Here is a 72,089-nt window from a genome sequence, read left to right on the forward strand (position 1 = left end):
TAAAGTCGTCTACATATTCCTTATCAATTTTCCCATGGGCCATTGCACCAACCTGTGCGTGCATGAAATCATGTAAGATCCAAGTCTCAATCAGATATATGCAAGTATAAGACACAAATTAGTTTGGGCATACCACAAAAACGAGGTTCACATCATCATTAACAGCAGCTACATAGTCCCTCATATCAACCAACTTTTCTGAACTATGTGAGAAACCTGGCGTACAAGGCAACAATCTGATTATCTCTGATATTGATTGATTAATAGAGAACACAAAACATGAATGTTAACCTATTCCTACAGTCGAGTTATTGGGAGAATATAGAAAAATGATTGCTAACCTATTTTCTGAGAGTTGATGGGTAAATATTGGGTTACAGGTCCCTTGATCACACGCAAAAGCTTTTCACGCTTGCCAACAGCAGTTATACTAAGTTTTTGTAGCAGCTGCACTGCATGATTGTTAAAAGAGTAAAAAAAAATAGGCATAAAATGGTTCCTGAAAGGCAAAGAGAAGCACTTGACACTTGGTGCAATAAATAATTGCTTTGGGAAACCAGTAGAACTTACACATGATACCAGAAAACCTCTTATATGTCCTTGGAATACGAACATGCGGCTTAACTTCGAAAAGAACACCTTTATCCGTTCTAACATACAAAGCTCGTAGCCTCCCAGATTTATTTACTGGGCTATCTAAAATTGTTAGGATAGCCTGAAAACATCAATATTTAAATCATCATGGTCCAAAAAGTAGCCAATATAATGCAACTAAATAGAACCTTAACCCCAACCACAAACATGTAAATACAAAATTAGTAAACTAATCACTTTTTTTCCCCCAAACAGATTGCAACCAACTCAACTTGACAGAGCCATAAACCCGACTACAAATAAGCAAATTATGCAATTAATATTACATTTTTTTTCTTTAAAAAAGACTACTCAACAAAGCCTAAATCCCACTTGCAAAAAGTAGAACGGCTATAATAAATTCTGTAATCAATGATGAACATTTTCGAAATGATACTCAGATGAAAAAAAAAAAAAAAAAAAAACAGAAAGAATTTAAGATTTAAGCAAGGAAGGAAGTGCTGACAACAGACACGTATCGCAGTCTTGAATTGGCAAATTAGTTTTAGAGACATAAAAGTCAATGTGAAGCATATAAAGGCAGCCAAAGAATCAAAAGAAAATCAACTTTTCAATAACACTCTCAGGCCTGTAATTCCAAAGTTTACCCACCTGATGAGCAATGTCAGGCCTGTAATTAGCAGGATTCTCCTTGTTTCGTCTCAGGAAATTAGCGTGATCATCCGAGTTCAAAAGCTGGTAACTCTGTATAAATAGGTGTACACATTTACATTAGGGCCACTCGCCCAAGAGAGGCACATACTCACAGGGATTGCAATTCTTGACACTACCTATGAACATGACTCACATGCAATATGGAATTAGAAGTTTGAGTTAATCTTAATGGATTCAAGGTAAAAGATCGAACTGATCAACACCTATATTATACATAACATTGTAGCGGTTTAGTTATCAATACCATTATCAAGATCTGATCGATCTTTTTTGTAAAAATAAGAACATGAGATAAAATCCAAAAAAATTACTCTATCATGTAGTAAACAGGCCAATTTCTGATTCAGAAGAATGACAGGATTGGGTATTACCCAATCCCTAACTAGTGGAATAACCAATCCTTGACACATAAAAATGACATGGCTCCATACTATTGCAATCCCTAAAAAGAAATGCACACACACATATCTATATATCTATATATATATATATATATATATATAGAGAGAGAGAGAGAGAGAGTGCAAGAGAGTGGGTAGGAGTGAGAAGTTCATAATTTCAACATACCTTTCCAACTTTTCCAACTTCCAAAGAAGCCTTCTCAAGAATGAAAATAACCCCCGTCTTGGTGCTCTGATCGCATGGGACAATTGGAATACCAGCAAGTTCATGTACGACTTCCCCTGCTTTCTCCTCATCCGGCGTGGCAGCTGCTGTCTTTGATTTTTCTGTTGTTCCTGCTGTCTCCTCAACTACTTGTTCTATTTCTTCTTTCTCATAGTTCTCCTCTCTCCTCTTTCGCTTATGACCTTTTATTCCATAAGGCCGTACCATTCTCAGTTCACTTCTATCTTGAAGTTAGAAAGTTTTGCAAGAAGAAAATTAAATGATTAGCAAGAATGCAAGAAGAAATTATGAAACCAAGAAATTATGGCAATTTCTGTCAAATTCTATAGAACAAGTTCCCATTAAACAAGTTCCCGTCGTATAGGAGGTAAAACTATCAGCAGGTTCCCACTAAACAAGTTCTTCTATAAAAGTAAAATAATGTAGTTACATAGAACTCAATGGTTGCCCAAGTTTATGGAGTATGCTGATATCCAAAGCTTGTGAATCTTATTGGAAACACAACATTGGTGCTTCATAATAGAAAAATGAAGCAAAAGGAAAGGAATAAATTGTTACCAAAAAGCAAAAGTGTAATAAAAAGGGAAAAAAAGGGGGTATGGTACATATAAAGGTACTAACAAACATCTGCTACAGGAATGTTGTAAAATAAGCTTGGCTCTGTGTTATGAACTGCCATACCCCTTAGCTATGGCCTATAGTTCACATAACAACAGTGTCATTGTCATGACCAACCAAAAAGAATATGAAACCACCCATTTCGAAGGGGGAGGGGGGGATTTGAAACCAGATTAAGAAAGTCAAGTTATTAGACGATCAGTTTTGTTGTATACAACTTAATAGCAAATAAATGGAGGAATTGATATAAAGGTGCATCTGACTTTACAAAAATGCAACAAAACCATACTCATAATTTTTGTTAAGCAGAAGAAAAATCAGACGCAATGCAATAACATATATACACCTGACTGGTTGGATAACAACTGGACAATATGAATAAAATTACATTTTTTTCTTAAGTACAACCAATAGCTGGTTTGTCTATAACTGAAATAGTTTTAATTTAATGAATAAATTCTCTATTTGGTTTATCAGAAAGGTGAGGAAAATAGAAGAGAACATAATTTCAGAACCATATGTTTGCTGTGTTGGGCCCAATTCAGTGGATATTTATGCTTTTATAGAGATCAATAAATCTTAAATGTTTACTTTTCCTCCCATTTCTCTGAAGCAGTGCAAACCCACTGAAAAAGATTTATTGATCTGAATTAATTACCTAAGTACGACTGGGAATGAGTTTATTCAATCACTAGAATACTAACTTGCGGTTGTCAGAATCTGACATCCTCACCTTCTATTTGGTTGCTAAGCCAACTGACAAAAAACCAAAATGAAAAGGAAAAGAAAATTTTAATACTGAGTTCTATGTTACTTTAGTTTCAATTATGATTTATCAAAGGGAAAAGAATGGTGCAATATTCGAGTGCTTATTTATTTTCTTTTTAATCATGTATCAACTTTGCTTTAGACGAGGATAAATATAAGGAACTGGCCTGACCATAAAGTGGTAACCCACAGTACTAGGGGTGCACATGGTTCAGTTCGGTCCGCTTCTGGACAATCATTATGTTGGCAACAGTAGCCAATAGGGTGCAAACAGTTTGGTTCAGTCCCGTTCTGGGTATAGGGTCCCAACAATATTAGAACCAGAACCGGACCGTTGGAACTGTGGATCTGAATTGAACTGAACCGAATCATAGTTCAATTCAATTCCATGGTCCTAGGCGTTTTAAAATCCAGCCCAATTATGGAAGAATTAAAAGCCTTTAGCCCAAAATGAAATATATAAATTTCATGCTACAAGCTCTCCTTATTAATTTTGATTCAAGGGTTTACTAGCAAACATTCAGACACCTGACTTTTTGGTCCACTGAATTTACTAGCAAAGATACAAACTGAAGCAAACAGTGTTATACCACAACTAGCAAAATTCAAGGGGGAATTTCATGCATATGCTATAGTGGACAATGTTTACACAACTATAATAAGGATACAGCATGTATTGAAAAGTTATCAGGCATCAAGCATTTAGCCAAAAAAAGAAAAACATATATGTCTAAAAGCTGCAACTTTTGTGTACAAAATTATATAATTTGGAACTCAGACAGGGATCAATCGCAAGAGTAAAGACTTGCTTGCATTAAATGGGACTCGAGCAGCAAAAATTTAAGCAGGATATAGAGCGAAAAATAGGGGTGTGGTCGTCGCCTCTCCTGAAGAGCGGCGAAGGAAAGTTAAGGCTTGGTGGCTGAAGGTCAACGGCGGCGGTGGCATAGGGTAACTAACCTTGATGTCGCCTGTGGAGTCGAAACACGTTGCAGATGCAGTGCCAGAGGGGTGTTGTTTCAGATTCTTCCGGCTACGTTTAGGGTTTAGGGTTTTTGATCTAAAACCGTATCAGATATTAGACAGTCGATCTAAAGACTCACATGATACCTTGTTTTGGGCAAGTGGGCTACTTAATTAAATGGACAATGGACTTTATTTATAACATGGGCTTCTAAATGCTACAGAACTTATTGGGCTTCTGAATGCTACAGAACTAATTGGGCTTCTAACTTGTATATGTAGGTTAGGCTTTAAAGTAATAATTTAAATAAAATGTATATTTATTTACACGAGTTTGGTAATCATGAGCCCAGCATACCTAAAAAATGATCCCCAACTTGGATCATTTATCAAACGAAACGAATCCCGAGTTGAATTCAGCTATTCACAAGCACCTCATTTCATTAATAAATAAATAATCAATTCCATATGTGTGATAAACTTTTCACTCTACAAAATGTGTCACACACACACACACACACACACACACACACACACACATATGTTTTTAGTGATATTTAATCACATGAGTTGTATGAATGTTTACTTCATAATGTTATATTCTCCCTATATAATGTTGCATCATTGATTTCATGTATTGGTGGTCTTACTCGTCTTGATTTGTACATTGAGGGCATTTTTTAGTGGTCTAGTTGGTAAAAATAACCAACTTTCTAAGTGAATGTGTCTATCTTCAGTATGAATCTATAATATTTCTTTCTTCACTACAATCTTAACCTAGAAAGCACATGCACTTCAACAAAGGAGTCGTATTCGTGTCGGATACCGACAATCTTCCGACATGTGTCCGACACTTCATACACATATCCATAAATAATAATTAAAGTTTTTTAGTTTGGACACTTAGTAGACACTTAGCCTATAGTTTTTGGGCACATAGGCAGACACTTTTTTGACATTTCTAGCATAAGTCTACCCGATAATTTTAAAAATAATATGAATAGTTTAACTTTTTCTTTAAGGAAAATTGGCATTATACATATGATATTTGTCATAAAATGATATTTGTTTATTTAAAACAAAAATATTATTAATACAAAGTAGTAAAATAAAAGTGTATATTATATAAAACCCATTACAATAATGACATAATTTCATATTCTAATTCTTTTTAGAACAACTCTTGGTATAGAAATTATAAATGAATTAAAAGTTTTATAATATTATTACTCAATAGATGTATAAAAATAAAAATAAAACATTTATATGTAGCTGTGTCCAATTTATACCCTTGTCTTATTTTTTAAAAATATTTGACATGTTGACGTATCCATGTCATATAGTGTCCGTGTCCTATGTTCGGTCCGTGCTATACATATATCCTAACCAAGAGTTAAAATTATGATTGATAGGGAAAAATAAACCTAATCTACCTTGACCAAACGATAAAGGTAACTAAGTGTTGACTAGCCGCTACACTTCCTCCAAGGTTCGAACGATGATCTTTCTATTGGATAAGAATGACAATATTTCATTATCAAGGATAATGAAAGATAACGTGGTTCAATAGGGTAAGGATAATCTTGGCATAATTTGAGGAAGTTAAAGGGGTAAATCATATTCCCAACAAATCTGGCAACAAACGGATCTCATCTGATTTTGCACAAACGGATCTCATTTGATCCCACAAATGAACTGAGGGAGAGCGACTATAAGAAGCGGAAATCCTACCAGTCAACAAAGGTACGTCAAAAAATGATTATTAAATCCCTGCCTTTCTTTTAAATCTCCGATAACTGACTTGATCGTCGAAGAGCTATTGGCAGGCACCACACCGGTGCCGTCAAGATTCATCGATCTTCTATTCTCTTATTTGCAGGAAAACGGTGTCGTATCGGACCGCGTGGATTTCTCCCTCAACAGTTGGTGCCGTCTGTGGGAAACGACGATTCCCTTAAATCAATTAGTTACTCAGTTGAGTTTATACACTTGCGGTCCGGTATGGTAACTGGAACAGAAACATTGTTGCAGGGATCCAGTCAAAGAGAAGGGTCGGGTGAACACCCAAACATCTCGAATAACCAGGAACGGCTTGCAGCGTTAGAATTACAGGTCCAAACTCTGAATTAAGGTATGAACCAGTTGATCCAACAAAATGCAGAGATCTTACAATATCTTATCCCAGCGGGACCACCACTTCAACAAGAATTGTCCGACCCATATCCTCCAAATTTGAATGATAGGGGACAACACGAGGAGGGCCGATAAAACAATCCTCCTCACAAGTTTAAGGCAGAACAAAGCCAAGTCGGAAACCGACACAGAGAACCTCCTTCCCTGCCTCCGCGAAATCCCCAGCCTCAAACAAGCACAACCTTCTTTGTTAAGGAAAAGACAGAAAGTTACCTATTTCGACCTACAGATCGTACAGATCGAGGATCTCAAGGCGAAAATGGAAGATGTAATGCAAGTTATGAAAGGGAAAGGTCTTATCGCCATAGATGACCTGGTGCAGAGGACCCACTTGCTGTTCAGCCCCACCGTTATGAAATGCCCCTTGCTTAGCAAGTTCAGGATGCCCTCGTTCGAAAGCTTCGAAAGGACCAAAAATCCCCTCGATCACCTAGAGACCTTTCAAGCTCTTATGCATTTACACGCCGTGCTAGATGAAATCATGTGCCGAGCTTTTCCCACTACACTTAAGGGATCGGCAAAAGTCTGGTTCAACAAGCTGAAGCCAGGAACCATCAACACCTTTGAAGAACTGAGTAAGCAATTTGTGAGCCACTTTATTGCAGGTTAGAGGCATAGGAAGCCGGCCACCTACCTGCGTACCGTTAAGCAATAGGAGTGACGAGTTGAGTGAAACTCATAAAATTTATTCCCTTGCCAAAGGGATGGGTTGACTGAAACTCACAAAGTTTACAACTAGTATATTGGATGTTCAAAAGAAAAATCCAGTTTTACATCACTAAGAGTCATTAACCATGGGTTTAAATCCATGCCCTTTCAAAACAGAACCTTAATTTGGTATCTGTATTAATTCCACCATTGGGAATTGTACCCAAGGGAACATTACCCAAGGGAAGAGTACCCAAGGGTAATGTAAAAAATAAAAAAAAATAAAAAAAATACCTTACCCGCTGGAAGAGTGCCCAAGGGAAGATTACTCAAGGGAAGAATACCGAAGGGAACATTACCCAAGGGAAGAGTATCCAAGGGTACAAAAAAAAAAAAAACTTACCCGTGGGAAGAGTGCCCAAAGGAAGATTACCCAAGGGAACATTACCCAAGGGTACAAAAAAAAAAAAAAAAAAAATTGTTTAAGTGAACAGTACCTGCGGGCACTATTCCCGAGGGAAAAGTGCCCAGGGCAAAAAAATAATAATAATAAATAAATAAAATTACTATTTAAGTGAACAGTACCCGCGGGCACTATTCCCGATAGTGCCCAGGGCAAAAAAAAAAAAATCACATTTCCAAAGCTAGACGAGCAAGCTTGGGAATGGGGTGCAACTGATAGGGAAAAATAAACCTAATCTACCTTGACCTAACGATAGAGGTAACTAAGTATTGACCAGCACTTCCTCCGAGGTTCGAACGATGATATTTCCATTAGATAAGAATGATAATATTTCATTATCTTATCAAGGATAATGAAAGATGACGTGATCAACAGGGTATGGATAATCTTGGCACAATTTGAGGAAGTCAAAGGGGTAAATCATATCCCCGATAAATCTAGTAACAAACGGATCTCTTCTGATCTTGCATAAGTGGATCTCCCCTGATCCCGCAAATGAATTGAGGGATAACGACTATAAGAAGGAGATCCTACCAGTCAATAAAGGTACGTCAAAAACGATTATTAAATCTCTATCTTTCTTTTAGACATCCGGTGACTGACTTGATCGTCGGAGAGCTCTTGGTAGGCACCACACCGGTGCCATCAAGATTCATCGATCTTTTACGCTTTTAGTTGTATGAAAACGGTGTCGTATCGGACTGCGTGAATTTCTCCCTCAACAATAATAATAATAAATAAAATAAAATTAACTAGTAGCACCCATTATCTCTTGCACACAGAGAGAGAAGAATTCCATTGGTACGGTGTCAAATTAAGCCACCATTAATTCAAGCTATTAATAAATTTAACCACCTAGTCACGAAAATTATTATATGGTCTCGAGACGATTGGATTTGGACTAATCATTATTGAATACATAAGCCATTTGTAAACTTTATTTAACTTTTTATTCAAATTCCAATGGTGATTGGCCGGGTCGAATGGTGCCCGACCATTTAAAATTAGGGTGAAGTGCAGAAAACACCCCTATACTATGTTTACAGTGCATATCACACCCTTCACAAAATATTGATTTTGTGTAAATAAGTCCCCCTCACAAATTTAAGTTAAAGTTTGCTTAAATTACCCTTTATGAGACATTTTATAAATTATTTTGTAAAATTATAGAAAAAGACACAAAATGAAAACCTCACAGCATTGCTCCATTCGCCCACGTGACAGCAGCCATTGGCCTGAGTATTTTTTAATTTTTTTTTAAATAATTGGGTCTCCTTCTCGAGAAATTATTAGATGGTCCTGGTCCATTAACACTTGGTGGACTAGTTTAATACAGACTCTCGGATTGAGAAAATGGGTTCACAAGAGTGTATTAATAAATTACAAAGTTTCATGATCGGAGGGTTCTCATTGAATTAGTCCACCAAGTGTCAAATAGACCAGAACCATCTAATAATTTCTTTTCCCCTCTTTCTCTTTCTAACCGACAGTCACTCCAATGACAACAAATACGACGGCCAGAGATAACTTTGGCAACATTGATGAGACAACGAAGAAGGGGACAACAATGCTAAAGATGGCAGCGATTTAAATATGGACACGCTGAATGGGGCGACGAATGCTTGATTTTCTTATCATGGACTGGTGTTTGAAGAGTTTGGTATACGTTGAAAATGACAGGACTAAAAATGAAGTGAAGAATGGATCTTTAAGGAAGATTTTGTTCCCTACGGGCAATGTATTAGACTTGATCGGCGACGATATGGGAAAAATGTTAGATTGAAGCCATTGCAGTGAGGTGCTCACAGTGCCAATCGAATCGGGATTGGTCAGAGACAATCTGGGTCAGTTCACTCATGAGCTTAGAATTGGATTCGATATCGAGTTCGTTTCGATTCAAAACTTTGAATTCTTATCGTTCAAAGCAATCAGACTCATGGGTGGTGAGAAAACAATCCTTATTTTATCTCTGACAATCCTCTGGCCTATGGATGCTGGAATTTTGACTGATCTCTAGCGAATTTCACTACATGTGATGGTGTACGAGGACAACGAAGGATTAATAGATGGTAAAATGTTATTGTTGCGTGAGTAAGTCATCAACATGATTAAGTTCTACTCAACGGTGTTGGAGTCTCTTAATGGTGGCGGCGACAACATAGACGATTGGGTTAGAAGGATTGAGACATTTCTACTGCGTCCGGAGATTTTCTCAACGTGGAGGTGGCTGCAGGAAGGAATGCGACCAGGGGCGGAGCTATTACTAACCTCTAGGTTTTAATTAATTTATAAATACAACCCCTAAAAATCATTAAAAATTTTAATTCACCCCCACACACCCCATTTTTTTTCAAAACAATTACATATTGACCCAAAATAGAGAGTTTGAAAATTAGCCCCAAAATAGAAAGTTTGAAAATAATTTTGTATGTGTCTTCTTGAAATTTAAAAAAAGTTATACTTGAACCTTTTAAACTATGCTTTTAAAAGCTCGAATATTGTGAATAAACTCATTATTATTATAATTGTTATTGTAACACATTGTTAATTTATTTACATATACACATGTACAATATCTATAATATTAATTCAAGGGAGAAAAAAAAGGGTAACAAATCATTAATGTTCCATCATGTTTAATAAAAAAGTTTCCAACATTTTTTGTCAAACATTTTTGTATAATGATATCTACAATATATATATATATATATATCTAGAATTATATAACAATCTTTATTGACATCTTGTTTAATTTAAAATTATTTTATTTAGTTAAAATTCATTTTTTTTTCTTTCTAAAATTTCATCTAGGTATATCTTTCCCAAGTGAAATCAAAGTACGTAGAATTTTTTATTCCAAAAATTAGATTTTGAAAAACTGAAACAATTGATGAAATTTTTTTAATTCTCTTACAATACTTATTTTTGTACATCTTCTCTTTTAAATTGTAATTCATCGTTTTTTCTCTATATTTTCCTTTCTAATTTCAAATTTTTGTCTATTATTAAGTTAAAATTTTCTCATTTTTGATTTTTTTCAAAGTTATACTACAACTAGTATTTATAAAAAATCATATACAGGTAGATTTATAAAATTTTCAAACTTTAGTTACATAATACAAATCCGCCCCCCAACCTAAAATTTCTGGCTCCGCCCCTGAATGCGAAGTCGTGGAGGGAGGTGTTTGTCGGCCTGAGAATGAGGCCAATGGTGTTGAGTCGGTTTCTGGCGACTGTGGTGGTCAGACCTTGATGTGCGAGAGCGAAGGCTCTCTGGTTCGCAAAACAAATCCCAGCAAATGATAGGATCTGATGTGGTTGCACCACGTGGTCCCAGTATGCTAAGATCAAGTATGGGTGTATGTGGGCGAGTCCACTTTGATTTGGGTCTGACCCAAATTGAAACATGCCAACCCATCAAGAAAAAAACATATACACAAAACTTCTTTGGGCAATTTCGGAATAATAAAAAGGCAAAATGGACATTACAACATTATTTTAGGTCAGATTTCTATTTGAGGAGTATTTTCGCACAATTTTAAAAGATTAAGGGGGTTATTTGCACACTTTTTTAAATAGTGGGTAAAAGTGCTACTAGAAGTATACATTAAGAGTGTTTTGTATCTCTCTCTTTAAAATTATCTCCCTGTTCACATCATCGCCAAAATTATCCTATCCACTGTCATTGTTTCAAATCCCAACAAATTCTTGTAAAAACTAGTAACTAATTCAAAACTTACATGCTATGCTGCCAGTAGAACAGTAGAAGCCAAAAGATATCCCTTAATTCCAACTGAATTTTCATTCCAAATTCAGTTATGAGATGCACATATAAAAAAATTTAAAAAATCACAATAATGCATATATATATATATATATATATATATATATATATCATTGGCAACAAACACACCAACCACTCACCTATCCATTTTACCCTTTAGTTATATAGCTTTTTGTTTCATTGAATGTTCACATATAGCATACTCAACTATATTTGACAAACCTATATTTATTCCACAGAATGACAATCACAGTTTAAATCCTCTTATTTGATGAAAGTATTGTTTTGTACTATATTCTCTATGTAATGCTATACAAAATATGCAACCTTTAGTTGCATCCTATTCTACCACTCCCAACTTAACAATTTTTATAAAGGGAAGTAGCAGACCATCCTAGAGATGTTACAAATTTACATTCTGCTTACCATTTCAAAGAATCAACAAATGTAACAAATCTATTAGGTCCAAAGAACGAGCTCCAATGCCCCTTCAATTTCAACATGCCAGTGCCTCAAATTTGAGGCAGGCAACATGAACGTAATGTATTTTTGTAGTCAGCTACTGAAATGCTGTTGCTTCTCTCAGAGTAACTATTGACTTCCTTTGGCTCCGGTTTTTGAAGAGTCTCCGGTGCCAGTCTTGCTGGAATTACTTTCCATCTTCCGTGGTCTACGGTTTGATCTGGCTCGCTTTTTAACCTTGGGGAATGATGGCCCTCTCACTTTGTCACAAATTGTCCCTCTCTTCATAGCTGTTCCAACATCAGCCTGGACATTGTTTTTCCTAAGACTTCTTCTCAGTTGCATTGACTTGGTCTCAGTATCATCTTCGTATGCAGTAGTTTGTGCAGTACGTCTTCCTTCACGGTCAAGCTTGTTCCATCTGTCAAGCTGCTGCTGCTGATGATAAACAGAGGTCTGTATAAATTAGTTAACACTTCAGTTTGTCTGTATTTAAGAGTAAGTAGTTGAACAATATTTAGTCATCCCAAAAGGACAGTCATCTCTAAATCATAAAAGCATACAAACATCAAAATGTATGCATTAGTCATATGCTGTTGCCCAATAATCATTTGCTACATATTTTGATTCCTCACAATGATGTTAGGTGGTCTTTATAGAATATAAACCTTTTAGAGTATAACCACACCAATCTACTGTTCTGAGAGCTTTGGAGTAGTGATTTTCTTCAAAGTATTTCTTATTTTCTATGACAGAAACTCTACAAGCAATCCATCTAATTGTCATAATAGTCACAATTCTAAAATATACCGTACTGATATATATGTATTTAGATTAGCTGAGAAATTCAGATAGAGTACTTCGCCTCTGTTGATAATATATCGGAATGCTAAATGATACAGGATTTCAAACAATGTAATAAATACACAGGTTCTAGCTTTCAAAAGAACAAGGGTTTGACACAGCACAAGGGAAGGGAATGAGAGAGATAGACAGAGAGCGCAAGACACGAATTTAGAGATAGAAAATTAACTGCTTGAAATACCAGAAAGAGATCCATACTGTATTGAGGGTCAATGCAAATTTACCTCACAATATGGGGTGTATTCATCTTTCGTCCAAGGGATCATGTTCTGCATCCACAAGTCAGTGTCACATTTTACTTGTTGCTCAACCTTCTGTAATATTCCTTCTTCCTGCTCAAATTGTTTTGCTAAAGCTTCCATTTCTGGTACATCCGCTCTTATGAAAAGAAAAAGCTTGTTCCCACATGGGCAGTTACAGGACTCTACCACTGCATTGCAGATTTGAAATCTTAAGAAATAGCAACTAAATTATTGTTATGAAGAGTTAGAAATAACTGCATTGAAGTTGCATAGAATTTAACACCTAAGTTTATTGATTTAAATGGATTCCCAAAATATTATTCATTGAAATCCTTGCATGATAACAATTTAAAGTTATCATGCAATGAAAAACAAAAGCACCAATTGGAACTAAACAAACTGAAAGAACATAAATTCAGCAAAAGTGCTACCGTGGAAAAGGCAAATGGGATTGATATAGCAGTTGCACGTGATGTGTGCCACGTAGCAGTCCCGTTTGCAGAGGCTACAAAAAATGGTTCCTTGTGAATCTGGAGAAACACTCAGTGATGGTCTTAATTTCTGTAGACACCAACGGGCACAATGATGCAACCGCATCAGGCATGCAAAAGAAACCTTTACACAATTGAGAGAGGTTGGATGTGCAAAGCAATAATCTTCATGATTTAAGGACTTTGAAAGAAGCATTGCTTCTTTACAAACAAGCTCTTCATAAGAAACAATTGGCATCCTTCTGAGAAGCGCATAACGCTTGGTAGCAGCTGCCCCAAATGAAAACCAGTCATCAATAGCAAAGTTAACTGCCTCACCACAGTTAAAGCCTGAAAATGCACAAGAAGAAATGGGTAATATAAGTACATATGCCTTTGTGTGCATGCATGCTGCTAGAGGGGGGAAGGGAGACTTAAACATCAAATGTTTACCATGACTAAATCCCGCATGATATGATTTGGGAAATGTGATTATAAATTCCCCTGGCAATTGCACAGCTCTATAAACAGGGACATCATGTTGTAGCAAAATATTTGGAGGAAACATTGTTGTTTTCTCCACAAGCACAGCGAAAGCTTCATTTTCTCCATCAATTGATAGGATATCATGACTATAAACATAATGTTGTACAACTTTCTCAAATTCGGGAGCTGCATTGCCAGGAACTCCATACCATGTTTTGGGTGCCCCACAGTGATGATAATTGATGCTGAAGGAGGAATAATTATAATATATGAAAAACAGGTTAGAGCAATAAAATAAGATAAAGACATTAATAAAACAAAATATACCTGTACAAGTAATGATCCTCCACATGCCATGCGAACATACTAAATAGCATTCCAATGTAAAGCATGGGATCTGTTATTCCCTGGAACAGACAGAAGTTATGGCTAAGCTCAAACCATAAGGTTAAAATATAAATTCAGCAAACGCAATGTAAATTAGTACATTACCGGAATAGCAGTTTCCAGCAAACGCAATGTAAATTTGGGCAGCCGTGGAAGTGACTGATATTAAAGCAAAAAAAGAGAAAACAAATAAGATAATAATTAAAAAAAAAAAGAAGTATGCAAATGCAGTCACAGAGATTTACTCTCCGATCCTGATAATCAATTGAAGCCACAAGGTAGCAGTTAAAATCATTTTGAAAATATGGAAAACAGTTAACAGCGTGTTTCAACACATGCAGATACATATAAGGCTAATTGGTTTGAGAGAGTGAAACAGATAGAGAGGCACAAAAAGAGGGAAGGGGTATGGAGCAGAATGTAGAAGAAAGGCTTTAATCGAAGCACAAAAACAAGAAAAATAAAAAATGGTGTAGTTAAAACCTTCAAGTTCCATTTGCTTCTTCCAAGCTGATCATCAGGAGCACATGAAAATGCACTACCATCCACATTAACTCCATACTCAACTGTTCCTTTCTTACCACAGGCCATTTCGCTCCAAAATTCCCTTTCCAAGTATGCAGAAGGAAGACATCCAGAAATACAATATCTACGAGCATATACCTTGTTTGCCATGTTCTCAAAATCACGGAGGGTATACTTTCTGAAAGATAGCCATAATATCAAAATCATGGAGAGTACAATTTCTGAAAGGCAGCCATAATGCTAAACAACTATAAACAATCACTCATGCAAAATACTGAGCATCGCGTGGTTAACATTTTAGAAGGGGCAAATGACTAACATTCTGATAGACTTTCGTCTTCTAAAAGCCAAAATCAAAGTGATTTTTCTCTCAAAACAAGACGAGAAACCTTACTTAGTTATGTTTTCTGGAACTTACTTTCCTTTCGTGAAGAAGATGGTCTTGTCATCCATATTCCATTCAGCAAGCCGGAGAGGTTGCACTGTACTTGCAAACCTAAGACCTTTTTTCTCATTTTTTAGCACTACACCGGTTGGAACGGAAGAAATCAGAGGAGAAACAATCTTGCAAATGCCTGAAATTCAGCAATATAACATTTTAATACAATGAAAATAATAACAAACACCACACTCTAAAACATAATAATCATGTGTTTGACAGTACTGAATGTGACTTTAAAAAGAGTATAAAATATCTGGCTGAGCAAAAAGAATAAAAACAGATGGTTAATTTTCACGTCATATAAAAATGTAATTGTTACTATATTTTAACAAAGACTTACAGATTACAGCTGATAAAATACGATAAGCTCATCTACTGAAACCCCACACATTCTTCAGTTAAAAAGAGTTCCAACAAGAACACAATTAACTCACTTCAAGCGACAACAGGCTGATTCAATTTCCACTGAATATCACGAAGGCACATCCAAGTCAAGGCAAATATTCAGGGCTAACTTTTCACTGTATTACGTAACACAATGGCACCTTAATATATTATAGACAAGAAAGACTTGAGCTATTGTCATACCATAGTTTGAAGCTTCTGGAGCAATATTTTGCAGATAAACTAGAGGGTCCTCAAAATCCCCCTTTGATGGACGATATACAGGACACTCGAACATTTTCTCTATCCATTCTAAATCAGTTGTATCGACTTTGCATTTTGAAGCGGAGCCTTTTTCAGATAAAGCACCGCGTGACTGAGAAAGTGAATATGCCTCACTACTAGCTCTCATCCCACATGAAGCAGGAGCTTTCAAAGCCTTTACACTCCTAGTAGATTTCACATTCACAACATCAGGAGCTGTCACAAATTCCATCCTTGGAAGCCTTTTATGCTTTTGTTTCAAATGCCTAGCAAAAAACCAATCATCTTTGTTAAACAGCATTAATCTGCTACCAAACACTGCATAATAATATAGAATTTGTAGTAGAATTATGGGGCATGCATTTATATGTTACCAGAATATTCAATCAGAGTCCTTTGAAAGTATTATCGCATTCTAAACGAGTTTGTTTTTCTTCCTTATAAGTAATACTATCATGCATGATCATGATATAATTCGTTTCCCTTTACCATAATTGGTTGAGGTGCTAGGGTTTTCAATATTCTTTTAACTGGTCCCATTTTGAATGGTAAATAGTATGCTTATAAATGCTGAGGGAAAAAAAAAAAAAAATGGACTTCTTTTATGCCTCCCTCAATGTTCTGTGATTGAGGTCAAACCGTCAAACAACAAATCTTTGTTCATTAACCTAAAATAATCAGTAGTACTTCAAGGGATCAAACTCAGCATCCTCGTAATTCGAGTATAATATCCATTGCATGGTTTTAAATGCGGAAGGTCAGATATTTGAGACAAACACCAAGAAAGAAATAATTACATGGTTTGGAGGAGGTAAAATAATCCAAAATGGGATCTCCCAAAGTTATAACTCAAACAAACACAAGATTAATATGGATGAAATTCAAAGTAAAGTTGCTTAGAATCAACCGAAATCAAATACTACTAGAGAATTAAAATTCAACCAGTTTAATTTCTTTAAGGTTTCCAGTGTTCACTAATTCAGAAAATTTCAGATCAACATACATTTATACATATAATTGTTATATATTATTCAGTACATTTTTTATAGTATTAATATGTGGCACTGATTCAGCATTAGGTCAAAATAGAATTGGGGCAAAATGTTTTTTTTTTTTTTTTTCAAAATTCATATATTTCTGATAAGCAAATTCAATAAAGGAAAGAAGAACGCCAGAACAAGGAATCAACAAAAGCTTCCATAAATCGGTCAAGAAAACCCGAACAATGTCCATGGGATTAGAACATAACATTTCGAAATTAATTACAGAAACAATAATTAGAAAGTGCCAATAAGACGATCAAGAATGCTCATCAAAAAAAGAAAAAAGAAAATTACAATCAAGAATAAAGAAATTTAGAGAGAGAGAGAGGAATACTCTCTCGTACGAAGCTTTCCGGGTGTGTTCAGTTCTTGTAATCGAGAATGCAGAGATCATCAACCACCGAGAACAAATCGTAGTAAACGGAAGAGTGGGATCATATACCAGTGAGACGAGAACTTAGGTGAGTATTTGACAAAAACAAAGAGAATTCTAGAGAGAGAGAGAGCAAGAATGATGAAGAAAATAAACAACACAGACACAGAGAGAGAGAGAGAGAGAGAGAGCTCTTCTATCCAAATTCAAATGTGTGATTGTGTGTGAATATATAGGGTTGTTTCGCCGACCGTTAGTACTTTGACAATGTAGTGACCCGTCTGAACCCGGTTCGCTCTCCATGTGTTATCGTGAGTATGTAACTCGGCCCATTCATATTCGAATTAAAATTGGCTTCGGAACGAGCCCGAACTGCTTATGTTAGGCCTGGCCTGAAATAGGTTCGATGTGAGACCGGAAAAGTAGAGAATAAAACTTCCATGTGGCATAATAATAACAGAACTATTTTGAATTAAAAATAGGGTAAAGTGCAAAAAAACCCCCTAGACTATACTCTATCTCCTTAAAAACCCCCCTGAACAATTTTTTGAACAATTAACCCCCTGAACTATTTTGTTTTTTGCAAAAATGACCCACTTGTAGCCTTCCGGCCATTTGTTACCGTTAAATATGCATATGTTGCTAACGTGACATGCCAAAAATATGAAAATGACGAAATTGCCCTTATCAGTATTATAATATATTATGCTTGGATTTATCCCCAATTCAGACTTCTGTTTGGCATTTGGAACCCTAAAGCCTTTGTATTGCAAATCGGTTTCTCTCGCTCTATGTATAAAGTGGTTCGATTTTGATTATCTGCAAGGTGGTGAAGATTCACAAAGCAAAGTAGTGTAAGTTACCCACAAACTCTAGTTTTGAATCTGAATATAGGTGAAATTTCTTCGATTTAAAGTGATAGAAACGAAGGTGGTGTTGAGCAGTGTTTAAGCTTTCTTGATCTATCCTCCTCTGTGTAGTTTTCACTCTATAGGTGGAATTTGTTCAATATACAGTGAGAAACGAAAGAGTTGTTTACCTTTGTTCAAGCTTTCTTAATCTCACCTTTCTGTATTGGTTTGGTATAAGCTCTGTTACGTTGTTGAGGTATGTTGCAAATTTATTTTCTCTTTATAGGTTTTGTTCTCTTTCTGTTTGAATATTTTTGTGTACAGGTTTTCTTCCTCTTGTGTAAGATGATTTCAATGTCCGACCTATCCACGTCTGCAAATCGAAGGGTTTTGTACAATATGAAATGCAAATGTGGAAGAAAGGCTGCTGTATTCATTTTGGATTCTGAGACTAATCCGGGGAGGATATATTACAAATGTGCGAATGGAGTTTGCGGACTATGGGAATGGTCTAATCCACAAGCATCACAAGCAGGGCCCCTATCAGAAGAAGGACCACCACCACCACCACAAACAACACCACCACCACCACCACCACAAGCAATAGTTGTAGGAACAGGACTACCGATAATCAATGTAGTTGCTTCCTTACTATTTATTGGGAGCATTTTGTTTTTCTTGTTATCTATTGTGGTGTTGATTATTGCGATGATGCTAAAGAGGTGTCTACAATCAATATGCCAGAGATTGTTTTGGTTTTCTTGGAGGAGTTGATGTTTGGTATGGTGCTTGGTGCTTTTGGAGTTGATGTATAGGGTGTAGTAGTATGTGTTCAGGCTAACTCATGTATGAGGGAAAGTAGCAAATTTGATGTTGTATTATTGACCATGTAGTAATAAAAGTTGTTTTTGTTCCTACAATTGTGTTTTAGTGTGTGCATTGTGTTGTTTCAGTTCAGAAGCTCTAAATACATCATGATTTGCAAAATCATCCTGCAAATTGGTCATATATTCCATCATCAATAATAGTACACAGAAGATACTAATAAAGTCATTAAAAGATTGCATATAAAGGTTGCATACATAGAGGTTGCATACATAGTCATTAAAAGGTGCCTCCTGAGCACACTAAGTCATTGAAAGGTGCATCCTGAGCACAGTTACATTACAATACCAAAATATGAAGACTAAATTAGTTTGTAGAACCAAAATGCCCTAAGATTGCATCACAACAATTGTAAAAGAACCTTTTAACCAAAAAAATGCTTGATAGCCTTAAGATAACAAGCCACAATAACCTAAATACTGCATGTTCCTGACACTAACCAAAATATTACAACATAGCAACCTAAATATTTCATCATATCAACCTAAATACTGGATGACAGCAACCAAAATACTGCATCATAGCAACCAAAATACTGCAGCAAAGCAACCAAAATGCTTCATCATAGCAACTTAAATACTGGATGACAGTAACCAAAATACTGCATTATAGCAACCAAAATACTGCATCACAACATCAAAAACCCTTGACACCCAACAACTTCCTATTCACCAACAAGCATACTCACTTCCCTCATCATTCATCAATGACCTGTAATTATAAAACAAGTGTCATACTTGGAAAATAGACACTAACATAGTCAGTCATTATACATAATAAGATAGTTAGTCAGTATACTTGGATAATGATGCTTGTGTGTCAACCAACTAAGAAAATGGAATGTTGTGAACCTGTAATGTTTAATAAGAGTTTAAATTAGTATTAATGCCAAGTATCAACACCTTTGACAATAATAATTTAATTCATTTACCTCTTGAGATTGTCTAGCTTCCACTGAAGGCCCACCCCATAGCTGCACTGTATGCCCACCACCACCACCTCTTGGCCACACAACATGTCCACCTCTTGCCTGAAATGAACCACTTCTTGGCTGCCTTGAAGTACCATTTCTTGTCTGCCTTGAAGCACCACCTCTTGCATACATTGAAGCACCACCCCTTGCTTGCACTGATTCTTGTGACTCACCATATTGAGAAAATGTAATGTTTGTAACCTGCAAATACAAAATGAGTTAGCACACATAATAATTTATTTTTTTATATATATTTTTTATAAGTAGCACACATAATAAATTACATCTAAAAATTAACTTAGCTACATCTTAACAATATTTACCTCTTCATATTGAGTTGGCTGCACCCAATGTGTATCTGAATTACCCCTTGCACCCCTTTTACCAACCCTTCCACTTCTTCTACCATAAACAGTTCCTCTATTAGCTAATGGTGGTCTTCCTCCCCTTTTTGGTGGAAGTTGCTCAACCACTATTGGCTCATTCACTTTGCATGTTCTTGTATTGTGGCCATACTCATTGCATTTTGAACGTTTCAAAGCTTCCCTTGACCTAGTCAGTTTGGTTGAAGTACTTGCCTCATCATTCTTTTTGTTCCTTGCCTTTTTAGGTCTACTAGTTGGTTTCCTATAGGTTGGAGGTTCCAAAGGGTCAGTGGGTTCTGAATTTAAGAGTCTTCTCATAGGAATGGGATGTATCAAATCTGCATACGCCTTCAAATAAGTCTCCCTGTGATAGTATGGATCAACATATATCTCAACAGCTTCTCTTCTTACAAACATGCATGCAATAACATGATTGCAAGGGATGCCACTAACTTCCCATACCTTACAAGTGCATGTGTTATTCCCAATGTCCACTGCATCACTAACTCCTCTGCATTCCACCTCATATTTATGGTAACCAGCATAACGTACCTTACAAAACCTTGCACATCTTTTCCTTTTATCTATTTCTTTTTGAATTTCTGGACATAATAACCCAGCCTTTGAATTCATGAAATCTCTCTTATTTTGGAATCTCGTCATGAGATGCTTTCGAATCCATTCCAACATGTAGAGTATAGGTTTGTCTCTTGCAGGAAGAATCACTGCATTCCAAGACTCACACATGTTGTTTATCACCAAAGGGCATTTACAATGAAAACCAAAACTAGACCTTGTCCATACCCTTGGTGGCACTCTATTCAGCCATTGATAAGCTTCTTCATTCATCTCTCTGATCTTATTCATATGAAACTGAAAATCCACATATGTATATGATTGTGATGCTTCCCATATCTCATTTTTCAATGCTTGTCCCCTATATTTGAGCTTGAAATTTTCATAGAGGTGTCTCACACAAATCCTATGTTTAGCCCCATATAAGATGGTGTCAAAACTATCTACCAGCCCCTGAAAAAAAAAAAAAAAAAAAAAAAGAGAAAAAAAAAACATAAAATTAACTTCAGTAAGTAATGTAAAGTGATATTGGAAAAAAAAAAATTAAAGTAACCTACCTCCTAAGTGTACAAAAATTTAAGTCACTTCAAAGTGTAAGTAATGTAAACTGGTATTGAAAAAAATTAAAGTAACTTCAAACTGTAAGTAATGTAAATTGATATTGAAAAAAAAAAAATTCAAGTAACCTCAAAGAATAACTTAAAAAAATTTTGAACTGTAATTTAAAAAAATTGAAGTACCACACAACTTACTTTTTGTCTGTCTGACATGAAAATGATGTCAAAATGAGGTCCCACAGCTTCCATTAGCTCTGTCATAAACCATGCCCAAGAGTCTTTCGTTTTAGCTTCTACAACTGCAAATGCAACAGGGAACATTTGATCATTTCCATCACAAGCTACAGCAGACAATAGGTGACCACCAAAAGATCCTTTTAAAAAGCACCCATCAACTCCAAGGAATGGTCTACAACCATCTCTAAATCCCTTCTTCATTGCAGCATAACAAATGAAGATCCTTTGGAAAGTTTTTATCTCATTATCATATGACATGGGATCAACACCTATTGTTGCACGACTTCCAGGATTGGTTCCTTGAATCAATGCACAGTAATCCCTCAACTTGGAATATTGTTCAGCTTCATTACCCTCAATAATGCTTAATGCCCTTTTCTTTGCCCTGCGTGCCTTATGTTTGGAGACATCAATGTCATAATCAGCTGCAATGGTTCTCTTTAGAGACTCATACCCCATGTTTGGATTCAATCTCACTTGCTCCAAATACTTATTTGCTAGATATGTAGATGTAGCTTGTTGACTATTATGACTCCACAAGCAATTGTTATGTTCCAGGCTCAATGTTTTGATTATGAAACAATTCTCATTACTTGGTCTACTAGCATGTACCTTCCAGCCACAACCATTCTTGCACACTGCTGAGACTCTATTACCATCATTTCTACTGAACCTGATATCCAACTTTTCCTTAAGTACATGGTCCTTAAGTGTAAGCCTAAAATCTGCAGCTGATGCAAACCTCATGCCAAGGTATTTTTCCCAGATCCCTTGAAGGCAAAAATTCCCAACTATTAGGGATGGAATGAATAACATTGTCAATCTCATCATCTGAACCAGGTAAGCTTCTTAACTCATCAGTTGGAGCATATACAGATTCCATTTCAGCAAAATCCATATATGCTTCATCAATGTCATCATCATCACTTGCAGCTTCAAAAGGCATGTCAATATTTGAATCAATAATTGTAGCATCTACATGGCTGTTATTGTTTTCTTCAAGATGTTCTACATAGATCTCTTTTCCCATTAACTGTGGTGCAACAATGTACATATTGATTTCATTGACTTCCTTATATACCTCATGAGATTCAAACATCTTCAACACTTCAACATCAGACCTTAGTTCTTTCAATTCTTCAGCATTAGGCATTTTGTAATAAGCCTCAGTAATCTTCCCATACCCAAGTTGGTCTGCCATATCTTGCACCTCAATGCACGACATTTTGTTTGGATCTACATTGTCAAAATAAGATATCTTCCCTCTTACATAAGCCATATGGGGTGTTTTTTCAAACACACCCCCATGGTTTAACCTAATGCAATATAATATACCCATCTACAAAAAATTATTTACTTAGTAATATTTAAGTCAATTATGTTGCAATTATAATGGTAATGTCAATAGGAAGTATGCACAGTCATAATCAATAAAAAAAGTTTCACACTTTTCATGCTTCATTATAAAGTAAGAGAGAGAATTTTAGCAGAAAAACCTGTATCAAACAAAGGACACTTTTCTACAAAATACAAAAGGGGCTAGTCAACATATTCAATACAAAAGGGACCACTCAACAACCAGTCTAAAAGGAATATAAATACACTAACAATTACTTCACATAACTAAACCTTGGTTGGATATTTGAAAAAGAATAAAGGACCACAACAATCGCATCAAGGGAATCTAACATAAGAATTTCTACAAAATAATCAATACAAAAGGGGTTAGTCAACATATCCAATACAAAAGGGACCACTCAACAACCACTCTAAAAGGAATATACATACACTAACAATTTCTACACATAACTGAACCTTGGTTGGATATTTGAAAAAGAATAAAGGACCACAAACAATCGCATCAAGGGAATCTAACATAAGAAGACACACATTGTTATCACACCCCTGACATAAAGTTCATTATAGTTACAAACAAACAAATGGTACTCTTCAATATCACATAAAATCTGAAAAGCATATATGAGATCCACGTATAAAAGTTCTTTGACCAACATATAAAAGCTATAAAATCTGTCACTACCGAACATTATCACAGACAAAGCAAAAAACAAACTCAGAACAATATATATATATATATATATATATATATATATATATATATATATATCAGCTACAGAAGTACACATAGACACACATTAAAGGTAAGAAACTGCCATTACAGACCAACAAAGGTTTATACAGTGTAATATTATTGATTTAAGACCAAAATCAAACCTAATATTAAGGCATCAACACCAAAATAAAACCCAATCTAACCCAATATTAAGGCGTAAAGATCAAATCAGAACCAATATTAAAGAATAAAGACCAAAATTAAACTCAAAATTAACGAATAAAGACCAAAATTAAACCCAATTTTTAAAGATTAAAAACCAAAATCAATTATTAAGTTCATAAGTATTTACCCCTTGCACCAGATAGCTAAACGACTGGGTATTATAGCTACAAAAGGACTGTTTCAGAGTAGTCTTCAGTGCACTAGAATACAAGATGTATGGATCTTAAAGTGTTAAAGTGTTAAAGTGTAAGGTCTGTTTCAGAGTCGTACAAGAGCTGTTTGTTTCCCGCTGTATACAGACATTGTTTGGCGCTAAAATGAGTGGTGGTTGGGTGATGATAAGTGATAAGATGATAAGGTTGCATTGTGTTGTCAGCTTCTGATTGGTTCTTTAGATTTTTTTGACACATAAACAACATAATACAAAATCTAAACCAAACGACACCGTAACACTAAAGGGTAGTTTGGTAATCTCATTTTTCCAGCACCGGAAATGGTACTGTTGTCCTCATCTGCAACTTTTAAATAGTTCAGGGGGGCATTTGTTAAATCAGGGGTTTTTTTTGCAATTGCCTGATAGTTCCGGCGGGGGGGGGGGGGGGGGGGGGGGGGGGGGGGGAGGGGGTTTGCACTTTACCCTTAAAAATATGTATTAAAAAATTCTTAATTTCCCCTCCCCTATTTTTTTGAATTTAAAATGTACAAGTGTCATTATATCATTACACCATATGATGGTAAGGGGATAATTTTGCTTATGGATGAGTAGGTGAGTATTGTAATATTGTTTAGAAATAAATTATATTATACTATTATTTAAATGTCAATAGTATTTTCATTTTTTAGATACACTTTTTATTAAATATAATATAGTACTAATTAGTTTATGTAATTTTTTAATAATTAATTATTTCGTGCATCATTGTAAGTCGGTTTAGAGACTTTTCACTTTACCAAGCTTGTACATTCATTTTTACACACTTTTTAAACTAATCACATATTATTTTATGTCCTTAATCACATATATTTATATTTATATATGTTGAAGCAGGATTCGGTACGACCAGAAACCGCACCATTTTCCTGCAGCACAAAGGGAAACCTTGACCGACACAGGTGTGGTGCCTACCAAGAGGTTTCCGACAATCAAGTTAGTTAATGGAGCTCAATAGTAAAAGTAGGAATTTAATATATATTTTTCTCATACTTCATTGGTTAGATGGGGCTTCTTCTTATAATTGGCTCTCTCTTTAGTTTGTTGTAGATACGAGGAGATTTTGTAGGGAGCTTCTCAGCTCTTTGAATTTGAACCTCTCTTATTCGTTTCAAGTGATTTAGTTAATCTTTATTTGTTTTGAAATCAACCCGTTAACTCATATAATTGAAGGGCAATTAGACTTTTTGTTTACCTCACCATGAATTACCTTATCAATTGTTCTCCATTCCCAAGCTTGGTCATTAACCTTTGGGAATGTGAATTTTTTTTAAAATGATCTTGGCATTGAAGTAGGTTTATGAGAGCTTCGTGAACTTGTTTTCATCAAGGGAGTAGGGTTTTTTTTCTCAAGCTTCATGAGCACGTCCCTAGTAAGGAAGTAAGTTTAAGTAAGCTTCATAAGCTCGCCCTTTAATAAGGGAATAGATTTTTTGAGCTTCGTGAGCTCATCCCTTTAACAAAGGAAGTTGATTTTATTTAACTTCGCGAATTCTTCCCTTTTTTAATAAGGGAGGTTGATTTTATTTAACTTCGCGAATTCTTCCCTTTAATAAGGGATGTTGATTTTATTTAGCTTCATGAACTCTTTTCTTTAATAAGGGAGGTTGATTTTAATGAGCTTTGTGAACTTTTCCCTTTAATGAGGAAGGTTGATTTTATTTAGTTTCGTGAACTCTTCCCTTTAATAAGGGAGGTTGATTTTATTTAGCTTCGTGAACTCGAGTTTGATTTTAATAAGCTTTGTGAACTTTTCCCAATAAGAGAGGTTGATTTTATTTTGCTTCATGAACTCTTCCCTTTAATAAGGGAAGTTGATTTTAATGAGTTTTGTGAGTCATGGGCAATGCTAGAAAGTTGTGCCCCGTGCAACGTTTAGGAAATTTTACAACTAGCAAAACATTTTTAAATTTTATATATTATTTTTCAATAACATATATTGATTTTAAACAAAAGAATGATGATATATAAAGAATGATGGTATTAAGTCATGTAGAACACAATTTTCCCGAATGAAAAATAATATCAAGGAACAAAGCTACATGTGTAGGGCATAGTAATTTTTAGGGTTAATTACACTCACACCCCCTGAGGTTTGCCCTATTGGCAACCATATGAAAGTTAGCCTATTTTGAAACAATTACACCCCTCTAGGTTTGGTAAAGTTAACAATATACCCCTACCATCCCTGACACAAGGTAAATTGACTTTAATACCCTTTAACTTGTTGATTGACCAATTTCTATAATGAAAGTACCATTTTAACCTTGTTTTAAAAATGATTTTAATGGCCAAAACTAACCCACAATATGCACACACTGTCTTCTTAAATACACATACGGCGGCCACCACCATCAACCCCACCATCACCCACAAGCAGACGGATAAACTCCCCATATACTAGGAAAGGTTAATGGGAAAGTAGGGTTGAATTACGTAGTAGGTTTTTTTTTTTGGTGAGACTACAGATGATGATATCTCTTACCAAATGAGTAAGTTTTCAATAACAAGCCATACCAATTTCTAATCCAACCCACCCCCTCTTTCTCTCTCTATCCACCTACTTTTACTCACTAAGATACAACCCATTTGGGTTGGAATCACTTAACCCAAATCCATACACTCTAGAAAAATCAGTAACAAAAGCATGAACACATATTACATATGGACACACACACAGCTCAGTCTATGTAATTTTCCGGATTAATAAATTTCAACTGATTCAGGAAATTGGTGAAATTTTTTGAATTCTGATTTTTTTTTTTGTTTCTTTATCTCTCTTTCCATTGTGGGTTTAGCCTAATGTTGAATTTTTATACTTTAGTTGCAGAAGTCCAATTGATATGTGTTAACAAACCCATTTGGAGAATAATAGGAACCGTATTATGTCTAGAGGAAATTGCTTCGGTGGATCTCTCGATTTAATTGGTCCAGTATGGGCATAGACATGGACATGGGCATGCACATGTCTTGTAATCCTCCCGGTCGAATTGAATTGGTCGCATATGCCTTCTTGTTTAGTGAATCTCTAGGGGCGTAATTAATCCAATCTCTCAATTGGTTGGTCGAATGTGCCAACCTCTCTAGCTTTCTGTATTTGCTTATTCATCATATTTTAATCGGAGCTCCATCAAGAAGAGGTCGATGGAGAAGCTAGTTATCGCTGCGTCCGTTGATGGCCGGAGCAAGTTGTTGGACCACTCGCTCTAAGCTTCGAAATCATTCGTAGTGGTGGCGATTTACTGGAGTTTGGGGAGGTTTAAGGAGGCAATCCTGGTATCGGAGAGGGCAATTAAGCTTCTGGATGGGCCAAGTTTGGGTATCCGCCTATTTTAGCATGGTCGTGGTCGTGGTCGTGGTAGGGATTGGTATCCGTCGTCGTTGGGGCCGATGGTGTTCGTAGGTTGAGATGAAAGGGAGAACACATACCAAAGGAGAGGAGAGAGAATATTTAATTATATTAATGGGCATTTTGGTCATTTCATCATTCTGATATTTTTTTATTAAAATTAAATAAAATAATGAAGGGCAATCTCGACTTTTTACATCATTTTAGGGGCTGTTTGGATATCATTTTTTATAAGGAGTGTCATTGTTCAAAAATAGATTAACTTTCATGTGACTGTCAAATAGGTAAACCTCAGAAGGTGTGAGTGTGATTAACCTTAACTTTTAAACAGGGACGTTGACAATTGGGGTTGAGTTCTCTTAGTGAGGGCATTCACGAGCACGTTAAAGAGTCTTGAGCCGCCCTTAAATTTTGCTGATGTTCCCGAGCACTACTACTGCAACATTTTTATTTTTTATTTTTTTCGAGTTTGAACTTCAAACTTGCTACTTGCATCTAAGGAATAGAGAAATCCAACCGTATAATCAATTTTAGTTAAGAGTTGGATACGTGGGTACAACAGATTGTAGCTTGATTAAAGGCTTGCATGTCGGTGTTCTATTTTGACTAAAATAAAAATAGATAGGATAATTGAAGTAAGGCATCATGATATCATGCAAAAATTATTATTATTATTATCTATTTATTTTGAAAAAGGCATGTGAGGCCTATTTTTTTTTTACCGAAAAGAAATGGTGTCAAAAGGTAGTCTTTCAGTTCACCTATGTACCATGCGTACCTACATTGCATCATCAATTCTTACATGTAACAATATATTTATGTATACAGGCTATCAAAGGAATCCAACTCTTTTATATATATAACCCACCTGACAACTAACGAAATATGTATTTGTGAAATATGTATTAAGTACATAACATAACAACAAGGAAAAACAGATTTTTAGATCCTTAAGAGACTAATTTTGGTGTTATCGCTCCAATAGGGCTTGTTGATTGAGTCCTGCTCGAGCAGTACTTGCAAATCGAGCAACAATTTTAATATAGAGCTATTACAGTGGCAGGCAAGCCTTACTTTTTAGCGATTTGAGCAAGGCAGGCGATCTCTCCTTTCTCCTATTTATAAATTTATTTATTGCATATTTATTTTAAAGTACTTTTTTGTAATAATACAGAATCACTAAGCTTATTGTGCAGAATTAATCAATGATTGGATTTGGAGATCAATTTAAAGCAATTTGCTCAAAACGAATTGATGTATACTTACATTTCCGAAGGTCATTCCCCCAATCATCATGCCAGCGTGCATCATATATGATTCGGTGTTGTGATGGTCCAATGGCTAAAATGTGTCCCAAAGGCGTCTGATCAGCTGTGTACTTTGCAATCCATTGCAGATGAGTCTATTAGGTACAGCCAATAGTCATGTGCTGATGGAATGAGGAGTTGCAGTGTAATGGACCAAAACTATTAGGAGGAGGAAGATCACTTTTATTCCATAATTCACGTCCACATGAACAACAGCAGCAGCAGCATTAATCATAGTTGGATCTGAAAAGAGAATCTATGTCTGTAAAATTGATTGAACTGTCAATGCAAGTTTCTTGTATCTCTTCTTATAGCCTGGCCGTCAATTTGTTTCTCTTCTATCTCGAATAAGCGATCTCCATTCGTCATCATCTGACAACGTAAGCACTCGGAATATCTCCACAACACACTCGAATCTCTTGATCACCGCAGCAGATGTAGTGTGCGTTGAAGCGTCTTCCTATTTTCCAACCTAGATTTCTTCCCAACATACTCTACCAATTTCTCCATTGTGTTTCTAGGAGATGAAGGTGTGATATAAATATAGGGAGGTGGTGAATGTATGGGAGATAATGGAAGAAAGTTCCACTATTAAAATTTTATAGGATCGCAGCAGAATAACGTTTTCTTCTAGAAATTAATCTCTCTCACATACTGCGCCAACTGTTGAAGCCAGATTCTGCATAACCCGAAACCTCACTATTTTCCTACAACACAAAAGGGAACCTTGATCGGCACTGGTGTGGTGCCTTTACCAACAGCTCTCCGACAATCAAGTTAGTAGTTGAAGCTCAATAAAAAGCAGCAATTTAATATATATTTTTCTCCTATCTCATTGGTTAGTTGGGGCTTCTTCTTATAGTTGGCTCTCTAGTTTGTTATAGATACGAGGAGATTTTGTAAGTAGCTTATCAGCTCTTTGAATTTGAACCTCTCTTGTTGGTTTGTTTCAAGTGATTGAGTCAACCTTTATTTGATTTGAAATCAGCTAACCCAGATAATTGAAGGGCTTCTTTATCTGCAAGTCAAACTAACTCTTGGTCTACCTCATCAATTTGACTTTTTGTTTACCTCACTTTGAATTTTATCAATATTTATAGAAGATGGAGAGGGAGAGAGAGAGAGAGAGTTATCAAGAAGGTTTTGTTTGAGCGGGTTAAAATGGGTACCCACTCTTAATCCACTATTGACCATTGAATTGTATGGATACCCATTTTTTATCCATTACTGACCCACTCACTTAAATTTGAGTACCCAAATGATTTAATTTTAGTGAACCCATTTGAGCGGTTTAATGAGTTTGGGTATAAATTGCTATCCCACCAATAGTATAAGGTTTAAAAAGTTATGAAATATGTGTCTATGTGAGAATTTTGTAATAATTTTGGTAGTGAAAGATTGTTTCCTAAAGCTTCTTTGTTTTGCATGGTCTTATCAAATTTTCTCATAAATTAGGTCATTAGGTCATCAGGTGGCTGCGAATTTTGATTCCAATATGCCTTTAGAAAAATTACTACATGGTCCCAATATGCCTTTTGAGAAATTATTACCCGATATGATTCGAGATTCCATGGTTGGATCAATCACAAATTGCTACGTAACTAAAAAGTTTAATAAAATTAACAAATTTAATTATGTAACAATTTTCATTAATCGAAACTATGAAGTCTCGGGTCATGTAATAAATTATGTCTTTAGTAGCTTTCTATTATTTTTTTAACCTTGTCTATATTTCTAGATGTGATAGTTCAAAGTTCAAACACACACACACACAAGGGATATGATAGTGCACTGGAAATTAATGGTTGACATCAACCTCTCACTCCTTTCCCGGCGACGTGTATATATATATACATGTGTGTGTGTATATATATGTCTGTGTATATGTATATATCTGTATATATATAATTTGTAAATTTATAATAAATTGATATATCTATAATTATAAATTTGTAGTGTATTTAGGGATATTGCAGTCTTTTTATTTAATTTTTTTAAAGGTTAGAGGGCACTTTTGACCAAGTCAAAGGGTATTTAGGGGCAAAATTTGTCTTTTTACATATTTTTAACGAAATTGTGACAGAAAATTAAAAATTGACTTAAGTGATAGTTATTTGGCCAAACTTGAGGGGGTGTTAGTAAAATTAACCCTTTAATTTATTCTTGGGGAAGGAACTTAAAATCTAAACATTGTTTATTAAGTCATTTTAGCAAAAACGGTTGAAACAATGGTTTTTTTTTTTTTTTTTGGAAAAGTAAATAGTGGTTTTCCCACGCGTATAATAATAATTATCCATTTTGGCAATAATAATTCTATGCAAGCTCCAATTGTTTAATATGAGTCAATGCAGGACTATCACCTGGTGCAATAGTAAAAGTACGAAGAAAACACACTTCTTTGGTTAAAAAAAAAATGTATGAGTGAAAAAAAAAAAAAATAAATACTAAAAGTTTGTGGCTCCCGGGGACATAACAACGTTAACAGGGATCCGAAAGGTAAGTCTTTGAGGTCTCGCTTTCGAACCGCACTCCTGACTTGAATGATGTGTGTATTATGGGACTAATACACGTGCTCTAAAGAAAAATAAAAAAATAAAAAAAATAAACAAAACGTATGGGATAAACACGTCAAAAATAACTTACGTCAAAAATAACTTAACGAAGTCTAAGTCCTGTCAACGATTTGGAGTCCGAAAGTCAAACAAATCCGACTGATTTATGTGAGTGATGGATAACATCAGATGTCATTAATGTTCCTATGTCTTGATAATATCAACCCTTACTCACCTAAAATTAGTCGGATGTCTCCCGACTGTTAGACTCTTATCATATCAGGTCTTCCTATGGTTAACCATATCCGTTCCTCTTATGGTTAAATTACAATAATACTTGAACACCCCAATCCATCTTCATTGCAATGCTAACACCTCGTTGGCATTGCCCGAGCAAACACATTTGAAATTGCTTTAGAGTTGGGCTTATTTTTTAAATGAGTGAAAATTTGAGAGAGAGTGAGTATGTGCAGTGGAAGGCATAACTTTTTTTTTGAAAGAATCAACCCAGTGTTCAAAAAATTGTAAGAGAGTGACGATATTGAATAACAGTAATATACAGTGGAATATCATTAAAATTTGAGTGTGAGCATTTTTAACATTTTTATAAAGAAGTAGAAATATTTTAAAGATTTTTACAAAATTTATAGACAATTTTGCAAATTAAAAAAATTTCAGTGGGGGTCGCTGTCCGCACTGAGACCCTAATGGGTCCTTGCCTGAACCCGATCATACCTCTTTCATATTTTTGCTGACTTAGGACTTCACTTTTCGTGACATCATGTCTAGGTGGACCAAATGCCCATTTGAGTAAAGCTCTCAAGAGAGTTCCATAATAAAAAGAGTCACAAGTTCTCTACTTTTAACCGTTTGATTGAGATAGATTTTTGAAATATGTAAAAATTTAAAATAATTATTTAATATGACGTTCATTTTATTGGTTAAAAAAAAAAAAACTCGTCCTGAGGAAATTCATTTGAGACCGTTACTTATTATTTATTTCGAATTTGTGCAGTCATGCTTTTTCAAAGAGATAAAAAAATATATATATATGACACCTCTAACGGAAGCTCGTTACAAAATCAAACAACATTGTTTTCGATTCAGCGGAGAGTAATTGATCTATGGACTAAAAGAGTCCACGATATAATCAGTGCAACTCTAAAGCAGCAGGAAATAAAGAAAGAAAAAGAAGGAAAAAAAAAAAAAAAAAAAAGCTGTAGGAAATATTAAATGTAGCAGTCACATTTAAGTTTTGGGCACACTCTGGCACCCATTTATCTATATGGGGACTTGAAATCTCAACTGTATTAATTGTAAGAATCGTCGTTTTTTGTTCATTTTAACTTCTAGGGATTGTTGAGTATGTATTTAATGGAGGTCAAAACTCAGATACTTTCAAGTTTCGGCCTCAAGTCTAAACTATCGTGTTCTTACTCCATTAACCACGGTTTGGATCAAGCCCATTCTCGGGGAGCTTCAAAATGCTAGAAATGCTGACATTTGAAGCTCTAGCAAGTAACAACTTCAAATCTTGCTACCAACACTGAACCAAAACGAAGTTTTAAATGAGCAAATCCAACCTATTCATAAACAGCTCAATTTTTAAACTCATAGTTTTGAGTACACTTGACATAAATTTCTTCAATCCCTAATCTCATAATCCTGCATGCACTTGCACTTCAAAAATCTACAAGTGGCACAGATAAAGAACCAATAATGTCATAACAATGTTGGTTTTTAAAGTACAAAAGAAAAAAGAAATATATGTGATTATGGATAATATGCAAATGTATAAGTTTGTTTACTTGGATATTAATTAGTGATTGACCGAAACAATAATTCTGAGAACGTGTAATAATTTTTCATCACTTTTGTCTGTGGTGGTTTATCAAATTTTAAGCCTTTATAATCTTTTTATATATGGGCCAGTTATCCCCTAAATAATGTAAATGGTATGGACCATATGCCTCAACTTAATAGGAGTATACTCAGCCGTTCTTAAATAAGGATGGCAAGAGCGCTTGGCGAATTTAGCTAAACCATACCCATTAAAAAATTCGTCCTACCAATTATGTCTCTACTTTGACTGACAAAGTATCAACTCCGCCACTACTTTGATAAATAAAGTACTGACTACACCCCGCATACTCTTGTTTAATTGCAAAAGCGGATCGAATTATGCTACTTTTATTATTTAGTAAAAAATAACATTGAGAATAGCCATCTCAATGTGCTCAAATTGGACTAATAAATAAAGTCTTTTAAATTAATAAGTAGTGAATATTAATACAAAATAACAAGAGTCCTAAAAATATTAAATATATGTTTTATGTGTATAAAAAATTTTAAAGTACATATATAATTGGAACAGGGGTTTGACGAGTTTATCACTAATTCTGTCTTTTTAATTATTTTACTATATCCGCCCTAAACATATGTAGGAAACTACCAAATCCATCCCATTAGGGGCTAAAACCCACGGAAGAAATTGCCATCCCTAGACTCGTTCATATTAAAAAAAATCATATCCAAAATTGAACTAACCACAGATTCAACCATTTGCTTCAAAATGATGTGAAATCCAAGTTCTAGTGATCAGTAAAACATCCCAGTACACCATTACTACTGGAAAATTAAAAATAAACCAGATTCGGTATTTTAAACATTAATTAAGTTCATTACAAGTCAAGTTGATGTGCAGCTATCTAGATCAAATTCTCTGATTTATATATCAAGTTCAAACTCAAGGGTATCTCTCTGCACATCTGATGGAAAATTTGGTAAACGCAAACAAAAAACTTTAAAAAAAAAAAAAAAGAAGAAGGAAACATTCAAAAGAACACAGAAGCTAATCACTTTCGGAGCACAATATTTTTCTGTCCTCTGTATGAGAGTCAAACAGATCTAAATAAAAGTCGAGTCCAATAAAGGAAATATGATTACTTCTCCCAGAATCTATAACAGCAGTAGCCTCCAAAATTAGAAGGTTCATACTTCAGACCCCCCTCCTCTTAATGGCTCTGCCGCGAAGATAAGAAAATCGTGCAATCAATAAACCCCTGCAAACAATAAATAGTCAAATCAAAAGTGTGATTTATTTATTTTTTTTGTTGGTGGCGGAGGGGTTGGGGCGATGGGTAAGATATTCACCAACTATTCAGAACTTGAACCCTCAACCTCCCTTGCTTATAGGAGAAAGGTGATACCACGAAGGTAAAAAAAACCCTTCCAAGCTTTACTTCTATTTATTTATTATTATTATTATTATTTCCCTTTAGGAAGTGTTTCGGGTGAAAAGAAACCTTGTACACCAAAATTTTTCATTGAAGAATATAAGGCGAATCGCAAAAAACCCCCCTTGACTATTAGTCAATTGCAAAAAACCTCCCTTAAGAATGTTTTTGGCAATAAAACCCCCTCAACTATCCCGAGGGAGATATTCTAACTTATCGCCGTTTAATAAATTTTTGAGGCAATTTTTTGGACCAAATTACCCCTTATTGTAAAGACCCTAATGTCCCTTATTGTAACTATTAAACCCAAACACCTTTTAAATATCCCAAACACACCCTTATAAATATAATGTCTATATATATATATATATATATAAATTACTGTTGATCTTCTTCACAACGCCCATGTTTGAAAAAAATTCGTGTTCACATGTGGAACTAAAAAATTTTGTGTTCGCAAGTGGAACTAAACAAATTCGGAATTGTGACTGGAATTTGAAGAATTCGTAGACTGAAGCACACCATCATTGCAACCCAAAAAAGTTTGAGAAAAGTGAGAGATAGCAAATAGATATATAGAGAGAAATATTGTAGAGAGTGTGTGTGTGTGTTGTGTGTGTGAAATTATAAATGGGTCTTGCAAAGAGGGGTGGGAAAGCTTATAACTGCTACTTCAATTCTATATCCAATCTACCATTCTTCAATGATGGGGTTTTGATGTTTACTATTATCATCATGAACAAATAGGTCTTTCAGATCTGGTTTCGTCTTGGATTTTCATTAGATTATGATTTGAAGGAATCAAAGAAAGTTATAATTTCTTATGCTTGTATACCAAAAAACAATTCTCGTGAAAACCTGGTTAATCAGAGAGTGGGGGAGAGATACAGATTCAGATATATATATACCAGAATGTTCAATACATGAGCAATATATATAATAAATAAACAGAGAGGAGATGCAGCCAGTCCAGGACACCGGAAATGGTTCACCTGATACTATATGTGTATTGAAGAAGATGAACAGAGACAGCATAAGGTTGTGTTTGGGTGTACAAGCCTGTTATCCTTTTCCCATTTTTTTTATTTTTTATTTATTTTTATTTGTGGATAAGATTGGCTTAGTTGTCACATTTTGATCGGGTTTTGAAATTATCAACGGCCACATCATCAAGTTAAGGGCTTAACTCTCAAAACTACGTAGTTTTAATTAAGGGGTAATTTGGTCCAAAAAATTGCCTCAAAAATTTATTAAATGGCCATCAGTTAGAATACCCCCCTCAAGATAGTTGACAGGGTTTTTTTGCCAAAAACATTCTTAAGGGGGGTTTTTTGCAACTGACTAATAGTCAGTGAGAGATGGATTAGCTGGGTTATGAGGTGTATTACTAGAACAAATTTTTCTGTCCTGTGCAATGGTGTACCTGCAGGTTTTTTCTCAGCTTCAAAAGGTGATAGACAAGGATGTCCTTTGTCTCCTCTTTTGTTCTCCTTTGCTACTGAATTTTTCTCTAATCTTATAGCAAAAGCTATTGAAGATAGGAGAATTAAGAGATGCAAAGGGAAAGTTCAGTCTTGGTGGGAGGGAGTTGTTGTCATAGGCTCATCTAGTTTCATGTTAACTACAAAGTTGAAGGCTCTCAAATTCAATCTTAAAAAGTGGAATAAAGACGTTTTTGGGAATCTTGAATGGAGGAAGAGTACAGTCCTTGCTGATTTTTATGAGATTGATCGCCTAGAAGAGGCGAGTGGGGATGTGGAGTTTTTGCGTTCTAGGAGAGCTGCTTGTTAGGCAGTTTTTGCTAAGATTGCTAGTATGGAGGAGATATCTTGGCGACAAAAATCTCGGGCTCTTTGGTTAAAAGAGGGAGATCGCAATACAAAAATTTTTCACAGACTCGCTAACGCTTATAGAAGAAGTAATCATATAGGATGTATTCGGGTGGAAGGTGTAGAGTTGTGGAGGGAGGAAGATGTGCGTAATGGGATTGCTTCTTTTTATCAGAAGCTTTATACCGAACCGCTTGCTTGGAGACCTAAACTTGATGGTCTTCATTTCGAGGCCATTTCCAAGATCGATAGGGAAGGGCTTCAGAATCCTTTTACTGAAGAAGAAGTTCTAAAGGCCTTATCTAGTTGTAATGGGGACAAAGCTCCGGAGCCAGATGGGTTCACTATGCGGTTTCTTCTGGAAAGTTGGACAGTTGTGAAAAACAATGTCATGGGCACTTTTCAGGAGCTTTATTCTACTGGTGCCTTTGAGAAGTCACGTGATGCAACTTTCATTGCCCTTATCCCTAAGAAGGGAGGTGCTTCTAACATTAAAGACTTTCGTCCTATCAGTTTAGTGGGATGTATCTACAAGCTTCTGGCTAAGGTTTTTGCTCTTAGGTTGAGAGGAGTGATGGATGGGATTATTTCAGATTCCCAGAATGCTTTTGTTGGAGGAAGACAAATTCTTGATTCAGTTCTTATTGCAGGTGAATGTGTGGATTCCAAATTGAGAAGTGGTGTTCCCAGAGTCTTGTGCAAACTTGACATTGAGAAAGCGTATGATCATGTGAATTGGAATTTCCTACTTTATTTGCTTCAGAGAATGGGATTTGGAAGTAAATGGAGGAAATGGATCGAGACATGCCTTTCGTCTGTCAAATTCTCTGTTCTTGTGAACGGGTCTCCTGCTGGTTTCTTTGGGTGCTCTCGGGGTTTAAGACAAGGAGATCCCTTGTCATCTTTCCTCTTTCTTAAGCAGACTTATGCGAAGAGCAGAGGATCTTGATCTTATCAAGGGCTTTATGGTGGGAAGAGATCATATCCATCAGATGAAGGTCTCTCATTTACTTTTGGCGGATGACACCCTGGTTTTTTGTGATGCTAATGTGTCTCAGCTTAGATATCTGAGGTGCATTTTGGCCTGTTTTCAGGCTGTCTCTGGTCTGAAAGTTAATGTGGCTAAAAGCGTGCTTGTTCCGGTTGGAGATGTTCAGGATATTTCTTCTTTAGCGGAAGTCATTGGGTGTAGGGTGAGTTCTTTTCCAATTCCGTATTTAGGCTTGCCTTTAGGGGTTTCCTCTAGAACGGTGGGGTGCTGGGACCCTGTGATTAATAGGTATGCGAAGAGATTAGCAGGATAGAAAAAGCAATACTTGTCTAAGGGAGGGAAAATTACGCTTATAAAGAGTACTTTATCGAGCCTTCCCACATATTTTTTTATCTATGTTCCAATTCCATGCTCTGTTGCTGATAGGATTGAAAAAATTCAAAGGGATTTCCTTTAGGGTGGAAGAGGTGATGAATTTAAGTATCACCTTGTCAATTGGGAACAAGTTTGTAAGCCAATGAAGTTTGGTGGTCTTGGCATCAGAAGATTGGTCCCCTTTAATCAAGCTCTTCTGGGTAAATGGCTGTGGAGGTATGGAAGAGAAAGACATCGCCCTTGGCGAAGGATTGTTTCATGTCGATATGGGGAAGAGAGTGGTGGTTGGTCTACTCGTCCGGTTTCTCTTGTGGGAGGAGTTGGGGCGTGGAAATTCATAAGGAATGGGACGCTTTTTCTACTCATATCAGATTCAAAGTTCGTGATGGCAGATGTGTAAGTTTTTGGGAGGATCTTTGGTGTGGAGACCGGCCTTTATCTTGTTTATTTCCCAGGTTATACAGTATTGCAGTTGATAAACTTGCCTACGTAGCCAACTCTTATCACCTTGATAGCAGAGGGATTACGTGGGACGTGCAATTTCGACGCTCTTTTCAGGATTGGGAGGTGGAAGAGGTATGTGTTTTCCTGGATTTGTTGTATCGACAGGAGGCAGTTGGCAGAGGTAGTGATGATATGACATGGATTCTCTCTTCCCATGGTTGCTTTGAAGTTCGTTCCTTATTCTTATGTCTTTCTGATTTCGATATTGTTGATTTTCCATGAAAGACTATTTGGCGTTCTATGGCTCCAACTAGAGTGGCATTCTTTGTTTGGACCGCTGTTTGGGGTAAGATCTTTATGATTGATAAACTAAGGAAAAGGGGCAATTGTTTTGTTAATTGGTGTTGCTTGTGCAAACAAGATGGTGAGTCAGTTGCTCACATTCTCATGCATTGTCCTATAGCGAGGGATTGTTGGAATCTTATCTTTTGTCTGTTTAGTATGCGTTGGGTTATGCCTCGTTATCCTAAGGATTTGATTTGTATATGGAGAGGATGCAGTGTGAGCAGCGTTGTTTGCGATTATTGGAGAGTTGTACCACATTGTGTTTGGTGGTGCATTTGGAAGGAGAGGAATAGTAGAATGTTTGAAGGGAAAGAATCGTCCACGGCGATTTTGAAACTTCACGTCATACGCTCTCTTTTCAGTAATGTGAAGAGGAAGTCTTGTTCTTCTTACGAAGATTTAATTATTTTTTTGGCTTCTTTGGAATCTTAATCCCTAGTTCCATTTTTGTATAAGGGATGCGTTCCCCTCTTGAACGCCCATTTTATTTCAATTATTACTTATCAAAAAAAAAAAAAACAGGTCTGAAAATTTCAAATGCATTTTATGCGGATGATCTATTATGGTGGTTAAAGCTGAAGTGGCTTCTATCAAAGCTATAGAAGATATTCTGGGATTATTTAAGGAGACCTCTGGGTTGCAGGTTAACAAGGAGAAAAGTTCCATCATTTTTTCTAAAGCAGTGAGAGGCAGAAGAAGATTTACATTTTCCTGTTGAAAAGTTTCCTTTCAGATACTTGGGGTTACCTTTATCAAACAATATTATAAGAGCTGGAGATTACAAGACTCTGATTGATAAAGTGGATGCAAGACTTGGTTACTGGAATACAATTAATTTATCTTTAGCTGGAAGGTTCGAGATTATTAAGTCTGTGCTGTTCTCCTATCTATACATCTGGATTTTTGGGTTTAAGGTCCCTTGGGAAGTTCAAAATGTATTGGAAAGAAGGTGTAAACATTTTCAAAGCAGTGGCAAGCAAGATCTTAAAAAGATGGCTCAGATAAAGTGGAGTCAAGTAACTTTACCTGCAGCAGAAGGTGGCTTTAACATCAGAAAGATAAAGGATATTGATACTGCAGCAAAGCTTACTCTGTGCTGGGACTTTATTCAGCAGAAAAACAAGTTGTGGAAACAATGATTGAAGGCAGTGTATTTACACAAGACAAACTTTTGGTTGGTGGTTCCAAAGATGACAGGTTCTTTTGTTTGGAAGCACGTGTTGGGGGCTAGAGAGTTGATTCTTGAGAATGTGAATTTTCAGGTTGGGGATGGTCGACAGTTTAAGCTTTTGACAGACCCTTGGTGCCAAACAAAGTCCTTAATTCAAATGTTTGGAGCTTCTAGATTCCAAGATATAGATAGGCAGACAGACTTATCTGCTATTTAACACAATGGGGCTTGTAATGTACCTGGTGAGTTTTCTGCTATCATGAAGTATACCATACAGCAGGTAACTAATTCACTCTGGACAGGATCAATTAAATGGAAGCATGGGAATTTTTCTTTGAAGGCATCATGGAATAGTTGCAGAGTTACTGGTCACAGGATGAAATGGACTAGATTGTGTTGGGAAAATTGAAGACCTAGGGTCAGTCTTTGTGTTGTTATCATTCTACATAACAAAAATTTGAGCTTTGTGAATTTACAGAAAAGAGGAATGCCTCTCCCATCCATTTGTCATAATTGTTTTGAGGGAGATGATTCCAATGATCATATGTTTTGTCAGTGTACATTTGCTGCAGAGGTCTGGGGAGGGCTTTTTGAGATATTGCAGGTAAAGGCTTCACGGTTTAATGGAGTTAATCACATTGTGGATTGGTTTTGTCAAAACATTGGGTCTAAGACCTTAAAATCCAAGATTCTTAGTGGATTATTTTCAGTTACTCTTTGGAAGATATGGTCAATCAGAAATGCTAACCTACATACTGGGATTCAAGAACAGAGCTCACATGCAGTGCAGGCTATTATTTGGGATGATATTACATATCTGAATATTAGTTTAGCATACCTTTTGATTGTTTTAGATCTTTAATGTTTTATGCTTAGAGATAGGTGGATTCTGGAAGTGGAAATGTCCATTCCTTGAGATGTAAGGGAGGTTTACCTCCAGTTGTAATTGTATTATTTTGATTTTTATTTATAAAACACCCCATTCAGGGAAAAAAAGAAAGAGGAGGGGGGGGGGGGGGGGGGGAGGGTGGTGTTGGAGGAGGAGGGGGAGAGGGGGTTTGGGTTTCTTTGCAGTTCGCCCAAGAATATAAGGTACCATCACTAATATAACTCCCTTTTAAAAAATAAATATGGGAATTTGTCACATGAATAATTACCAATAAGACCACCTTTACAAATTAGCAAAAGATAATCTCTAATACTATGAATATTTCCTCATTCTATTTGATTTATTAAGGACTCAAGTTGATCGGATTGTGGATAAGATAATATTGACTGCCTTATCCTTTTAAATTGTTTATAGCATCTAATTACATTTATCAGTTACTATTGTAATAGATTTATATAATATAAATATATATATATATATACTTGAAAACATTCAACCATACTATAGAGATGAAATTGCACAAGTTCCTAAAAGTCTAAATTAGAATTCTTCACATAATTAAAATGGTTCCCAGCTTCATCAATCTCACAAAATTTAAGGCATCAACAATAAAATAACTAGAGTAGAAGGGAAAACGAAAAAGAAATAATTAAATAACTTATAGCTACCGAAATAAGAATAATTTTGAAATGATTCCTCTCATTGTTTGACAGGGCAAATTGAGAAGAAGTAAAATAAAAAAAAATAAGTCAGGGAATGGTGAAGAAGAAAACAAATCGTGCCTAAGGTACTAGAAGCCTAGAAAAAACAAAGGGTAGTTAGTTGAATGGAGAGGACAAAAGTTACTTTTGTGGTGTGGTGTCAAAAGTCGATCAATTGTAAAAGTTCCTCATTAATGGATTGAATAGACAAAGTTAAACTAAATTCTGTTCAATTTATAAAATTGTCTCCAACAGATGATCAACTGTAACCCTCTATTGCCTATTAGATTTTATGTTAACAATACAAACAAACCACTACTTCCAGGGACTGCTTTAAAGGATAAAGGACCCTAATCTGATGCATTGAGGAAATCCCCGGGGCTGGAAGTTGACAGATTAGGATCACAAATGGTGACAGCTTTCACACGAAACCATGTCTAATTAAATAATAATAATCATAATGAATCAGGTTACTCAATCCGTTTTAAAATAATGCATTGTAAAAAAATAATAATAATACATGATGCTAGTGCCAGAAACCATTTCACTGCTACCACAAGCAGCAGGATGAGCTGCTAAATTTGAAAGCACTAACCTGTACAAAATGTCGAGCCATCTCAACCTCTGCAAAGGTGCCTTTAATTTCGACAGCGACCTTGTCAGGAATGCCCTTAATCTCTGACACAGAAAGAGCCACTCCAGTAGTACGGCGAACAGCAGCAGCATTGTCTCCACCGATCCCAACGATGTCCCCGGCCTTTAAAAATGGTACTTGCATTGTATGCTTTACCTAAGACAATTTAAATAACAATAATAAAAATAATATCTAATCATAATAACAACAATAATAGTATCAAGGAACAGTAACAATTTTGATAACAAAGTGATACAAATACAAAAGGCAGTAATCCTGATCAGCCCTCAAACTATAAGTTTGGTGTGTGGTTCACAGGATTAATCAAAAAAAATTCTTTGAGAAAATGTGGAAGAAAATGGCCAAAATGAGAAAAGAGGAAAATGGCATTTATAAGGGGTGTATCATGTATTTAAGCCTTATTATTGTAGCTTCTTTTGGTATGTTCAACTTTGATCAAATCACTCCTCCATACTGGTGTCTTGGTTAACCTCTGGACAAAAAAGGTATGCAAATACACGCTCTATAGTATAAATGAGTGAGAATCTTGTGTGCTCCAAGACAAGGCAGTGATTAGAATTCTGCACATGTTTAAGAGTTTTTGCTTAGTTTAATTTGTATTAGAGTCCCACATGAATCAAACAGGTCTTTGGGTAATGGCTAATTGATTGGACAAAGCATTTAAAATTCTTCGCAACCATTTTGCTGGTTGATCACTTGTCTTGGTTAGGGCTGCAACTTTGGCGGGCTAACCCAGCCCAACCCAACCCCAACCTAGAAAATTTAAAATTTGGGCTTAAAATTCACAAATCGGGCTCATGTTCAAGTTGGGTTTTGTCAAAACCCAGACATGTTCGGGTTGGGCTCGGGCTCAACCCGAACCCAACCCAAAACCCAAAATAAAAAAATAAATTTTTTATTTTATTTTATTTTTTTCTCCTTTCTCTCTCCTCTCTCTTCTTTCTCTTTCTCTCTCTCTGCCACCGTCCCCTCTGCTGCTGCCCCCCCTCAGCAGCTGATCCACCGCCACCGCCATCCCTCCGCCTCTGCCGCCGCCGTCACTTCCAAAAATTAAAACAAAACCCGTACATACAAGTTAGCAATTGCAAAGAGAGAGGGGGGCAAGCTTGAGAGTTGAGAGACAGCGGCTGAAGCTTGCGAACGGCGAACCCCAACTGGAACAGCGGGCGATGGAAACTGAAAGATATGGGTTTTGATTTTTTGAACAATCTGAAATGATATGCTGATATGGGTTTTGATATAGGTAATAGGTTTTGAACTTTTGATTCTTGCAGACAGATAGATAAACTGAAATATATGGGTTTTGAACTTCTGATTCTTGTAGATTTTGTAGTTTGTAGTTGTAGAGAGAGAGGGGGGGCAAGTTCAGAGTCGAGAACGAGAATAGAGATGGAGGCGATTGGGGAGGCTGAAATGATTTGCCCTAAAAACATTTTGTTTTTTAATAATAATATAATCAAATATATATAAATTTCTGAGAAAAAAAAAAAAAAAAAAAAACTCAACCCGTCAACCCGACCCAACCCACCGAAAATATTCGGTCCGGGTTATGACCATAACCCATGTTGGGTACAATTCGGGCTCGCCCAACCCAACCAGATTCGGGTTAAGGTTGGGTTGGGACTGGGCTGGGTTGGGCCAGCCCAACTTGCAGCCCTAGTCTTGGTCATACTAAAATTTTCGCAATAACTTAGCTAAATTAACAGAATTTTACAACTGAAGTTTCGTTGGTTTTCGACTATTAGGTTTTTTAATAAATGGGGTCTTCTTTTATATTTTTTTGCCTTGCATTATTGATATACTTGCAGCTATTGCAAAACTAAAGGAAGAGAGACATGCTCATGACATAGAGCAAATAAAAAGTAGAATACTAGAGAATCAAACACAAGGTTATTAGAAAGAAAAACTAAAGTGCCTGCATCCTTGAAACTTATTTAAGGAAAAGAAAATCTATTCAGGGGAAAAAATCAAAATGTAGATTGAAATGAGAAATTTAACAAACCTCAAGATAATAGATAGGTATAAATGGAAATGCGTGCTTTGATTTCATCCTAAATTGAACACATTGAAAGGTACGTGTTGCACATTGCATGGCTAAAGGCATATTATGAGTGGACTCTTGGAGCTTTAGGGTGGGTTGCTCTGGTATTTTGAAGGAGCAAGGGATGAAAAGGGTTCGGTTGTATGGTTTGCCTCTTCACCTTTGGTGCCATGCCCTTTTTGTGACTCTTGGTGATTTATGTGGAGGGTTTGTGTCAGTTGAAGCTGATGAAACCAGGGACGCTGAATGTGTTCGTATTACAGTAGCTGATGGCAGCGTTTGCCCTCAGGTGATTTTTATTCATGATGATCGATTTTGCTATAAAATTGTGATTTGGGAAGAATACCCATGGGACCTTGTTCCGACAACGGAGAGTTTGGAAGGAAGCGATGGTTCCCAATTGATGAAAGAAGAAGTCTGGTTGAAACTTCTTAGTGAGGGTGTGAAAGGCGCCGATGAACTTCAAAGATGGATGGACGAACGGGAGTTGCAGAGGAAGATTAGAGTCGTTAGAGGAAGACTCGGTGGTCCTCACGCGTGGGATGACAGTGGCTCTGTTGGCATGGAAGGGGGGACGTGTGGTGGGCGGAGAGGTCTTACTACGGATTGCAACCTTATCCCTGATGATACTTTTAAATTCAAACGGGGGACGCGTGTAAGGGGAAGATCTGATGGGTACAAGCATGAACGGTGGAGATTTGATTCTGAAAGGAGATTTGGGATGGGCACGTGACCATTTACAGACCATGTTACCTCTGGCAGGGCACGTGACCATTTACAGACTTCAGTTCTTCCTGATTCTTCTTTTTGTGGGATGGGCTGCCTACTTCTTTGGGGCAGCATAATGGGCCTGTCTCAAATGATTTTTTTGATCCAGTTCTCTATGGGCCCAACAGAGATGCCTTCTTTGATGTGGGCAAGGGACAGAGGCCCATCTTTGGCCCTTCTTTGAAAAAGTCTCTGTTTTATGGGATGGATCCTAATCACGCAGGGACTGCTTGTTTTCGTGGATCTGGGCCACACCATAAAGACCCAAACTCTGGTTTTTCTGGTCAGCATTTAGGTAATGGGGTTGGGCCAAACAATAAAGTTTTGGCTGGACCCGGTACCCATCTTCAAAGACCTCTTTGTCCCTGCCAAAGACTTATTTGCCCAAGAGACAGGGAAAGAGTTCATACAGCTTTAAGCCAAGGAGTTCTTTTCGGACAAAAGAGAGATTTAATCGATATGTTTCCAACAAAAAATGGTTCACAATGGAGAAGCAAAAATGGGTTATGGTCAATGATACTTCCAACAAACGAGGTATAAATGGGATGAATTGTGATTCGATTGGGGGACTGGATGCTGTTTGTGATGATTCTGAAGGTGAGTTTGGCACTCCTCTTGCTGGTAGCTATTCATCTACGTAATGCTAGTGACAGAAACCAATTCACTGCTACCACAGGCAGCAAGATGAGCAGCTAAATTTGAAAGCACTAACCGGTACAAGATGTTGAGCATTTTCAACCTGTGCAAAGGTGCCTTTAATTTTGAGAGTGACCTTGTCCGGAATGCCCTCAATCTCTGACACACTAATATTTGCTCCAGTAGTATGATGAACATAAGCAGCATTGGCTCTGATCCCAATGATGTCCTCGGCCTTTCTTCATGATACTTCAGTTCCTTTAGTTACCTAAGACAATTTAAATAAAAATAATATCTAATCATAATAACAACAATAATGGTATCAAGGACCAGTAACAATTTCGATAACAAAGACATACAAATACAAAAGGCAGTAAACATAATCAGCTCTCAAACTATAAATTTGGTCTGTGGTTCACTGGATTAATCAAAAAAATTCTTTGAGAAAATGTGGAAGAAAATGGTCAAAATGAGAAAGACGAAAATGACATTTATAAGGGGTGTATCATGTATTTAAGCCTTATTATTGTAGCTTCTTTTGGTATGTTCAACTTTGATCAAATCACTCCTCCACACTGGTGTCTTGGATAACCTCTGGACAAAAAAAGTATGCAAATACACGCTCTATGGTATAAATGAGTGAGGATCATACGTGCTCCAAGTCATGGCAGTGTTTAGAATTCTGCACATGTTTAAGAGGATTTGCTTTGTTTTATTTGTATTAAAGTCCCAGATGAATCAAACAGGCCTTTGGGTAATGGCTAATTGATTAGACAAAGCATTAAAAAATTCTACACAAACATTTTGCTGCAGTCATACTAAACTCTTCGCAATAACTTGGCTAAATTAACAGAATTTTACAACTGAAGTTTCGTTAAGTCACAGCAGGCTTTCGACTATTAGGTTTTTTTTAATAAATGAGGTCTTCTTTTATATTTTTTTGCTTTGCATTATTGATATCCTTGCAGCTATTGCAAAACTAAAGGTAGAGACACATGTTCATGACATAGAGCAAATAATAAGTAGAACACTAAAGAATAAAACAGAAGGTTAATAGAAAGAAAAACTAAAGTGCATGCATCCTTGAAACTTATTTAAGGAAAAGAAAATTTATTCAGGGGAAAAAATCAAAATGTAGATTGAAATGAGAAATTTAACAAACCTCAAAATAATAGATAGGTATAAATGGAAATGCGTGCTTTGATTTCATCATAAATTGAACACATTGAAGGGCACGTGTTGCACAATGCATGGCTAAAGGCAGATAATAAGCATGAAATGCATAAGCAACAATAACATAAGTATTAGTGATAGGTATCAGGACATTGCTCGTACACATGAATTGCACATGACTCTCACCCATGCTTGGAGAATGGGCAAGGACAGACAGATTTTAGAGTTTTCCTATACATTTTAGGAATTATAATAAATATGAGTAGTTTGCAATATTTGCTTCTAATTAATATTAGTTTCTGTTTACCTATAAATAAAGTCTGTTGTCTTGCAGCTTTGTTGGAAATGAGCATAGCAATTTTCCAACTTGAAGTATAGACATGGCTACATGTCTCACAAGGCTCATGGCAGCCATTTTTATTGACTTTTATGTTTGCTGCAACTATTTTAGACTTGAGATTATACATGGTCATATGTATTGTATTGATTACTTTTTGATGAATATTGAATATTAATGAGATTGAACACATTTCTTCCCCCTCATTCTTCTCTTCTCTCTCCACTTCTCTATTCCCATCCTACATCAGTTGGTATCAGACCTCACTACACTTCCTACATCAATTAGTCTGCGCTCAGGATAGCTGAGCATGCTCCAAATTTCAGCCACAAATGACCCTATATATATCCAACCAAAATTAGCCCAAGCACATGGATGCCCCCCAGGAGAGGCAGCAGGAGGGGGGATCCGGCCTCAAATCCCTTCGCAGTCAAAGGTGAAAGTGGGAAAAAGATGACAAAATCCTTGTTTTTTTTCTCTGTCAGCCAACTCAAATGAAGAAAAACTGCAACATGAAAAAAATCAACCACGAAAGGATTGAAGGAACCAAGAACAACTAATCCATGTAAGACCATCTTCTAGGCAACTTCAATATTATAAATTTTTAAGTAGAACCATTCCCAATACACTTGATAGATTGCAGAAAAGGAAACTATACAGAATATATAAAAATCAAACAAGATGCTTAAAACCATACTATGAAAAACTATCTGAATATACAGTCTCTCTACCAAAACCAATGCCCTTGAGGATATAAATTCCAATCAAACTCAACAATACTTAAACCATTGATCATCCACTATCTCTTCCAGCAGAGATTTCAAACTCAACAATACTTACTAAAACGTGATGCTAGTGCCAGAAACCATTTCACTGCTACCACAGGCAGCAAGATGAGCAGCTAAATTTGAAAGCACTAACCGGTAAAAGATATTGAGCATTTTCAACCTGTGAATAGGTTCCTTTAATTTTGAGAATGACCTTGCCAGGAATGCCCTCAATATCATACACAGTAACTTTTGCTCCAGTAGTAAGATGAACTTCAGCAGCAATGGCACGGAAATTAAAGACCGGCTCGTTCTCCATATATGATACTTCAGTTGTTTTAGTTACCTAAGACAATTTAAATAACAATAATAAAAATAATATCTAATCATAATAACAACAATAATAGTATCAAGGATCAGTAACAATTTCGATAACAAAGACATACAAATACAAAAGGCAGTAAACATGATCAGCTCTCAAACTATAAGTTTGGTGTGTGGTTCACTGGATTTATCAAAAAAATTCTTTGAGAAAATGTGGAAGAAAATGGTCAAAATGAGAAAAGACGAAAATGACATTTATAAGGGGTGTATCATGTATTTAAGCCTTATTATTGTAGCTTCTTTTGGTATGTTAAACTTTGAACAAATCACTCCTCCATACTGGTGTCTTGGATAACCTCTGGACAAAAAAAGTATGCAAATACACGCTCTATGGTATAAATGAGTGAGGATCATGTGTGCTCCAAGTCAAGGCAGTGTTTAGAATTCTGCACATGTTTAAGAGGATTTGCTTTGTTTAATTTGTAATAAAGTCCAAGATGAATCAAACAGGCCTTTTGGTAATGGCTAATTGATTGGACAAAGCATTTAAAAATTCTACGCAAGCATTTTGCTGCTCGATCACTTGTCTGGGTCATACTAAAATCTTCGCAATAACTTGGCTAAATTAACAGAATTTTACAACTGAAGTTTAGCTAAGTCACAGCAGGCTTTCAACTATTAGGTTTTTTTAATAAATGGGGTCTTCTTTTATATGTTTTTGCTTTGAATTATTGATATACAAGCAGCTATTGCAAAACTAAAGGTAGAGACACATGTTCATGACATAGAGCAAATAAAAAGTAGAACACTAAAGAATAAAACAGAAGGTTAATAGAAAGAAAAACTGAAGTGCATGCATCCTTGAAACTTATTTAAGGAAAAGAAAATTTATTCAGGGGAAAAAATCAAAATGTAGATTGAAATGAGAAATTTAACAAACCTCAAAAAATCAAAATGGAAATGCGTGCTTTGATTTCTTCATAAATTGAACACATTGAAGGGCATGTGTTGCACATTGCATGGCTAAAGGCAGATAATAAGCTTGAAATGCATAAGCAACAATAACATAAGTATTAGTGATGGATATCAGGACATTGCCCGTACACATGAATTGCACATGACTCTCACCCATGCTTGGAGAATGGGCAAGGACAGACAGATTTTAGAGTTTTCCTATACATTTTAGGAATTATAATAAATATGAGTAGTTTGCAATATTTGCTTCTAATTAATATTAGTTTCTGTTTACCTATAAATAAGGTCTGTTGTCTTGCAGCTTTGTTGGAAATGAGCATAGCAATTTTCCAACTTAAAGTATACACATGGCTACATGTCTCACAAGGCTCATGGCAGCCATTTTTATTGACTTTTATGTTTGCTGCAACTATTTTAGACTTGAGATTATACATGGTCATATGTATTGTATTGATTACTTTTTGATGAATATTGAGTATTAATGAGATTGAACACAGATTTCTTCCCCCTCATTCTTCTCTTCTCTCTCCACTTCTCTATTCCCATCCTACATCAGTTGGTATCAGACCTCACTACACTTCCTACACCAATTAGTCTTCGCTCAGGATAGCTGAGCATGCTCCAAATTTCAGCCATAAATGACCCTGTATATATCCAACCAAAATTAGACCAAGCACAATGATGCCCACCAGGAGAGGCAGGGGAGGGGGGATCCGGCCTCAAATCCCTTCACAGTCAAAGGTGAAAGTGGGAAAAAGATGACAAAATCCTATTTTTTTTCTTTGTCAGCCAACTCAAATGAAGAAAAACTGCAACATGAAAAAAATCAACCACAAAAGGATTGAAGGAACCAAGAACAACTAATCCATGTAAGACCATCTTCTAGGCAACTTCAATATTATAAATTTTTAAGTAGAACCATTCCCAATACACTTGATAGATTACAGAAAAGGAAACTTATACAGAATATATAAAAATCAAACAAGATGCTTAAAACAATACTATGAAAAACCATCTGAATATACAGTCTCTCTACCAAAACCAGTGCCCTTGAGGATGTAAATTCCAATCAAACTCAACAATACTTAAACCATTGATCATCCACTATCTCTTGCAGCGATTTCAAACTCAACAATACTTAAACCATTGATCATCCACTATCTCTTGCAGCAGAGATTTCAACAAGATGCTTGGCTCATTCTGAACACAAAGACAGACGTCCCTCATCAGTTCTCTAGCTTAAATGAGGCCTAACTAAAGTCATGTTTGCTTTATCAGAAAAGACAATGAAGAGTTTGAAAGGGTGAAGTTTCAGAAAACTGCTAATGAATTGCTATCAGAATGATCCCTTTTTTGTCCGCTATCATTGTCAGATTCATTGAGGGTATCATTTCACCCAAAATGTGATTATCTTGAAATCCTAATAGCATTATTCAGCTTTTCTCTACCGTTATATACCTTCAATACAAAATAAAATGAACAAGTTTGACCCAAACAAACATTAAGACAAGGCAGATATTGCAGGAATAGAGAAATAAACAATGCACATGGTATGAACCTTCTTTAAGAGAACCAAACTCTGATTTTCATGCTGCATAGGATTCCTCCATAAGATATAAGAAAAACTAGGAAAATTTGACCCCACAAAAAATATAGAATGCAACACTCGAAAGTGTCGACAGATTAGAGAATCAATGCAAGAAAGCTACATATAATAAGATCTAAGCTTACAGCAAACAATAAAAGAAGTCCATCTATTAGGGAGCAACGCCGGGAGAAAAAGAAATTCATGTATCAAAAAAATTTAATAAGGTCCATAACTAACGCACATGAATTTTCTAAAGACAACAAAACCTGAACAACTATTCCAGAAGGGTGAAAAATCAAATAATTACTACTCTATAAACAAAAGGGATTCACAACAATTTTACGTGCAAAAATAAAATGAAGATCAAAATGCCTAAAACGTAAAACAATTCACATTAGTTTATTAACACTAAACTTTTCGTATTTACATAAACAAAAATAAGTGAATATACAAATGCAGAATTGTCATTTCCAATTTCCAAAGGCTGTAATTAGAGAAAAAGAAAGCTCATAATGCTCATGCTTTACAAAGAAACTCAACAATTTAATGCATCAAACGGACGCTAACGCCACCACTCAGATGACATTATACACGACACCTTTCAAAACATCAAGTAAGACTTCTCCAAAGTGACTCTTCCTCAAATATCTTGACGCTTTTTTTCTTATTGTACTTGAAGGGTAGGAGGTTCACATCCTGAAACTTGATCCAAAATATACATCAGGTTTTGTCTAGGTACCCTTACCAAAAGATAAAGAAGGTGAAAAGGGAGGATGAGCTTTGCCAAAGAAAGATACCACAACAGAGAGAATCCTCATACCAGTTGCTGGTTACAGCAGAGTATCTTTATATCACCCACACAACATAAAATTCACACTAATTTAATGCCACGGTAGACTTGCAGCTCTTTACGCCTTATTTGAACCCTAATCAGCTCTGGCTCTCTTCAACCCCCATTAAATGGGAAACGATGAGCTTAGACTAGGTTATATTTGATAGAATTGCTCATGTAATCCAGATTTTGTATTTCTTAAATTAACCACTCAACTGAAATATTTAATAGTAGTTCAATGCAGTTACTCTGATATCCTATGCAAATTTAACTCTCTAGACCTCAATTAACAAATACCATTCAAACAGCCAGTGTCCATGCCCACAATAAGAGGCAACAACTTAAGGAGGACCAAGTCTATAGCCTCAGATGAAATAGACAATTTGTAAAGAATGCCCACATCACAAAGACCCCTAGATAAAAATAATAAAACTTAAAAAAGACAACATTAAAACATTCTTTGATATGGCAATCGTGGGAACTGAGATGAGACATTATAGTATACATATTTGAATTACTTACAGTATGCAATGAGGACAAACTTCCAGCATAGGATGAGGAGAAAGGTGCTCCAGGACCACCTAAACTAGGCATATGTTTATTTAAATTGTTTAAGATTAGGTGAAGATACACCATGTGCTCAACCTATACTGGAAGGCATACCAACAATTGGTGACAATATACCACGTCCAACGGAACAAAATTGTTGCGAACCCAAAGTTGTCTGTCCTTGCTGTGTCATCCCAACAATGAGAAGCAGATAATGGTGCATCATGCAATAGGCTAGCCCTTTTTAGAAGAAGCTGATAAGGGTTCCCCATGCCTAGCCCTTTTTAGAAGAAGCAGATAAGGAATGGCATGTAACTTGAAAGGAGAGAAGTTTACCTGCATAGGGAAGGATGGAGCATAACTTTGAGGGTCCCTTTGATCCAACTCCAGGACGCCTACGAGGCTTTTACAGGAGGAAATTAATAATTAAAAAGCCAAAATAACAAAGCTAAACAATATAAATTATTGTAAAAAGGATTAGCATAAATATATTTTATGATATTATAACCTTGGCCAGGGAACAAAGAATGAACCAAGTACTAAAACTAATTAAGTTGAACAAAAACTCATGCCAAAGGGAAATATATAACTCTTCAAGTTAATCCGGTCAAAGATTGGCCTGAACTGTCATAATAAAGATTTTGAAAAATCCTAAATTCAATTTAGTTGACTGAAAACTCAAGCCAAAATTATTGCGCACCCAAAGTTGCATGTCCTTCTTGTGCCAGAACCTTGCGTAGCAAATGGATTTGCACATAGTGAACATATTATAGATCTTATAAGCAGATAGGGGAGCCTTGTGACTCAGAAAGGAGAAAATTTTAGAAGCAGCAGCAGATAAGGAATGACGTGACTCAGAAAGGAGCCCCACGCCGCGGGGGGGGGGGGGGGGGGGGGGGGGGAAGGAATTATTTAGAGGCACAGCTAAACAATAAAAATTATTGTAACAATGGGGGGGGGGGGAATTGAATTATTCAGAGGCCAAAATAACACAGCTTTACAATATAAATTATTGTAACAAGGATTAGCATAAATATATTTTACGATATTATAACCTTGGCCAGGGAAAAGAGAATGAGCCAAGTACTAAAACTAATTAAGTTGAACAAACACTCATGCCAAAGGGAAATATATAATTCTTCAAGTTAATCCGGTCAAAGAGTGGCCTGAGCTGTCATAATAAATATTTTGACAATATCCTAAATTCAATTTAGTTGGCTGAAAACTCAAGCCAAAGTAAATCAGCCTGTGTTTCAATACATTGAAAATGACCCAAAATTAATGGTAAATATGTGAGCAGCACAAATCTTAGCTTAAACAAATTTATAATAAAAAAAGTGAAAAAAAAAAAAAAAAAAAAAAAAAAAAAAAAAAAGTTATTATAATTTGTAACTAAAACAACGTTGGGATAAAAGATTATAAACACACAACTAATTTTTGGTTAACTCAAGTTGAAATGTTCTTATACCAAGATGAAAAATAAAAACACAAGTAAAAGTACTACCTGAAAAACAGAAGACTGAGAGATACTGGCCATTCTTGCACCTAAGAAAGCTTCTACAAAGTACAAAGAGTTGCAGAACCAACAGGTCATAAACAAAAAAAACTCAAAGATCAATAAGTTGCACAATAGGAAACTGGAGGAATTGCTACGAGATCACAAGCAAAATTGAGTAATGAACACATGACAAAGGAATAAAAATTGCAAAGGATTGCCATATATCAATCAATATATTAGATATCACCAAGTCGCAATGCGAAATTTTGACAAGGGTCAAAATTCACACAAGGCAGATAATCGCAGATACTGTTACCTTATTAATATCACGTAAAAGTCTCACTCTATCAACATCAAATATTATGTAATTAACAAACTGCAGTATTGCACTTCTAAACCTTTTGAGTCTCTATCTCACAGACACATGCAGAAATGTATTATAATGGTTCTCCTCCTTGTGGACCGTGGAGAATAGCTGGAATAACAAAACAAGTAGCTCCTCTTTGTTTTTAATTGAGCTTAAAATATAAGAATAATAGGTCTTTTGAAGGAGTGGAGTCTGCTATTTGAACTCTCAAATATGATGTGTTGAGCTCCCTAATTTTTGGTTCACTAGGAGTTTCTCCTTGTAGATGGATCCCTCGCATATCTTTTTAAGAGAGATGAGAGTACAGTTTCCGATCCTATTTCATGTACATCTTGTATGCACAGCTGCACCTCCTATTTTACTTATCATACGAGAGAGAGCACAAATTAAGATTGTTCAGCAACAAGCTACTGAAGACCAATGAGTACCACCTAGTGCCAAAGAGTAGCATAAGGTCTAGGGGCAAACAAAATAGTATTCGAGGAAAAAAAAAGAAATGGTAGCATTTGGATTAATTGAATATATGATCTTCGAAATAAAAAAATTTGAGAACAAGAACACAAGATCTATATAGCTGACCCCGAATAGATTAGACAAGATTTTGTTGAATAGAGGTGGGTTGAGAATTGAGATGCATTGACATATGTTAGCATTCACCTTACATGCTCACCGATGTATAATAATTTTGAACGTGTCTCTAACCAAAATAGTTATTACACGGCTTTGTTGAGCAAAGGTGAGACGAATACATAATCTCAATATTAACCTCATATTATCGCCAACCAATCTTGCATTATTTCCTTTCTTGAACGAAAGATTTATTTGCATTTTTTTAACAATCTGTTTCTTTTTGTGCTCGGATTTTCAAAACGTCACACACGAGACCAACTGATTCTCATGCATCCCAACCAAATAGCACAACCCTTAGTACTAGATATAGTTTCACCCAACAAGATTATCATTACTAATGCAATGCATTTTTCTAGAATTGTTAAGCAAGTAAAATATTACCGTGACCAATCCAATCCTCTATAATAACAAGTATCATCAATTTCTAAGGGGCAATATGTGGTCCCCCCACTACCCCCCTCTCCTCCTCCTCCTACACACACACCCACACCCAATAAGTTAGATTCAATTAGAAAAGTCTTAAGAGGGGAGTGCAACCCCAATACAACTGCACAAAAAAGAACTCAATATACTTTCAAAGAATCCACAAAATCCATAAATTCCTCTATAGATTTACAATACTACCCATGAACCCAAAAGAATAAATATTTCAGACTTGAGAATTAAGCACCTAAGAGGGAACATCCTCTCCAACAAACCACCTCCTATTGTGCTCCCGCCGCAAACCCCACAACAAAGAGCGGGGTAATTCTCAAGGCATCAAGGGCTGGCCTCCACACTATACAACCCTTCCAAGTCTCAAGAGGACTCCTCGTGGAATCTGGCATAACCCAATTAACGCCAAACAAAGCAAAAGAACCTCCCACCAATCCCTAGCCATGGGACAGTGCAAAAGAAGGTGGTTCACTATCTCCTCACCCCCTTAGCACATGTAGCACCAATTCGCTATAATTTGTTGCCTCCTCAAGTTATCAATCATCAATATCCTTCCAAGGCCAGCCGTCCCACCAAAAAGAGCCACCCTTGAAGGGGCTTTGGTCCTCCAAACTACCTTTCAAGGGAAAGAAACCCCCGAATATCCAACAGACTCCATTGTAAGGAACAAACTACAAATCTGCATTAACAATCACAACCCATATCCACTCATCTTCTCCCTCCCCATGCACGTCTTGGTGGTAGAGGACCGCCAATAACTCAACAACCTCATTCCACTCCCAAAAATTAAAGTGTTTCACCATCTGCCCATCCCAAGTCACTCCACATCTTGAGTGTAGAGGACCACCAAAAACTCAACAACCTCCTCCAACTCCTAATTATATAATGCGTCACCATCAGAACATCCCAAGTCGCTCTCCCACTATCCATAATTATCGGTGACTGGAAGCAATCCTGAACATTCTCGAAAAGGAACACCACGTATCAGTCAAGAATCTCACAACTCTCTCACTCATGACCCTGAAACGAATATGTTTGGAGAACTCATTCCAAACCTTCCAAATAAATTTCAAAATCCCCACCCCAGCTGGAATCCTCACCTCCCCAAACCTCCACCCTCCCCACTCCTCTCCAATATCATTTTTTTGGTCATTATGTTGGTTATACATGCCGTCATACAACCAACTCAACCCTACAATGGTTACTGACCGACTACAATCAATTGTATGAATGCAACATTACAGGGGAAACCCAAGACCCCAAATCAACCTATAATTAAACTTGCATCAAATTTAACCGGCAATAAAGAATAGCGCAGATTCTGAAAAGCATAAACCCCTACATCAGATTAGGGGCTGTGTTCAGCATTTCAGATATGAAATACGAATTGAACTAGTAATTACTAATATCCAACCACGTATGTGTGTATACATATATATATATATATAGCTACGGAAATCTTGCTCACCGATGAGTAAGAAATTTTTGGACATGATTGCCATAAGAGATCATTACTCTAGATAGCTAAAAGATATAAGAAGAAGGGTTACCTGAACAAAGACCAAGCCGATGAACGTGAAACGATTCGAGAGAGTGAGAGAGGCCAAGCTCTTTGGGCAAACAATATAAACCCTGGAGAACGAGTTGTATCTAATAACTCTGCCGCACCGGAAACATGGGTATTCAGAGGGATCAATCATGAGCAGGAGAGGCGCGAACAACTCAACTGACCTTGGCCCACTCTATGTTAGCCCAGCCCATACTAAGGGCCTTGTTATGGATTGTGTTTTTCTCAAATTTTATTCCATACCGAAAAGTTTCTTTTTGTCCTCTGTTTTTAATTTTGCCATTTTTTCTTTACTTCCCAGTACTTTCTTGCAACTGAACATAATATAAAAATGGGTTAATTTTACCTAGACCCCCTGAGGTTGGCGCATATTTCACCTAAATGGGGATTTGGTTTTTAGCGATAACTTAGACCCCAATTAGTGGCTTAACATTTTACTTATACCCCAAATGTCAATTTTTGATGTTAAATGACTATGTTATCCTTTGACCTCGTGTTGACTATTTTTTTGTGACTAAATTGCCCCCAACACACATTTCCTCCTTTTCCTCCTCTCAAACAATCGTCCCAATTAACCCACACCATCTTCTGTTGAAGAAGTGAGAGGCGAGAGTGTAGATTGGTAAAGTAAGACCTCTCTATATTTGTGAAGAGAGAGAGAAAGAATGATTCACACACATAGAGAGAGAGGAGCCCAATAAATAGAACAGGGGAGTCGAATATAGGTCGGCGATTGAGAGGGTTGGGAGATCGATTCGGCCGTGGATGACTAGCGGCGGCTTAGATGACAGCGACGGCGTGCTTGGGCGATGGCTGTGGATGACCTGCAACTGTGCACGTTTGAGTCTGACAGGCGAGGATGAGGGAGCTTGGCGATGGACGGGATGACTGAATCGGTAGCTGGCGAATGGGATGGACTCTCGGCGGTCAGCTGTGAGATCGAAGCGACTAGGATGAGGGAGCTCGGCGATGGACGAGATGACTGAATCTCAAGCTCGCCGCCGCCATCATCCGAAGCCACAAGCTCGCTATCATCCGGACGGTCCCTGAGCTTGGGTTTTCTGCAACGCGAGAACTTCTTGACGGAGATAATCGAGACCATATCGCCGAAGGACCTCCAGCCGACGGTCAAGATCTGCATCGACAATCACCAATCGCCATCGATCGCGGTAAAGAGGACCTCAAACATGCTGTAACTGCTCTCCTCAAGAAGATGTTGATCGGCACTTGTGGCGCAATTCCAGCGACGGGGTGCTGAGCTTGTCTTTGCCATGGTTTGAGTCCAATTTTGGTTCGGATTCGTCTCCGGCGGGGTTTGTTGGGCCTTGCGGGTCTCGATGGCAGCCATCGTTGCCGAGTTTGGGTTTGATTTGTAGGCTGTGGATTGTTGATTTTTTTTTTTTTTTTCTGTGGATTGTTGATTACATGGTCTGATTTTGTGAATTAAGGCATTGATTGTGGGATTGTGATTGGGTGTAAGATTTGGTTTGTTTGATTGATTACAGAGGTGGTGGTTTGTGGGTGTTTATGCATTTTTTGAGGTGGTATCTTGGTTGTTGAAGGGGAGGGGGGGCGGGGGGAGGGACCGCAGACGAAAGAGATGAAAGAGGGGCATTTATGTCATTTAAAATTAAAGATATTTTATAGTATTAAAATTTTGAGGGTAAAAATGTCCATTCGCATGTGTTTGAGGCCAAAAATCAAATTAGGGTCTAAGTGGTTAGGAGTGTCAATTTTTACCACCCCGTTAATAAAGGATATGTGAATACTTTTTATACCATTGAGGCGGGCATGAATATAAATTTTGTACCCCTCGCGGATCACGGGACGGGTAAGGGTTCAATATACATATCCTAGGGGCCCCGCCCCATTGATCATATAATTATATTTTATATATATATATATATATATATATATATATATATATATAATATTAATAATTTATTTTAGTGGCTTACTCAGTTACCATCTATTATAATCCTAATTTGGGATGTAAACTTAATACTAAATTTGCTTTTGTTTTGATTATGGTGGAAGTTGGAGCTTAGAACTTCTTGTGATTTGGTTGTATTAAACTCTTATTTTTATTTATTATGTTCATTGAATTATGTTATATGTATGTTATTTTTTTTATTTTTGTTGGGATACATAATTTCATTTATGTTGTGCCATTTCCAGGCTTTCCACATTTAAATAGTAGGAGCTTAAGTTTCAAAAAGTGAGAGAAAAAAATTTGTTAGCGGGGCGGGCACGAGGCACAGTATTTCCCAATGGGACGGGTCTGGACATGAAAATTCAATCCGTCGCTGGTCTCGGGCAGGGCACGGACTTGACAAAAATTAAACCAGGCGGGGCGGGATTTATAGAAACCCGCTTCAAACCCGCCCCGTTGCCATTCTTATAAGTGGTCGCTAAAAACCAAATCTCCATCTAAGTGAAATATGCGCCAACCTCACGGGGTCTAGGCAAAATTAACCCTATAAAAATTGCTAGTCTTCTGGTAAGATGCCTCCTGGCTCTATGTTAGCGCAGCCCATACTAAGGGCCTTGGGTGCATGTATTAATTGCTTTAACTTTCAAAAAAAAAACACTAAAAAACAAAAACAGTATATAAAATTGAATAATATTTTCTTATGCCCACCAAAGCTGAAGAAATTTAAAAAAAAAAAAAACTGAAGAAAAATTGATAGGATTTACGAAGTCTATCAAGTCTAGTATTCTATGTGGAGTGTTTGCAGTTACAATTTGAAAATTTTGGTCTATCAGAAATGCCACTCAGATTCTGACCCTTCCTTTTTCGTTAGCCACGCAATTTGAAAAAAGTCAAATTCTGGTTGCTAGATTTTAGCAACTACTACGTAGATTAGATGGCTGAATATCTTCTCCTGCATCCTATGGCTGATTTTCTTGGATACGGTCCTTTATTGAGGACATCTCTATTTCCAAAATCAATCTAAAAACTAATATTAAGATACGTCATTCGCTGAGATGTATCATTTATCACTTCTCCATCTCCCTCTCTCTCTCTCTCCTCAACATCTTTCTCTCTGTAAATCTTAGATGCAAGACCAAAATTTTCTCCATCTCCATCTTTCTCTCTCTCCTCAACCTCATTCTTTCTAAATCTTAAATACAACACCAAAATTAATTTCGCTTGCAAGCCGGATTCTTCTTGTGCTTCTTCACAGTTTAAGATGATATATCTATAAATAAAAAAAAAAAAAAAAGAGGTGATATTCGCATCCCACTTACCTTTTTCGTTTAAAGAAAATGACAAAAAGGCCTTTTAATTCATTAATGCACTATACCTTATTTTAAAATGCCATAACTATACTTTATATAACTACTTTCTTTTTTTTCTTTTTTTTTCATTTTTTTTTTACCTTCTTTAATTCCTTTACTATTTTTTTTTTCCCCTGTGCTATACTTTCTTTTCTTTCATTTTTCTTTCCGAAGGTCCTCTCAAAGAAGATAATTTATTCCATACGGATAATTTTATTTTTGGCAATTAAAAGAGATAATTTATTTTTGACTTTTTTTTGGTGCAATCAAAACAAATAAGTTATTCAACAAAATTGACTCTTTGGCAAAAAGGTAACTTTTTTTTGTTAATTTTTATGGTCCCATCAAAAGAAATAATTTATTCAATAAGTATATATATATATATATATATATATATATATATTAATCCTCTTTTTTCGTACTGTTTTTTTTTTTAAAATCTTGACAAAAGACATAATTTCTTCAATAAATATTTTTTTTGGGTTTTTTTTCCTATCAAAGAAGATAAGTATTTTAATGGTTACTTTTTTTATTTTTGGTCTGGTCAAAAGAAACAATTTATTCAATATATATATATTGGTCCTGGAAACAAAATATTATTCAATATTTCTTTTTCTTTTTTTTATCTTGCCTAAAGAGACCTAAAATATTAATATTAAAGATTAGAAACACTGTTAATGACGGCAACAACAAGCAGACACGTTTTAGAGGCGTGAGGATTTTTTTTTTTGGGTCAAGCCTGAGGAAGTTCATCAACATTGTTTGATCTTGTTGCCAACTCCATTCATTATTTATTTCATTATTTATTATTATTATTTTTGTTTCTAGGATTAATCATTTTTTTCTTTTATATTTATGTGTATATATTATCATTTTAAACTAGTGTAAGAAGCACAAGAAGTACGTATGGAAGTTATTTAAAAAGGAAAGAGAAAATTTTGGTCCTTATATCTAAGATTTAAAGAGAGAAAGAGGTTGAGGAGAGAGAGAGATTATAAATGATATGTGGCAAATGACGTGTCTTAATGAATAACGTGTTTTAATATTAGCCCTCATATTAGTTTTAGTTTTGGAGAGAGCTGGAGAGATGTCTTCAGGAGAGGATTTGCATCCATTTCCTTGATGCTTTATTAACAACACTAATCAGTTGAGAATATAAATATATATATTCTTCAGGAGATGGCTGCCAATTAGTTTTGGTGCCAACAATTTCTCTCATATATATATATATTTTGCTGATGATCTAATTTTCATTGCTAAAGCTAACTTGAGAATAACTAGATGTATATCTGCCCTTCTTGATGACTTTCTTTCATTCCATGTCTGCCTTCCTGTTAGTCATAAAAAAAAATAGTCAAAGAGTTTTCTTTCCTAAATCTGTTACTGTTAGAAGACACAGAAGTCTGAACAAGATTCTGAATAGGAGAGTGGGTTCTTTTCCAATAACCTACTTGTGTCTTCCAATGGCTGATAGAGCTCTTAAACATTCTGATTGCGAGACGTTGGCGGATAAAGTTTCAGCTAAGCTTCGCAATTAGTCTTCTTTAAATCTATATCTTGCAGGTAGGGTTGAATGAATTAAACTGTTATTTCTTCATTGTTCTACTACTAGTGTTCAGTATTCAAGCTGCCTGTCTACACTAGTTCAGTGAGAGATAAAATTATGTAATCATTTGTATCGGGAAGTAAGGAAAATGGGAAGAATATACATCTACAGAGATGGAATTATGTTACAAGACCAAAGAAAGGAGGCGGCTTTAAAATCAGGAAAATTTCAAAAATCGACAAGGCTACAAAATGCACTCTCTTCTAGAATTTTGACCAAGAGAAGAATAGAAGATGGGTTCATTGGTTTAAAGCAATTAAAGCTGATGTTCCATGTATATGGTGTTGCACTTCAAATTCAGGCATGTGTTCCTTCTGGAACCATCTATTGCAGATTTAAGATATTATAGTTCAGAATAAATATTTCTTTTATGGCAATGGACAAAGGGATATCTCTGAATTTAGTAGTAACTCTCAAATAAATGAGTTTTGTAGACAGATCTTTATAACCACTCCATGGAACATAAGGACAGTTAGGAACCAGAACCTCCAGAGTGGTATGGCTCCGTAGCAAGAATGATTAATTAGGAAGTGTGTGACATTATGGGTGTTAGAATAGATGATATTCACTCTCTGATCTCAAAGCGGTTTATGATGATCCAGGGTGCTCTTAGTGCTTGGAGAGTGGAATTCATGATTACTGTTATGGAGGCTGCTGTTTCTTCAACTAAATGGAACACCATTCATCTTATGTGGTGAATTTTGGTCAATTCTTGTTTTGTTTTCTGATTTTTGTTGTTTCTATTGGCCGTCTTTTGGATGTGGGACTTTAGACACTGAGGGAATGCCCCTGTGCCGCTGTAGCTTGTGCTTGTTTCTTAATAATATCTTACTTAGTAAACAAATAAAAGGTTGAAAAAACTTGTAACAGCAGAATTTAATATCAGCTAGTGGAAATTGTGATATGTACATTTCTGCAAATTATTTTAAAAATTAACACTCAGCATTTCAAAGTGCACACAAATTCATATACGAGTTCAAATTATTTAAACTTAATTTGAAGTTCAGAGAAGAAAATTTGGGGGCAGCTTCTAGGAAGAAGATTGTCAGCATATTTTAGTGGGTTCTTGGATAAATGTGGGATCTTCCATTGATGCCACAAGGTTGACTAATTACCAGGACCATTTTGCAAAACACTTGCACTTTTATGGGCTAAGACCCCTCTTGGCTCCGTAAACTTCTGTAGGCGTGGTTCATATCTAAACCACGTGGCAAACTTAAGCCTAACCCTAACACTAGGCCACGTCACTTAAAACCTCAAAAAAGCCCCACCATCGAGTTATCAAACCCTCCGTCAAGTCACTCAAAACCTCGAATGGCCTCTCCATCAAGTTATCAAGCCTTGGTGTTACTCCAGGTCACTTAAAACCTCGAACGGCCTCACCATCGAGTTATCAAACCCTGGCTTTACGTCAGGTCACTCAAAACCTCAAAAGGCCTCTCTAACGAGTTATCAAACCTTGGCGCTACGCCAGGTCACTCAAAACCTCCAACAACCTCGCCATCGAGTTATAAAACCCTGGAGCTATGCAAGGTCACTCAAAACCTCGAATAGCCTCACCATCGAGTTATAAAACCCTGGCACCATGCCAGGAGGCCTTGCCATCGAGTTATCGATTCCTGGCACTACGAGAGTTCATTCAAAAGCTCGAAGAACCTCGCCATCAAAATAAGGCCAGATAGCAGATCACTCATTGCTCCATGATATTTCACCATCAATCACCCCAGTATCAATGACAATGCACTCAAGCATCTCGAGATAAAGATAGGGTTTTCTCAATAGTTTGAGGATTTCCTATTTGGGATATTTAGAAGAACCTTGGTTTGGTGGATGAGAAACTATAACGTGCTTTACAAACGAGACTGGTTAGTGAGATGATGGATGTACACTATGACATAGAAATGTTGCATCACATTTAATGCTCTGGTAATCATAATTAACTTGGTTACCACTGGTTATAAAAATGACAAAATACATTTACTACAATGGATAGAAATAACCAACAGGTTCTATGGCTCAATGGGAGGAAGTGACCTCTTAGAACCCTAGTGTCATCATAACTACCTAGGTAGCCATGACTCATGACACGGACCGCTGGGTAATATCCAAGAGGTCTGAATGCTATAAATAGGAGCCTTAAGACAAGCATTAAAGGCAGAGACAAAAGAGTATTTCTGTCATCATAACAATACACTTCCCTATCTCTATTGACAGTTCACTAAGCAATCTGTTTCTCCCCCCTTCTTCTATCTCCTTCTTTAGATCCCTCACATTTGTGTTCATAGATATCACCAATTATATAACTTTTACTGTATTACAAATTTACCATCCAACATTTGGTGACTCCGCTGGAGATATTGACATAAGATGATGGATCTGCAAAACGCACCACCCCACCAATCTGATTAGCTAATCAGAGAAGAAGACGAGGTCCCCATTTAGGCACCAGCCCAGTCTCAAGCCTCCTCTATTGGGCCTCAAACATCCATTGTGGAGTCACCCAGGGCGTAATCTTCAAAACCACCAGCCCTCACCCTCAGTGAGGGTGATGCGGAAGCCAACCACTTACTCAATGAATGGATAGATAGGCTCGAAGCCATCATTATCGCAAACATGAGGTCTCAAACACCCTCGCAGGAGCAGACTCAGATGGTAAATTCCGTGACACATCCGTTATCACTCTTCCATCCCCCAACGCAAGCACAGGTCTCTCCAATGACACCACAAACACCTGTAGCGCCTCTGCTCAACCTATCACCTGCGTTCGTTACCGAGACTATGTTATAAGATTTCTTCATGAAAAACTCCCCCTCGCCATATCCACAAAGTCTTACTCTGACACCATACCCTCCTGATTATGTCATACCAAAATTTCCAAAATATAATGTGCCAAAGGTGATGCTGATGAGCATGCCCAGCGTTTTATAGAATCCTTAGGACAACACAGCCATGACGAGGTATTGCACCTTAGGGAGTTATCTAAATCTTTAACTGGCCTTACCTATATGTGGTTTCGTAGTCTCGAGCCCGATTCTGTAACCAAGTGGAAACAACTCTCTAACAAATTTAATGTTATGTTTGGGCAAGCCATTGAGCGAGTCACTACACTTTCCTTTACCAAAGAAACACAAGAGGATAATAAGAAGCCCCTCAAGTTCATCATCCGATTTCAAGGGCGTGCCAAAGAATGCTTCGAAGGTGGCAGCGAGCGCGACCTGGTCAAAATCTGTATCTAGGGCATGAATAAAGTTTACAGAATACACTCGGTCAACTTCGGCTTAACTAGCTTCAGCGATCTTATCACCCTAGCTGTACGGAATCTCGTCAAAGACCTCGCGCCAGCAAAAGTAGATATCCCTCACCAATGTACTCGCATGCCCACGCCAGTCACCATTGACAACGACAAGGCAAAAAGGTGCAGGAAATAGAGCCAAAACCCAAGCCCTATCGCGTCGATGAGCCACCACCATTCCATGTCCGCATGGAAGAAGTTGCAAGCACCCTCGAGCAGTGAGTCAAAAACGGAACAATCTTGACTTTTGTATTTATCATTAAACCATTACTCATCCAACAAACTCATGTTGAGTCTTACGCCGACTTTTTCACCAGCACATGGCTGGTGAAGATCTCGAGGTCATAGTCCTAAAAGATGTACGACATAATCCCTACCCATGCCACTGCGGTGCTGCCACGATCGCCCACTACGATGAGATTGAGGAAACCAACACACCTACCACAATCATTGAGCAAACACACGATGCAATCGAGTTGTGCGCAGCCGCCGTCACCTCTCACCCCAACACAAAATGAGTTTCTCTAGCCATTTCATTCACATAATCAATCACCCATTTTACGTTGTTGCTAGCTTTAATAATGCCGAGTTTCAATGGGTATTTTTGGATAATGGATCCTCATTCAACATAATGTTGTTTCCCACCTTCCAAAAGGCAGGCATTGCCGAGATGCGTCTTGTTAAAAAGCTGACTGAGGTGTTCGGAATTGGCAATGCAATGCGATAAGTAAGTTTCAAGCCCAAACAAGTTTCATGTCATCGACATTGAACCATCCTACTATTTACTAATGGAACGTTCCTGGATGGATCGATTCGGCATTGTCCCATCTACTTACGATCAACGCTTTAAAGGCATCTACGGTAACAAGGTAGTCACAGTGCCTTGCTCAAACAAATTTTTTGCTAGACATGAGGCACACTTCACCGAGGCCCTTTTCTTCAATAATATTAAAAAAAGGGAGGGACAAGAGGAAACATACATCATCAGCACCCATGTGCCCACGTGGGACAATACCTAAAAGGGGATCTTCCATCCTCCACAGATTTATGCACCCCGCACCAGCACCTCACGACCACTACCTTGCGAGTGCAAAAGAGTCCGTTTGCCTAACGATCTTGTCATTTTCTGATTATAACGGTGCCCGGGTTCAACCATCGTTTGCCCATTGTCTGAACACTCAACAGCAGCAAAGCCAAGGCCTGACTTTCCAGATCTCAAGGAAATCAACCTCGCACCGCCCGATTCTGACCCTCGCTCTACTTATATCTCCTAGCCTTGCTGTGATACCCCCAATTTCTGAATACGAGTTGATCAGGTCTGCACTCGAAGACTAGGGGATATCAAAACAATTAATAATAAACAAGCACAGATTAATATTGATGAAATTCAAAGTAAAGTTGCTTAGAATCAACCGAAATCAAATACTACTAGAGAATTAAAATTCAACTAGTTTAATTTCTTTAAGGTTTCCAGTGTTCACTAATTCAGAAAATTTTAGATCAACACACATATATACATATAATTGTTATATATTATTTTGTAAATTTTTTATAGTATTAAAATGTGGCCACTGATTCAGCATTAGGTCAAAATAGAATTGGGGCAAAATGAATTTCTAAATTCATATATTTCTGATAAGCAAATTTAAGAAAGGAAAGAAGAACGCTAGAGTAAGGTATCAACAAAAGCTCCTATAAATAGGTCAAGGAAACCAGAGCAACGTCCATGGGATTAGAATAGAACATTTCAAAATTAATTACAGAACAATAATTAGAAAGTGCCAATGAGACAATCAAGAATACTTGATATGGGAAAATAACCCTGACTTGGACCGCCGCCCTTACTGAACTGTTTTCTTAGAATTTGTTGAAAAGAGCGCAAATCGTTCATTCAATTGTGGAAGATAGGGGAGATAGTTAGAGAGGATCAACATAATCTTCCTAATCGATATCTGCTCAACCAACTTCGTTATTAATGAGAAAGCATATCTCAACCATTGACGTGGGCTGAACCGACTTGATTCTAATCGGCAGCCATAAATAGGGCATCCAGCCATTAAATTGGGTATGAGAAAAAACCCTCAAACATTTAATACAGATTTAATTCTTCTGTTATACGATTACAAGTACTAACTTAATCGTCTGAGGGTCCTCGGCCGGCACCCCACCAGTGCCATTCAAGATGACATCCCGTTGTTTTGCAGGTAAATGCCACCGTTCCAGGTCGCAAGGATTTTCGCGTCAACAGTTGGTGCCGTCTGTAGGAAACAATTAGTTCCCTGAAGAAATAGTAATTCTAACACGATTCGGCTTGAACAAAAAGACGAAGGTTTTCAATCATGGAAACCGTCCAGAAAGCATCTGTTTATAGTGTAGCGACAATGGGTTCCCCGCTCTTATAAAAAGACATGTTTCTACATCAAGATTCCCCCATTAATCATACTGGGGGCAAAACTGTGAGTCGCATGATGCCACTCTGTGTATGATGGCAGTACTCAAAAGTCTAGCACATCGATCCGGGCACCAGACCAATGTGTCTGGTGTCTCCCACCTGGCAGTGCTTGGTACCCTCACTATTAAGGCCTGGTCGCTTACATTGAGCCCTACAAAGCCAAAACAAATTAGGTCTCCCAAGGCCATGTCAAGCAAAAGGTCTTGTATCGACATCTCCCATAAAGGCAATGTCTCTCACCAAGATCAGGAAATGACTCTACCAAAAACAAGGTATCCACTAACAACTAGGTCTTTATCCACCAAGGAGATTAGTACTAACCAATGAGGCCTCTACTACTAAGGAGGTTTCTACCAACAATGAAGTCACACTACTCCGTTCATTTGTGCCATTAAGGTCGTCTGCATACCCAAGAATGTTTCTCAAAATCCCCATGTCCAAGGAGGTCTTTATGCCCAAGGAGTTCTCTAAGTCCAGGGTGATTCCCACATCCAACGAGACACTCATCTAGAGGTCACTAGACCATCATCTAGAGGTCACTAGACCATCTTATGTCTAGGATGCTAAGTTGTGTACCTACAAAATGGGTCCCATTCAAGATCCCCCAATTTATCATACTGTGGGCAAAGTAGTAAATCACGTGATAACAATCTACATATGATGGTAAGATTTAAAAGCCTGGCACATCAACCTCAGTACATTAAGCCAGTCAAAGTCTGGTCTCTTTTCACCAATTCCTCATGCAACTGAGGCTTCGTCGAATAATATGACTAACATCGCAGAGATAATTTTAGTCTTTGTAAATAAGTTAATACAAATGTCTAACATATGTTATTGGTATCAGACATGATTATTACTTTACTCCGGGGAAACGGGATAAAGGAATTAATTTACAACCTCACAAAGGTAACCTCAAACACAAACAACACCTTTATTAAAGGGTGAGCTCATGAAGCTAAAAAAAAAAAATTATTTCCTTATTAAAGGGCGAGCTCACGAAACTCGGGCAAAACATCCCCTTTATTAAAAGGGCGAGCTGGGTGAAGCTCGTAAAAATTAGACCCTTTATTAAAAGGGCGAGTTGAGTAAAGCTCGTAAACATTAGACCCTTTATTAAAAGGGCGAGCTGGGTGAAGCTCCAAATTATTAATACCCTTATCAAAAGGGCGAGCTAAGTGAAGCTCATAAAATTTATTCCCTTATTAAAGGGACGTGTTGAGTGAAACTCATAAAACACACACACACACACATAGTGTGTTGATTCCCAAAGGGAATCCAACTACATCAGTGTTGTTGAGTGTGGGATTTAAACCCACGCCCTTTAAACGGTTGTTCACTTGGGGAATAATAGCCGATGTAGAACTATTCACCTCCAGAATTATAACCTAAGGTGAAAAAAAAAATCGACTTGTATTCACTTCGGGAAATTGTTCATCTCGGGAAACGTAGGAGAAAAATGTTGGATTCCAAATAGAATCAATCACATGGTGGTGGGATTTGAACTCACGCCCTTTCACATGAAATTTTTTGGATACCTCCGAAATAGTAACTGAGATAAATAAAATAAAATAAAATAATAAAAAAAAATCAACTTAGTATTCACCTCAGGAAATATAACCTAGATGAAACTGTTACCTTGACAAATGTAGGTGAAAAAAATGTTGTATTCCAAAGAGAAATTGTGGAATTTTAACTCCCACCCTTTCACGTGAAATTTTTTGGATACCTCGGGAATAGTACCCTGAGGTATTGTTGTCCTTAAAATAATATCCCGGGGTAAAAAAAAAAAAAAAAAAAAAAAAAAAAACCTTTGATATTTACTAGTCCGTTCCAAACCAGAAAATAGGGGGCAACTAATAGGGGAAAAATAACCTTAACTTGGACCGCCGCCCTTACTGAACTGTTTCCTTAGACTTTGTTGAAAAGAATGCAAATCGTTCATTCAGTTGTAATCGAGAATGTAGATATCATCAACCACTGAGAACAAATAGTAGTAAACGGAAGAGTAAGGTCATATACCAGTGAGATGAGAACTTAGGTGAGTATTTGACAAGAAAGAAGAAAATTCTAGAGAGAGAAATAGAGCAAGAATGATGAAGAAAATAACAAGAGACAGAGACAGCTCTTCAATCCAAATTCAAATGTGTGATTGTGTGTGATTAAATAGGGTCATTTCGCCGACCGTTAGTAGTTTAACAATGTAATGACCCGTTAGAACTTGGTTCGCTCTCTCTGTGTTATTGTGAGTCTGTGACTCGGCCCAAATCCATATTCTATTCAAAAGTGGCATCCGATCAAGCTTGAACTGTTTATGTTAGGTCTGGCCTGAAATAGGTTCGATGTGAGACCGGAAAAGTAAAGAACAATACTTGCATGTGGCATAATAACAGAACTATTTTGAATTAAAAATATGTATTAAAAAATTCTTAATTTCCCTCTCCTATTTTTTTTGAATTTAAAATGTACAAGTGTCATTATATCATTGTACCACATGATGGTGAGAGGATTATTCTACTTATGGATGAGTAGGTAAGTATTGTTTAGAAATAAATTATAGGGTAAAGTGCAATAAACCCCCCTCAACTATACCCCAAGTGCAACTAACCCCCCTCAACTATGGTCTTGGTGTAGTCTTAGGACCGAGAAGGTTTTTCCGGTCATCTCCTATCACCAAAAATTGAAAAAGTCTATTTTACCCCTCTCATAAAAAGGGTGCCACTTCACAATAAAAGCGCCACCGTTTTTCTTCAGCAACTTAAATGAACTTAAATAAATTTAATAACTAATTATATGGTGACACCTCATGTAACTTAAAATAAAAATCAGTTGCATAATATATTACAAGCCATATATATATGTTATATTTATAGAGAGAGTGAGTGAAAATTGTGAAATAAAAGGGTCAACCCAACCAAGTTCTCTCTAGCAGATTGAGGAAGGCGAAGCAACGGCGACAACCAACAAATCCGACGACAGCAAAGAGTTGGCGAGGAATATGACAGTGATAGATTTGGATGGCCATAGTAGGAATTAGTCCAGTGGCGATAACGGGAAAGGCTTAACCAACTATGATAAAAGGCCTGATCAACGGTGATGGCTGTAAGAATGTTGTGATGGTGTTTTGATGGCGAGACCCGCCGACGTGGTTGTTGTAGTGGCAATGGTTTCAATTAATGTTCTATAAATTATATGTGTTTGGCAATGATGGGGTTATGAATATTTTGATTGGGTTAGCTTGGTAATTAGCCACAAAGTTATTGATGGAGTTTTGCGATTGGGTTTTGCTAAAATTCAAGAAATCGAAATTCAATTTCAATTTAGGGGTTGGGTTTGTACTGTAACTCACCAGATTGAGCTATAACGTTCCCGTTCTGAACTAAAACTCTCGGGTCTGGACTGAACTTCACCGGACGGTTGGTCATTGTTCTAAACCTTTTCTGATTTGGGTCACTGAAATTCTCAAGTGACGATCGTCTCGTTTTAACAGTGAACCTTCTATCCTAGATCACGCCGGCCGCTACCTTATTCTCTTTCAACTAGGACTCCGGCGATGACCTGGTATATCCCATGGACAGCGACGGTCATTGTCCTCCATAGCTTGCTGGGTCGCTACAGTAGCGACCCCATCCTCCAGCATGTAACAACCCAAAGGTCGCTACCATCCATGGCGAGAACCAGGTTACAAAAACGACCTAGTCATATTTTTTCCCGGCGACGCAAAAATTGCCGTGGTGTTCCGATCAAGGCTATCGCCAAAGTTCATGGTGTAGAGATGCAGCTCTTCATTTTGGTCTTCAATGGAGATAGAGAAGAGAGAGAAAATTTGGTGAAGAGGATAGAGAAGAATTAGGGATTTTGGGTTGAAAAGGTAACAATCTTATAATATAAGGGTAGTATAGTATTTTTTTATGATAAGGGTTGAATGGTCATTTAATTTAAATATGGTATTGAGGGACTCAATTTAAGGACCAAAAAATTAACAGGTGGTCGGATTGGGTAAATTGCCACCAAACCCCTCAGTTGAGGGGGGTTATATGTTACTTTAGAAATTCAATGGGGTTTTGTGCTCATTGGGGTATAGTTGAGGGGAGTTTATTGCACTTTACCCTAAATTATATTATACTACTATTTAAATGTCGATAGCATTTTCACTTTTTAGACACACTTTTTTTATTAAATATAATATGGTACTAATTAGTTTATGTAATTTTTTAATAATTAATTATTTCATGTATCACCAAAGACATTGTAAGTTTGTATACTTCATCTTCCAAAAAAGAAGCGAGGTTTAGAGACTTTTTACTTTACCAAGCTTGTACACTCGTATTCTTATTTTAACACACTTTTTAATAACTAATCACATACGTAGTATTATTTTATGTCCTTAATTTATACGGTATATATATATATATACACACACACACACACACTATATAAATGTCAAATAAATTTAAATTGAATATGCAACACCACTCAATACCATTAAATCGATGATACAACACTATCAAATAAAAAATACAACAATAATGAAAAGGTTTTGCATTATCGAATTAACGATTTTATAATATTATATTTTGATGTGATACGTCGTATGAGTATAAAATATTCTTGGAGTGTGTTTAGTTAGATGAAAGTTGTGGGAATAGAAAAGAAACAAAAATGATTTAATTTTTTTTTGCATTTGTTTAGGATAAAAAGGAAATTTTTTAGACAATTATTAGATTCTGGCAAATCGTCAATATTTTCCAAAGCCAGTCCCACATAAAACATACGAAAGCTTTCATTTCATGCAAGAGTGGTACGGTTATATTTTAAGTTCACATTATACCTATGTTTCTTCTATCAGTTGGTTGTTATA

The 72,089-nt window shown here is 36.6% G+C and overlaps 4 protein-coding genes across 10 annotated transcripts in view; all 4 read right to left on the reverse strand.

The window, feature by feature from the left end:
* The window catches only part of LOC132312874 (uncharacterized), a 7,561-nt gene extending 3,140 nt beyond the window's left edge, over positions 1–4,421 (reverse strand). Inside the window, exons 1-7 of one of the 3 annotated variants that reach the window (XM_059811424.1) lie at positions 4,282–4,420; positions 1,876–2,155; positions 1,246–1,338; positions 571–715; positions 342–452; positions 134–216; positions 1–52 (exon numbers count right to left, since the gene is read on the reverse strand). The exon at positions 1–52 is cut by the window's left edge and continues 6 nt beyond it. In XM_059811424.1, coding sequence (XP_059667407.1) covers positions 1–52; positions 134–216; positions 342–452; positions 571–715; positions 1,246–1,338; positions 1,876–2,142 — 751 coding nt within the window. In that variant the 5' untranslated portion in view covers positions 2,143–2,155; positions 4,282–4,420. Of the gene's footprint in view, positions 53–133; positions 217–341; positions 453–570; positions 716–1,245; positions 1,339–1,875; positions 2,160–4,281 lie in introns of all 3 variants that reach the window. The other 2 variants (XM_059811422.1, XM_059811425.1) reach the window with 2 other exon arrangements.
* Positions 4,422–11,625: 7,204 nt separating this feature from the next.
* On the reverse strand, positions 11,626–15,550 carry LOC132314585 (lysine-specific demethylase JMJ13-like). The gene is made up of 10 exons (XM_059813429.1): positions 15,546–15,550; positions 15,433–15,440; positions 15,227–15,383; positions 14,767–14,986; positions 14,389–14,442; positions 14,224–14,303; positions 13,864–14,141; positions 13,372–13,761; positions 12,923–13,128; positions 11,626–12,290 (listed from the first exon to the last, which is right to left on the reverse strand). The coding sequence occupies exons 1-10, from the start codon at positions 15,548–15,550 to the stop codon at positions 11,964–11,966; spliced, it is 1,725 nt and encodes a 574-aa protein (XP_059669412.1). The 3' UTR covers positions 11,626–11,963.
* A 4,327-nt stretch (positions 15,551–19,877) lies between these two features.
* LOC132314586 (uncharacterized) lies at positions 19,878–22,217 on the reverse strand. The gene is made up of 4 exons (XM_059813430.1): positions 21,717–22,217; positions 20,347–21,417; positions 19,982–20,224; positions 19,878–19,901 (listed from the first exon to the last, which is right to left on the reverse strand). Exons 1-4 carry the CDS (start codon positions 22,215–22,217, stop codon positions 19,878–19,880), a joined length of 1,839 nt encoding a protein of 612 aa, XP_059669413.1.
* An 11,885-nt stretch (positions 22,218–34,102) lies between these two features.
* Positions 34,103–56,762, reverse strand: LOC132312875 (RNA-binding KH domain-containing protein PEPPER-like). Of its 5 annotated transcripts, XR_009483340.1 has the most exons (7): positions 56,583–56,758; positions 53,607–53,659; positions 52,439–52,505; positions 47,989–48,180; positions 45,634–45,825; positions 42,053–42,247; positions 34,103–34,538 (listed from the first exon to the last, which is right to left on the reverse strand). XR_009483340.1 is itself a non-coding variant. In XM_059811426.1 (3 exons), the coding sequence occupies exons 1-3, from the start codon at positions 44,214–44,216 to the stop codon at positions 34,491–34,493; spliced, it is 345 nt and encodes a 114-aa protein (XP_059667409.1). In that variant the 5' UTR covers positions 44,217–44,763; the 3' UTR covers positions 34,103–34,490. The 5 variants fall into 5 exon arrangements, 1 of the variants encoding a protein (XP_059667409.1); XR_009483341.1 differs by lacking the exon at positions 53,607–53,659; XR_009483342.1 differs by lacking the exons at positions 52,439–52,505; positions 53,607–53,659.
* Between the last annotated feature and the right edge of the window lie 15,327 nt (positions 56,763–72,089).

Source organism: Cornus florida, unplaced genomic scaffold (genome assembly GCF_030987335.1).
Source record: "Cornus florida cultivar Cherokee Brave unplaced genomic scaffold, ASM3098733v1 CherokeeBrave_3.0.0_Hap2_Chr06, whole genome shotgun sequence".
Taxonomy (NCBI): Eukaryota; Viridiplantae; Streptophyta; class Magnoliopsida; order Cornales; family Cornaceae; genus Cornus; species Cornus florida.

What these genes read in the sequence shown, in the direction of transcription:
- LOC132314585 (XM_059813429.1), bottom strand. An exon ending in TCATGCGGGATTTAGTCATG is followed by an intron (nt 13,762 to 13,863) that starts GTAAACATTTGA and finishes GTGCATTTTCAG; the next exon opens with GCTTTAACTGTGGTGAGGCA. An exon ending in AATACACCCCATATTGTGAG is followed by an intron (nt 12,291 to 12,922) that starts GTAAATTTGCAT and finishes TAATTTATACAG; the next exon opens with ACCTCTGTTTATCATCAGCA.
- LOC132314586 (XM_059813430.1), bottom strand. Translation starts at nt 22,217, where the DNA reads ATGGGGTATGAGTCTCTAAAGAGAACCATTGCAGCTGATTATGACATT. An exon ending in TCATGTCAGACAGACAAAAA is followed by an intron (nt 21,418 to 21,716) that starts GTAAGTTGTGTG and finishes TTTTTTTTTCAG; the next exon opens with GGGCTGGTAGATAGTTTTGA. An exon ending in AAGCTAGACAATCTCAAGAG is followed by an intron (nt 19,902 to 19,981) that starts GTAAATGAATTA and finishes TAAACATTACAG; the next exon opens with GTTCACAACATTCCATTTTC.
- LOC132312875 (XM_059811426.1), bottom strand. Translation starts at nt 44,216, where the DNA reads ATGCCTTTAGCCATGCAATGTGCAACACGTACCTTTCAATGTGTTCAA. An exon ending in TACCTATCTATTATCTTGAG is followed by an intron (nt 42,248 to 44,114) that starts GTTTGTTAAATT and finishes AAATTGTCTTAG; the next exon opens with GTAAAGCATACAATGCAAGT. An exon ending in TGGCTCGACATTTTGTACAG is followed by an intron (nt 34,539 to 42,052) that starts GTTAGTGCTTTC and finishes TATTGTTTGCAG; the next exon opens with GGGTTTATTGATTGCACGAT.